Source organism: Triticum aestivum, chromosome 1A, assembly GCF_018294505.1.
Source record: "Triticum aestivum cultivar Chinese Spring chromosome 1A, IWGSC CS RefSeq v2.1, whole genome shotgun sequence".
In the NCBI taxonomy this organism is placed as follows: domain Eukaryota; kingdom Viridiplantae; phylum Streptophyta; class Magnoliopsida; order Poales; family Poaceae; genus Triticum; species Triticum aestivum.
The window spans coordinates 382,782,792-382,854,056 of NC_057794.1; the positions used below are offsets into that span (position 1 = coordinate 382,782,792).

A 71,265-nucleotide genomic window follows, 5' to 3' on the forward strand; every position below is an offset into this window, starting at 1 on the left:
TTGAAGATTATCATTCACCCTGGCAGACTTGCTCTCTTCAACCATTGATCAAAGCTTCAGCAATGCATTCTCCATTGTTGGGGGCCACTGCTCATCAACCCACTGAACAAACCCACAATTCTGACCTTCCTGGAAAAATAACAAGGCAAAATTTAGTACAATACAACTACTATGAGTAGTAAGCAACAGTTAGTTCATGCCAGTAGCTAATGTTGGTACTGACCAACACTGAATTTGCACAGCCATGTGCTAAGCAAGAGGGTGGTCAGTATATAATTAGTAGAGTAACACTCCATTCAACTTTGCATAATAACCAACTTACAATTGGCCATTAATATAATGGAATCCTACAATCTGCACTACCACTCTAGCAGTGAACTACTTTGCCGTATATCACTAACAAATGGAACATAGAAATCACTGAATGAAGAGTTATCAAACCAGACTACATTAGCCTAGCTAAATACACTACATTAGCCTACAGGAACAAACTAGCTAATGACAGTACCTACTGTCAGCAGTAAGCAACAGTTACTTATTAAGAGTCACACATCATCTAATGGAGGGGCTAATGTGAGTACTAAGCAACATTGCATACAAGCATAAATAAATAGCATGTGCACACAACAGAGCATTCATGTGCACACAACAGAGCATGCTTGAGCCTATATTTAGCCTAAATGCACTCCACTGACCATAATATTCACCATTCCTACAATGAGCACTACAGTATGGCATACATGACTAACAAAATTACCATACACATAACTGAATCACAATTGGCAAACAAGACTCTGTCACTTCCAATGAACATATCCTATGCATAATCAATAAGGCAAGAAAAATACCGGCTCTGCACATGCTAAGAACCTTCTCCCAGTCATTGTTCCTTCAAATGCAACAAGCCTCTCTAATGGCTTCCCATGCTTCTCGCACATCACTATCAGATCTAGCTCAAGACCCTTGTAATCCGGGTCCTCAAGAGAGAAAGGCGCCTGCCCAAGCAAACAAGTTAGCATCATGTGCAGCGGACGAGGACAAAGCAAATCAAACGAAATCCTCACACCAAAGACCACCTACACAGAAAAATCCCCAAAATTTTCTAAACCTAGCCCTAACCCTAGCTCCAATGGAGTAACTGACCTGGTTGAGCCCATTGGTGGAGGTTTCCGAGTGCATGTATGGGAGGCTTGAGTTCTCGTCGCTACTCTCGTCTTCAAAAACCATGGCTGCGGCAGCTTCATGTGGCGGCCGGCGGGGGCGGGCGCAGGCAGCGGCGAGGTAGAGAGAAGGAAGAAGAACACAGAGCAGAGCGGGGGGGGGGAGTGAGCGGGGTGTGTCTCGACCGCACCAGCGGCGCCCTAAACGGCTCGACCCGGGCTCGTCCGAGTCAGCGCGCGGGCACGCGCGCATTGGCCAGCGTGGCACCTGACGGGCGGGCCCAACCGGTCAGCTTTTCTGTCAATACGTATAAAACACAGTTTTAGTCTTTTTTGCAACGGCTCGCCCCAATCTTGGTACTGACACGTGAAAATTACCAATCTTGATACCAATCTGCTTCCAATGCCTCAATTGTGGTACTTCTATGTAATTTACTCGCACTCGAGTGGTAGCCACGTCGGCGTGTTTCCCCTTCTTGGCACCTTTGTTGCCGTCCGGCCGCCCTTCCAATGCGCCAGGAGTCGGCGCGTCCAGCTTTTAGGTCTCCTTGGCCTTGTCGAGGGTGCGCCGGACTTCCGCCCACTTCTCGCACTTGTCAATGCGCTTGTAAACGTGGAGGTACTTGAATTCGGCGTCGCTGTTGCTCTACCGGTACAGGGCGAACATGCGCAGCAACTGCGCGGAGGAACAAACAGTTGGCGGGCGTACACGGCGAAGAGAGGCGGCAGACCGGCGTGGCATACCTGATCCTCAACGCTGGCGCCGCTCTCCGAGCGAGCCGCGACCTCCTCGACGACCCCATGCCATTTGTTGCACGCCCCCTGGATACGCCCCCAATGGTTCGCCATCGCCTTCGAGCCGCGCTGCATGTAGACGCCTTTGAAGTAGGGGTCGACGAGTTTGCGCTCGTTGAACTTGGTCTTGATGCGCTCCCAGTACGTCTCAATGCTCTGGTTCGTGCCGGTGGTCGGGTCGAGGCAGACGACTTTCCATGCTTCGGCGAGGCATTCCTCCTCCTTGGACGCCCACTTGATGCGCGGCTCACCTGACCTGGCCGCCCGCGTCTTCTTCTTGCGCCTCTTCGCCGGAACAGTCGTCGGCTCCTCCTCCACCTCCTCATCCTCCTCGCCCTCCTCCTCGTGCTCCTGCTCCTCCTGCTCCTCCTCGCCGTCCGTTCTGCTGCTGAGATCCACCGTCTCGTCGGGGGTGTCGAACCCGGGAGACGCCGCGGCCAAACCTGCGGCGATAATGTCGTCCATGTCGCCCTTGGTCTCGTCGGTGTCGCCGAGGTGCAAGAAGGGCAGCACGCAACGACGGAGACGGGGCATCGGGGAAGACGCGTAGGCGAGCGGCGAGTAGTTGTATGGAGGGTACTGCACGCTGGTGAAGGTCACCGGCGAGGGCGTGCGCTGGGCCGGGTGTCCATGGGGGAAGGTGACGTTTGGGTTGAACCCGCCGTGCACGTCCCCGTCGGCGTAGCTCGGCGAGGGCGATCCCCATGGCTGCGGCGACGGAGAGGCGAAGCTTTGCTGGCCCCAGGGAGCGTACTGGGCGTGGCTGCCGGGTGGATTCATCATCCCCGCGCGAGTCGCCTCGGCCTCGGCTTGGTCCGCCGAAGCGGCAGCCGCAGCCGCACGCGCCGCGTTGTCATGGGCCTTCTTAGCGATGGCCCTATTCCGTCGGTCGGCGGTGACAGCCTCCCATCGCTGAACTTTCGCCCTCCACTCGGCGTTCGGCATGCCCGGTGGCTTCGACGGCGGCGCCCTCGGATTCGTCTGCTTCGGTTGGGCGACGGAGGCGGTTGCGGTTGCCGCCGCGCGGGGGACGACGTACTTCTTCGGTGGCATGGCGGCCGGCTGGGAGGCAAGCGGGAGGGAGATTGGCGGGAGGAGAGGAGAGAATGGGAGGGAAGTGGGGGAAAAGCGGGAAGAAATGGTGGGAATAGGCGCGGGACTCGCCGACAGGGCGGACCCACACGCCCTTTTTGCTTGTGTCGGCGCCCCAGCGCCCCCAGGGCGCCGAGTTCTACCTGGGTCCGCCGGCACCAGTTTCGGCCCGAGCCGGCGAAAAACGGGCTTCTGGGGGGCGACTGGACCGTTGTTTCGGCGCCGGCGCGGCAAAAACGCCTGGGGAGGGCTTGTTGGGGGCGCGGCTGGAGATGCTCTTAGGGCGTGGACAATGCATAGCCTCGGGATGATGCCTCGCATGTTATGTAAGAGCGGATGCCAGGAAAAGTAGATTCAGATGTGGAAGCGAGATTCTCTACAGGAGATAGGTGCTTGAGAAGAAATGGAGTGGTCCGGTGCATAAAGTTGAAAGTTGATGTGAAAAGTAGGGACGCATGTGTAGTCGGAGTCTACTTTCTATTCTTTGATAAGGCTCACTAGTAGCAGTTTGCATTGTGAAGGAAAATCAATATAGATGCTTCAACATACTTTTTGTCATGGGCATCTGTATCCATATATTATCATTGTACATGTCCTTATCTCTCTTCAGCATAGTAGGATGACCCATGATGCCACAAGTATGGTAGAACTCAGACAAAAAATCATACACGAATAGACACCAATTCCGTCCCATCTTCCTTCTCTTTTTGTTGTTAGGCAGACCCAATCCCTTTCCCTTCATTTTTGTTAAGACTCTCCTCACCATTATGCCCCACCAGAGTGGCTCCTTAAGGGCATCTTCGTTTTTCCAGCGATTGGTGCCCCCAGGACAATCAACGGGCAAAGAGTGGTTGGATGGGTCTGTTCGCATACGAACATGTCATTGTGTACCTCCAACATCGAGGATGATGCACCGCAGTGCACGTCGAAGAAGACCCGTCTGGAAGCGCGGTACGCAAGCAATCCGGCGGGCGCTTTTGAGCACCCGAAACCCCACGCGCCCGGTAGGGACCCCGTCTGGACGCTTAGCGGCTATGGGCTGCCCTAGGTTGGTTCGTCCGCCCCTAGGGCCTCGAGGATCGCTGCCCTGCAACGAAGAACGAACGAAGAACGAGAGAGAAAGAATAAGGGAGAGATGTAAAACTAGGGTAAAAAATAGATTGATTGTTCGATTGTGTGTTGTTCAATCGGCCATCACCGCTTAGGTATATAAGAGGCAGCTGGACTTCCCGTGCAAGGAAAAGGCTTGGATTCACGTCCAATACCCTAGTCAAATTCGGATTGATTTTGTCCGAACTTTCTAAAACTGTTCGGTTTAAACTGGCTGGACCTTGCGGGCAATTTTTGAGGTGGTAAACAACCTTCGACGGAAACGAGCCCAAAAGCAATCTTGATCGTTTCGACGAGACGGACAACTTTCATATTGAATGTTTTTTTATCAGAGGTCATCTTGAGGGCCAAATGGCTCGCGCAAAACAAACTATTATTCGCGCTACCCATCAGACAGTGTGTCTGGTGGGGCGCGCCACTTTTGGCTCGTGATATGGTTGTATTCGGATGGCTGTAACTTTTGCATACGAACTCGGATTGAGACGATTTTTATATAAAAATCAACCGTTTCGACGAGACGAAGACAATTCGTGTAAAACGTTTTCTCATACGTGGCCATCTTGGAGGCATAATCAGCCAAATAGTGTTCTGGATACAAAATCTCAGTACTTCGAACACAACTTCGGCCTTGGAGATGAGACCGGATGGCTATAGCTCAAATATCAAAGTTTATCTTTTTTATGAAACGAAACTTTCTCACTTTGAGCATTTTTTCATTTGAGACATTCTTAATTATATTTTCGACCATGCCAAAATCTGATGTCAACAGGGCCAAGAAAAAGGATGCGTGGGTGAGTAGGATTGGTTGTTGCTTCCATCGGCGCCTCCAACACCGCCCCAGCACGCTATTTTTGACATGGGTTCGCCGCCGCCATTTTGAGGTCTTGGGGGGGGGGGGCTTGGGGGCACGACTGTGCCGTTTTTTTGCCCTTTTTACATCATCGACGCAAAAAAGGCTCCTAGGGAAGCACTCAGGGGCGGCTGGAGATGCTCTAATATTCAAACATATTTTCGCCCTCAAAATCCTATGTCTTGTAACTATATCCACCACCGTTTGCGCTTCCATAATCATTTTTTTGCGGGAAAGTAACTTTGAAACAGTTTCATCCAGAGGTTGTAGTTTTTTATTGAGAATTATTCAGAAGTTGTACTACTACCAAAGAGAATGTTTGGCTTCCATCTAACTCCAGCTTCAAGAATAGAAAATTTGATGAAAAGGATCTATTTGATTGGTTGGGGGGGGGGGGAGAAACGAAGGGGTATCCACTTACTGGTGACAATGGTGGGTAATTTTCATCCAACTTCAGCTTCTAGAGTTTTTTTAAGCACCCCCTGAAGAGCTTCATAAAAAACTGGAAGTTGTACCTCAGATTCTAGTTTTCTCACGGAGTGGCATATCGTGAAGCTACTCCTGTTTGGCTTGTATTTTCTGAAGCGGAGTTGAATTTTAAGGAGAAGAGCAGTCCCAAACAGACTCTATGCTATGCTAGCTAACTTCACAGGAGAGTTCCAAAGCAAACAAGCAGCTAGCTGTTGCAAACGACCCATGCATGCAAGGATATGACTAGGTGCATTCACATGCCTACTAATTTTAGCTAAGCTAATGTTCCTTCCTTGGGACAACACACTTCTGATTTCGTTCACCCGGTTCGAGTGTTGCGACATATCCTGTTTAGCGCAGGATGTACTGCAAGGTCAATCACTTGTTTCCCTTTTGAGACATCTGCAGATGGGTGTTGTTGCAGCATAAACTACCCCATCTGATCACCATTATTTTTCATCCATTTTTCATTCAGCATTCCCAGCGGCATGTAAGATACCCGACGGCAGTGAACTAATCCTAGTTTAGATGGTTTGATTCTTTGTGATGGCACCAGCCTATCAAGGTTAAAATCCTATATTCTTTATTATTCAAGCTTTCTAGCGATATTCGTTCAACGGAAGGAGGTGTTTTTGTCGACTATGGAGTTGTGATGACCTCGTCAATCTCAAGATGATGTGTCGGCTCAGTCTTTTGAAGATACTTATATGGGTAGCTTGTGCATACATGTGTTCATAGGGATAAGTATATATGCATATGTATGAGCGTCTGCATTTGTATTCTGTTAAAAAAAAGATACCCGGCGTTCAATTGGTAGGAAGGAAATTCATATTCATCAACAATCTTCATTGGGTCATAATTCTCCGGCACGAGTGCATCACCCCTAACATCCAAGGGGGTTCCTCCATGGCCTTTCTCTTCCCCGACTGCTACATGAAAGTATTTTTTAAAACTACAACGTGAAAGTTACAAGGAAGATATCTTTCCCCATGGTTTTGCACTCCGTGCCCCGCAGCGGACACCAAAACCTACCTACCGAGTTCTCTAACAGCAACTCTAGTAGACCTCGTAAAACGCCGCGACCCACAAAATAACCGCAAATTGCGGGTCGGGGTCAGAAAATCTGCACGAGCAGACCCTGCATCCCGCCCCGGTCTGCAAATTTTTTTGCGGGGCGCGGTAAATCTTCTCCCCCAACCTCTATCTTCACGGGCTGGGAGGCCGACCCGAGCTCAACCCCTATCCCGCGCGAGATTTGGTGGGAGGAACATTTCCGCGCGGCCCTTCCCGCTCCCCGCATCCTCCGCCACCATTGCCCTCACTCCGCAGGCTCCGGCTGTTCCTCCCCGGTCGTCCCTCGCCACCATGGACAACCCCATGTTGTCCCCCGTCACCGTCGAGGTCGCGCACGCCCCTTTCCCTCGGGCAGATCTCGTCGCCGGCCATGTTGGCCCCGCCGTCGTCGCCCAAGCCCACGACGCGCCTGCCCTCAAGCGGCGGGGCAACGTGGTCGCGCAGGGCGGGAATCCGACCGCCCCCGCCGCGATGATCCGTGCTCCGGGCGCCAACGCGGCAGCGCGATCCCGGCCGGCGGCGGAGAAGGTTGGCAAGGTCGCGGGCGTAAAGCGGAGGAAGGTTCCGGCTTCAAAGAAGCCACCTTCTTCAACCTCCCGCTCCATCCCGCCGCAAGGAGGTGCTCCGGCGATGCCGTTCAATGGTGCCGCTCCCCCCGCGAGCGAGGCGTCGACGAAATGGCCGGAAGGTATGCGTCTTCGGTCTTGGCGATTCCCTTTCATTTTTCGCCATTATTCTCGATAGCGCGTGACTTGTTATCGTTTGCTATAGAGGTGGTTCGAACAATGCAACAACCGAGTTCGTGAACTTGTTGGACACGAACGTGGTTGACATTGATCAAGCCCCTTTCGAACCATTCGACTATAATGAAACGAAGGGCGGCGTGCATGATCATGGTTGTGCGAACGAATTGGAGGAGATCGAAGCAGAAGCGTTTGAGCAATCGCAAGCAAAATCTGGAAAAAGCATAAGATCGAAGAACTACACGATCTTGGAAGATCAAGCTTTGATTCAAGCATGGAGTGCGGTGTCTCTTGATGCATGCACGGGTACTTCTTAAACTTCCAAGAGATATTGGCAAAGGATCAAAGATCAATACTTCCGCATTATGACAAAGCATCCCAATAGGACTCCACGCACATTTCGGTCGCTTCAAGGGCATTGGGAGAATATCAAGCCTATGTGCAGCTTGCTTGGAGCAAGTGTGCAATGCACCTCCAAGTGGCACCGTGGGGTCCGACTATGTGAGTTTGTTTTGCCTTTGTTCAAATTGTGCATCATCATATTGCATCATGGGAAATGATTGGATCACTTTGTTCACATTGTGTAGGACAAGATTGCTCAACATAGATACAAGGACATGAAAGCTTCGGAAGGCAAAATTTTCAAACTAGAGCATTGTTGGGAGTTGCTCCAAAAGTGCGAGAAGTGGAAGTTGATCGACAAATAATCCCCACCAAAGAGAGGCTCACTTACAAACATGGATGAAGATGAGGATGATGATGGCCCAAGAATTTTGCACAAGCCCGATGGCGACAAGAAGACCAAGGAGAAGATGAAGAGAGAGTAAGAAGCATCAAGCTTGAGGGAGAAGATTGATGCCATGGTGCAATCCAACGCGTCAATCTTGTTGAAATCGTTGGAGATCAAGAAAGAGTTGGCCGAGAAGAAGGCGAAGGAGAAGCAAGAAAAGTGGCAGTTGCTCAAGGAAGAGGGGCTGCGCAAAGCTGCCATCGAGGAGAGAAGAGCACGCGCCGCCGAATCTATGTCCATGTTGCTCGCCGAAGAGAACACGACCATGTCAATGAACCGCAATGACATGGACGACCTCACCAAAACATGGCATGATATGGCAAGGAGAGAAATTTTGAAGAGAAGAATGGTGGCGTCGGCCGGTCTATGCTACAGTTCCGGTGATATTTTCTCCGCTCCATATGGTGGCAATGTGGATGATTTCGGTGCCGGAGTTGGAAAAAGCGCCGGAGATGGATTCGGTGGCGCCGATGAACTCCAAGGTGGACTCGATGGCGCGGAGTGAAGATCGACTAAGATGATGCCGGACATGGGCGCAAACCTTTTGCAGGGCCCTCTTTTGCGTCAGCCGTAATGAACTTGGCTTCTATTTACGCGTAAAACTGTTTATGTCGTTTGAATTTGAACTTGTTTGTGAAATCCTATGTCAAATGCGAGATTGGCAGTTTATCTGTCAAATCCAAGATGGTGTCCAAGCAGAACCTGTATAGCCAACCTGTAAAAATGCATATTTCATGAATACACTTTTTTATGGATCCGTTCGGGGGGTCTGCATCTGTGCCAGCCTGCGCCGGCCCGCAAAAGCGGTTTTGCGAGAACTGCAAACGCGTTTTGCGGGCCGGCGGGATGCGGGGTCTGCTAGAGTTGCTCTAAGACCTCAGTCATTGCCGGTTTCTTCGATAGCACCTTCACCAATGTCGTGGTTCCATCATTCCCACCTTACCACCCCAAACCACCTGATCTTGACACTCTTCTTCTCCGCTGACAACCGCAGCCTCTCCATAAGCTCTGACACCTTTTCTATAGCACCCCTAAATAACTAAGCACTGCCTCGCGCTAGGGTGAAAGTGGTGTACGATCACATCCTCTAGAAACATGAAAGGTTTTTGGCTCGGAATATAAGACTCCAATGAGGGCAGCACAACCACAGGCATAGGGATCGCTGCCAGCACAGAAGTGCAGGGTGATGGGATGTGGACGAGAGAGGGCATGGCTTCATGAAGGACTTGGCGAGCAGAGATCGAGGACGACAACCATCGCCGAGACCGCCCTGGGGTCACCAAGAAACCCTAACCGTCACCAAGAGGGACGAACCAAAACTCAATTCATACTGTTTTAGAATGACTTTTGTTAATACACATCGTAACAGGGTGTAACTGCTAGCTCTCCCCTCCCCCTTGAATTTGCTCTGCAAACTCTCTATGGACTGGCTGATTCATGTTCAACTGGAATATACTCCTAGTATGAAACGGTGGCGATCAGTACTCCTGAACTAAAATCATGACGGCACTTATTTTGGGACGAAGAAAGTACTTATGACACTACATTTTACAGTGACACATCAACAACCAAAACAACAAGGAGGCGCTGATGAATCATGGTCGTGCATGATATCTTTATGCGTTTCTGCTACAGAGATACAGACAACAGCGGGGCGGCATCTGGCAACTCCAACCTCAACAGCCGGCACCGCGAAAAACGTAGGGTTCTATACTTCTATACATGCTTAAAGCAGGGGAGAAATTTGTCTCTGACAACCGAGGGTGTACATCATCATCGCATCTCTAACGTAGGATGGATATTACACTGAAGAAAAGCAGAGGGAAAGCTACCTGACCACAATCCATTGCCTTCGACAACGGAAAGCTCTCGGCGCAGAAGTTCTGCTGCATCGCAAAAGACACCGCAAAGATGTATTGGAGGGATGGCAGAAAACTCTGCTTCCGAAGCTCTGATGCAATGGGCGTCGCTCAGGTGTCGTCATGGACCGGTGGCAGAGCAACAACACCCCTATCGAGGAAATCAAAGCTTCTACCAGACGATTTGTATTGTGATGGCATCGCGGAGCAGCTTCGTGCCAACCTTATGTTGGCTAAATCCTCACACTATTGACAACGGTAAATCATCGTTATTATTTGGAATGCGTTTTTGTGCAGCCTTCACAGCAGCCACTCTAGCTGCATTGGCTGCTTTATTAGCTGCGGCAACCGCCCTGTTAACCTTATCATCTACTCTTGGAACATCGTAGGCCTTCTCTGTAGCTCTTCTTGCCTCCTGGGGGTGTGGCATAATCAGAAATCAGTGACAACAATTGTACAGTATTAAACATCATGGGAGTAAAGACTCTTTCTGGTAACTACCGATGGTTTGCTGGCACATTACCTGCACTGCATTGAGGACCTTGGAATGGTTCACGGCAATTGCTGACCCTGGGACAATATTTTGGGTGCTTAAGGTGTCAAGAACTCCATTTTGCCAGTGGCCTGCTTGTGTCTCTCCATTCCTGAATGTATACATGCCTAAGCCCTGCCTTCTGCCCTCATGCCATGCACCCTCGTATCTATGTCCATTGGCAAAGCTGTAGACTCCGAAACCGTGCATTCTATCAGCGAAGTACTCCCCAGCATACGTGTCACCATTCCTAACAGCAGTAACAAAAGAGTTAGTTCAAAGCTCAATTAATACCAATTTTATACTGCATCATTTATTATTGCCAAACACGGCTATACTAGCACAAAGGAATCATGATACCATATTGCAATCTTAACAGGCTCAAGTTAAAAGTTAACTCAAAAGAACAAACATGGAAGAAAAAAGGAAAATGGAAGCTTAAGATCAATTGCGATTCAAACAGAAGATGGTTGTACTGGAAATATGCAGCACGGTATAATTGGCAAACATCACATAAAACTTTATATGCTATCTCATGAAGTTTGAAGAAGTTGGACATATTATCAAGCTAGTTGTCTGGTAAACAGAACTGGAAAGAGAATAGTTATTGATATGGTCTTTTCAGATGTATCAAGACAGATGACAACAAAATAGGACCACAAAATACATGGAGACCATGCGCAATCATTGATGACTCGTATAGCCCACTACCAGTCCCTTCAGGGACAACCAATATAACCCATAACTGATGAGACAAATATATAATACTACAGTGAATTAATGTATTTACGAAATCTCCATGCATATAAGAAATGAACTACCGGTGTGAACAAAACTTGTAGCAGATTAACTTGGTGGTGTGGTCAAATCTGACTATGAAATCTTAAAACTAAGAAATTGGATTATAGTAACCATCCAATTGTGTACCATGAACTTTTAACTAACTGCAGCCACATAAATAAGTTGATATAAACGATAACAGCTTAAGTAGCAAGAATTTACACAAGAAAAGTTTCAAACAAGATTTAAAGAATTCAGATAAATAGATTTCACGCTGCACACAACTGAACGGCAGGTCATTGCTAGAACTAGGTTCAAAACCTTGGGATATTACTAAATTAGTTGTCTACCCAAACTCATTCCTCATAAAGACCACAACCATAACCAGTAATATTACCCATATAGAAGAAAATATACACATAATATATGCATCTAATATACTCATACAGGTCCGCCTCCAGATTTGGCAGATATTAAATTCATCCAAAAAACTACTCCCTCTGTCCCATAATGTAAGACGTTTTTTGACACTAGACATTATGGGACAGAGGGAGTAGCTTATGAGGTGATAGCAGTGTCACTCTATTCTACCAAACAACTACATCTCAATTCTCATTATCTGCAGTTCTTTTAGAGCTCTCCGGTTGATTGTAAGCTATGTCTGACCAATAGCTCTCCTACCTAATGGCTAATGGTATGGGGCAAGGTAGCGTAAAGAGTAGCTTGTATTCTTGTTCGGCGAGACAGAGGTAACAAGGGGAGTTGTTGGTTGGGGCACTACCCTGGTGATAATTACACTTTTTCCAGATTCCACTACAAACAGAAAAAGAGAATTCTACATCAGATCTATGGTGAAGGGAATCAGCCAAGCGAGCCATATCATCTCTCCCTAGAAAACAGCAACCTGACAAAAGTCCTTTACTTTGATTGAAAGAAGCATCTTACTCAACAGAAAGCAACAAAAGAACAATGCTACCGGCAACTAATGTATCATCTACTTGGGTGAAAAGAACTTCTACAATTTACTTGATATATAAAATACTTGTGCAGTTATCAACTTCACTACAATCCCTAGGTTATACCATGATATGGCCAATTACACATGAGTCTTGTTTAGGTCGGATACACAAACCCCACAGTAACTGTGATAATGTTTAGCAACCAATGAGGCAAAACATGGAAGACGGAAAATATCCACGCAAGCTCTACAATTTCCTTATTCATCATATGTCATGGCTAACACAATCTCACGTTTGGCCAGATCTTCAACATTAACACACTATATTATGCACCGTCTATGTCTACATAAAAAAGGATCATGGCTAGCATGTAAGTAGCTGCACAGTTTAACTCGATTTCACAACTATGCACAAATACAATGCAATTCAAACCTGAAATGGTAGTGGCCTAGCCCGTGTTTGACACCTCTCTTGAACTCCCCGATGTACCGGCTGCCATCCTCGCAGGTGTGCACACCGTATCCATGGCTCTGCCCGTTGGACCATTCCCCGGAGTAGACATCACCGGTGTAGAACCTGTACACGCCGTGGCCGTGCCTGAGCCCCTGCCGGTACTGGCCTCTGTAGCGGCTCCCCCTGGCCCAGGTCTCGACCCCGTAGCCGTCGTACTTGCCGTCGATCCAGTCCCCCTCGTACCTGCCGCTCATGTAGTAGTAGTAGACGCCGCTGCCGGTGCAGCGGCCACGGTTGAACTGGCCCTCGTAGACATCGCCGTTGCTGTACACCTGGACGAAATGGCCGGTGGTGGGGGCGGACGCGGAGGCGGAGGGAGAGGAGCCGATGGACCAGAGGATCGGGGATCGGCGAGGCCGGCGGAGCGGGAGGTGGAAGGGGAGCGGGAACGGGAGGCGGGGGAGGGAGAGGCAGAGGAGCAGGAGCAGCGCGCAGGAGAAGGCCGCGGCGGAGAGGAAGTCGGCGAGGAGGGAGCGCGGGAGGATGGCGGGCGACGGGGAGAGGAAGTAGAGGGTCGGGAGGGAGAGGAGCAGCAGGATCCGGAGGCGGAGGTGGAGGCAGCGCAGCAGGTGCCTCGCGGCGGCGGCGGCCGCGGCCGCCGCGGCCGGGGCGGGCGGGACCGAGGAGGCGGCGAGCTTGCGGCGGCGCGGCGGGGTGAAGGGCGAGGGCCTGGTGGGTGTGGCCGAGGAGGAGGAGTTCATGGAGACGGGGCGCTTGTGCGGGGTGGAGGGGAGCGCATGGTGCGGGCTGGCCGGGATGTGGATGCGGAGGGAGGAGGGGTGGGGGGGAGGCGGGTGGTTGGGATCGGATGGCGGCGGCTCCGGCCCCGCGGCCGCGTCCGGCGCGGCGGCGGCGGCGACGGGGAGGTGGTGGTGGTGCATCTAGTTGGGGCTGGGGCCGGGATTGGGATCGGATTTGGGATTGGGGTTGGAATTGGGGGAGGAGGGCGGGGAGGTGGTGGTGGCCGGAGGAGGAGGTGTCGACATGGGCGGGGCGGGGACGAGGGGAGGGAGGGGGGCTGCCGCCTTCTCTACGCTTTTCTCCTCGCTTTTCAGCACCAGTTTTTTCGGGTCTTTTCTCTCTTGCTCCCTGTCTTCTCGCTCGTTTTCTTCTCCTCCTTCCTTCCTTCCTTCTTCCCCGTGCAACGGGTGATTAGTGTAATTAATGCATACAACCTCAGTGTGATAATTAAGGCATCTACGTATGGTTCATGAAGACTTTTAACTGTGAGGGCCTCTTTGATTCAAAGGAATCCTAAACGGATCTTGGAGAATTCTAATTCTTATAATTTTCATAGGATTACAGCTCATAGAAAATTTATCTTAGGATTCATATATACTACATATCATATGGAAATTTTCATCCGCTCTAACCTCATATGAATACTTCTACGTTTCCTTGGGCACAATCAAACAGCTATACTAATAGTGTGATAGTATCCAAGTTGACATGCAACTTCATTCTCATGTTTTTCCCTATTCATGTATTGTACAAATCATGCGAATCATAGATGCCCTAACATTCCATTGAACCAAATAGATCCTAGCCGGAAAAAAAAACAGTTTCATTATTTTATTTTTGCGAAGGATGGTCCCTCGATTCAGTTCAACGGAATCTCAAATTGTGCGGCTGTTTTCCTTATTTTGTTTTTCTATCTTTGTGTGCTTTTATTTATGGGCTTTGCGGTTTGGGGAGATATTTTTCGTACAATATTTCAAAGAAAAAGTCTATCTACACTAACAAAGATTCCTATATTTGTCTTTGAGTAATTAAATATAAATTTAGGCATGTTTTTTGAACATGGGACGGAATTGTACTATTGTATTTAAAGTTTTGCGGGTCAAAGCGGGCCCTTGGACCTCGTCTGCACTGTGTGGATTTTGTTTTCCTTCTAAAATTTATGTGCTTTAAACAATTTGTGAAGTTATTTTTTTGCAGGAAGAAAAACAATTCTTAAAGTGGGATTTTTTTTTGCGTGGCCTTAAAGTGGTTAAACAACATTCGATATGAATACTCCAAGAATATTTTTCGCTAGGGGTTATGCAATTTTGACCAATAAGATGAGTGGTGAAATGGCCCAGTTTTGAATTTGTTCTACTCTTGCCGGTTTGTTTCATCTCTCAGAAGTATGTAACATTCAGTTGTCCGCTCGTTCTTCGTCCAACATGACATATGCCCACTCTATCTCTGTTCTGATTTTTTTTTCCGCCTCAACTGCCCCACCACTAATTTATGTACCAAATAATTTTTTTCTTTGATAAGCCAATAAATGATTATCAAACAAGTGTTTACCGCCAAATAAATTTTTATTGATCTAACAACTATATTTTATACACTATTAAATTAATATGCGCACTTAATTCACAGGCTAACCTAACAAAAATATGTATTCCCTTGTTGCTACACATAAGTAATCATCTGGTGTAAAATCTCCCTCACTAAACAATAAGAGTGTCTAGATCAGTAAAGAGATCTAAACACTTTTATATTTCTTTATAGAGGGAGCACTTGTTAGGCAGTGATAGTCTTGTCAGAACTCCTTTCCGCTCTTTTTGCTGATGTATGCAGCGTTTGTCCCTTGTTTACAACCCTAATCAAATTGCAATTATTGAGAATACTAAATGAAGCCCAACAGTATTAGTGCATTGGAAGTAACGTACTTTAAAAACATGAGGACAATGCACGCGTCGTATGTGTGAAGTTTCTTATGCACGAATGTCATAGAAGACAAAGATGCTAATACAAGAAATGTGAAGTTGTGTTAGAATTATGCCAATTAATTTGGATCGGAGGGAGTAGTACACTTTTCTCACCGACCGAAAAGAAACTAAGAAACACTTCAGACACAGGGGCTACCAGATCACAGCGACTTAGCGTGGGATGCATGCATTTAGCTAGCAAACTCACACTTTTACTCATGGTGTGCCTGTTAGGTTTTGCGGGTCTGTTTGCCTGCACATGGAAGGATGAAAAGTGGCAGGCCGATAGGGCCAGCACCTTGGAGGTCTCCCATATCCGTGCGCCTTCGCCTTGCCTCGATCTGGCTCTGTCATGTGTGTGTGCAAGGAATACAGAGGGAAATGGATGGGGTCGTCTTCACCGGCCTGAAATTAGAATATTTCCCTGCAAAAGCGAGCCCTCGGCCATTTTGGTCGATCAGTTTATCACTTCCTCCGTTCTAGTATGACATAGTGTGTATTAAAAAAAACGAAATTAAAGTCAAAATAAGCAAACTTTGACTAAGTTCATAGAAGAAATTATCCATATCTAGAATATAAAAAATATATACAACATGAAAATAAATCTCATGATATATCTACCTAATCAATATGCAGCTGGTATTCTGTTTGTAGATCCTTTTCTTCATAAAACTTGATCAGAGTTTGCATTGTTTAACTTTAGGCACTACGTTTTGAAATAGAGGAAGTAGTACTTCCTAGTATCACCCTACATCCGCGTGTGTGGTCCTCGTGGTGCGCTCTAGTGCATACATGGTTGAGCCAAAGTGGCTGAAGTTAGGAGCTCACGACAAGATAGTTTCTAAGTTTGCGCAGCACACGTGGCCACGGCGCTTCAAGTTACAAGTGAACGGCATGCGACGAGTGAAGTAACGAGCACCGCTTCTAAGTTTAGGGGCGGGGTACACATGGTTTTGGTGGCTCAAGTTACGAGCTCACGACGAAACCGCTCCTAAGTTTAGCGGCGACAGTACCACACACTTGCGGTGCCCCGGGTGAGCTATTGAGTGCCAAGATGAATGAATGCTGTTTCTAAGTTTAGCAGCGCACAGTACTACCACGCGGCTGTGGTGGTCCAAGTGCTGCGACGAGCTCACGACGAGGTCGTCGTTCCTAAGTTTAGTGCCACAGTGTGTGGCTGCACTAGTGGTTGGAGCTTCAAGAGAAGATCGTTTCTAAGTTTGGTTGTGTGGTGTATGCACTGGCGGAGCTACAGCTAAGTTGGGTGAATCAGTAAAGATTTTTCTTTTGTGTGTGTGAGCTTACATTGGCCCGAGTAATCTTATTTTGCGAATCGGTATATTAGAGCAACTCCAATGGGGCGACCCCATTTCGTCCGTGACCGTCTGTTTGGATCGGCGTGGACAGAAAAGTCGGCCCAACGCGTCGACCCAAACGGGCGCGCGTCCGCTTTCATCCACCTGCCGACCCATTCCCGACCCATTTTTTAGCCGGATTTGCGTCGGTGCAGACACAAGACAGACGCGCGCGCTCGTCCTCTTTCCTCATCGGGCCCGCTGGTCGGTGGCACATTGACCTCTTCACATCAAACAACACACCCTCGCCCGCCTGCTTCGTCGCCGACGCCGCCGGCCATTTTTTCCGATAAAAATGGATACATAGATAGTTCTAGCGTACACAGATAAAAGAAAAGACCAACTACTCGTCGCTTTCCGACTCCGACTCGGTAATGTCCTTCTCCGACGTTTGAATGTAGGTGTCAGCATGCTGCTCGTCTTCGAAGTCCCAACCCGACGTTTCTCGTAGCTTCAGTTTCAATTGAGTGGCCAGCTTCCGCGAACGCTTGTCCTCCCGATAGGCAGCTCGTTCTGTCCTACTTGCGTCCCTCTTCGTCCTCCTTTGCTTATAGAACTGGCGCTCGTCGATGATGTCCTGCGGGAAGCATTCGCGCCACACCACCATGGCTTCCACGTCCATCTCGGTGATGGCGAGGCGACGCTGCCGCCTCTGGTGGACACGATGATCCTCGTCGGTGAAAAGCCGCAGGAGAGGCGTGAGATCCTACGCCCGTTGGCTCGACACGTCGGGAAAATTCATATCCCGACAAGGCCTCGGGAGGCGCCACGCCGCTACGTCGTGCGCGCGGGCCGCCTCCTCTGCGGTGTCGAAGGTGCCAAGGATGAGGCGTTTCTCGCCAAACCAGATCTCGAAGGAGAAGGCGCTGGAGCGACGCTCGCAGACTCCGCGAAAATCCGAAGCGCCCAGGCGGCGCATCGACATGCTGGCGCAGAGGCGACGAGGCTAGTGAGAGGGGGCGAGACGAGTGGGCGACAGACAGAGTGTGGAGGGAGCTCCTTCTTATAACGAGCGCCGGCCGCGGCGCGCGCGCGAACCTTTCCTGCACGCTAGAGCGCCAAAACCAGCATGCGCTAGGCCGCTTTTCGTCCGCGCGCGCGAACCTTTCCCGTCCGCTGGAGCGCCAAAAACAGAGCGACGGCATGGCCGCTAGCATGATCTAAAGCGTGTGCGGTCATGAAATGGGTTGGCCCGTTGCGCGCACTGCCGACCTAAATTTATAAGAGGGCGGACGGCGGGCGGGCGTCCGACCCAAACGAATAAAAAGCGGACAAAAACGCCGTCCATTTGGGTCGACCCGTTGGAGTTGCTCTTATTACATTACTCATGAGTTGAGTTCAGGACAGAGTCGTGACCTAGGAATATTCCATTTGATGATTCAGGATGAACATGTGAGTTCATCATAATATATAATGGGGATGATAATTTGTTGAGAATTGGGGCGTCACCGGGTCAAAAGAGGACGTGTTCGTCGTGCTGCTGTGATGTTGATGAGCAGGCAACATCGCCATGCTTATCCACATCCATGGCATGATGGATAGCATCCTACGTGTGCCACAGGATTATTTAATGTAAGGTGTCCAAGTACATGAATCAGAATAGGCAATTGGTCCTGGGTTTTAGTATGACAGTGATACCGTGTGTTTGCTTCAACTAATCATGGAGAAAATGGGCCAACATGTTGGCTCATCACCGTCTTATCCAACATCAGCCACGGCTCTGCCATATTATATATATATATTAATAACACGTAAATTCTCCTACAGGACCAATTTTCTTTCTTTCTATTTGCAGGGGAAAGAACTAAATCTCCTACAATACCATTTTTCTTTCTTTCTATTTGCAGGGGAAAGAATACTCCCTCTGATTCATATTACTTGTTGCTGACCAAAAGGAGTACATTGTTCTCTGCACATTAAAAAAAACTAGGAGGAAATTACTTTACAATTTGTGTATATTTTTTCAACGTTAAGCTCCAGCAACATACTAACAGTAAAACTCTGAACTTGCGCATACCATATACCAAAACCTGGGAGGCAACGTCAAACACAAATACGCGATGAAAATTTAAGTGCCTTACTAGCCGAGAAGGTAGGAGAACGAAAAACTCTAGAAAATAATAGCATAAAAACATAGGAAACTAACTTGCTGGGGTGTGATCTAGATGTATCCGATTCGGACACAGAAAAACACCCTGCTAACATGCAAATGTGCATAGATTGATCAAGTGAGGAAACCTAGATTACACAATAGTCATACAACAAAACAGATACAGTTGCTCAGCAGTTTACAGCAAGATTCGAGCTCGCGAGTACTCGAATCAAGAGGCCACAACATTTTCAGGCCAAGGTGTTCCATCTCTAACACTAGGTAAAAACAAATAGCGCCCACTGGTAAAAGTTCGTCATGACTGCTTGTGAAGTTTGAAGCCAAAAACCCTTGGGACGTATTGCTGTGATGGCTTCTGTGGCTTCAGGTGTGGGTATGTCATCAAGAAGAGATGAGGAAATGTCGTACCAAAGTATGCTCCATCAATGTCTTGGCTGAGTCAAGGATGCAACAGCGGTACAATATTTGGTTCTAGTATAACCGTAACCACCAAACACATGTATGAATATGTAACACAAACTACTAAAAGGTCCAAAATGCAGGATGAAATAAAGTTGAATCATGTTTAGTGTGGACCACAAATTACTACCTAAACCTTTTTCTATACGGTTATATCACTGTACTGTTGCGATGGAGAAACCATAATGGCATTTCACTATTATAGGGCTGTATATTTCAGTGGTTTCAGATTTTACATAATGTGGAAATGACAATTTGATAAGAAACCGCATGGGATGGGACACGCAAGAATCTTATCACAGGTGGATGGAAACATCTTAGCTAAAATTCCCATGAAACAGCATCAGAGTTACATAAGAAATCATAATTTGTGAAGACCTTGTTTAATGGGCCACGCAAGTTAATACTCTTACGATGGATGGATATATTAGTATATTACTCCCTCCGATCAGAATTAATTGACGCAGCCTCTATACATCGTCCATTTTACATTGTACAGACGCTGCATCAATTAATTCAGATCGGAGGGAGTACTAATAATTTGAGCAGAGTGAAAAATCCAAAGGATACTGCCTTGGTACTTGGACCTTGGATAGTGTAAATCTTCACATTTTGGACAAAACACCTTCACTGTGCTTGACCTAGGAATGTCTGATTGCCCTGCTGGAAGACAGGGTTGACCACAGCAGTATACTCGAGGGCATCTGCCAAAATCATAGTTCTTGAACTTTTCTAACTGCAACAAATGAAAATGTAGTAATTCAGTACATAAGGTAAGAAAGAATTGTATCTTGACGCATAGATTAAAACAAGCATTACCATTGCAGCTAGACCCTTGCTGGTTAAGATGTACCGTGCATGAATTAAACCATACAGCATCTCTGCAGATGACTCAATTAATTCATTTTGCTCCTCAGTGAATACATCACCTGCACAAAAATGGCCCCACTTAGATGAATTCAATAGTAAACCTGAACAGTACCTTCTGTGGATACTAGAGTGCAGGATGAATATACACAGGTTGCTGGAAATTTGCTTCTAAATGAAATGAAATTGATGAGCATAAAAAAATATGTTATTAAAAAAATAATTATGTGATCTGAAAATACAAATAATAGATGATAAATTCAGAAAGGAAAAAATCCACTTTATAACCCTAAACTTGGAGAAAGTTCAGTTTTCAACCTGAACTCTAAAACCGTTTGAATTGCTACTGCAAATTACTGAAATAGCACACTTTTCACCCTTGGACGGTTTCACTTTTTTTTTTGGGTAACATGGATGCCACATGTCGTCCACACCATTGGCATGTCACCACCATGAACACACACTAAAGACACAAGCAATTCTAAAACAAACTATACCATCCGGATTAAAAACTTTCACAAAAAGATATACCAGAATTGTACAAACAGATAAAATAATGGAATTTGATGACATGCAGCAACGTGACATTGAGGTTGCATCTGCGTGGCTTCCACATCAGTCAAAACCACCGCTGTGAAACCGCTTGAGCTTTAAGTGGACAGTTTCAATAGTTCAAGGTTGCATTTAAAGCGCTTTTAGAGTTCAAGGTTGAAAAGTGGAAAATTTTCCAAACAGAAATAACATGTCAATTGTATTACACCATTACTGGTGTATTTAGTATTTACAGTAAAAAAAGGTAGCTTCTTAAGAAGAAACAATCTCACCATTAGAAGACTCAATGTCTAGGATGAGATCAAGTGCATAATCATAATATGGCACCTGACTGCTTAGGCCACAGAGATTGAAATCATCCTGTATATAATCATCATCAATCTCACAGAAGAATTCATTGCCTCGCAAGCTACAGAACCATGAAATCCAAGATGTATCCTCTCCTTCAGAACCACTAACATCAGAATCTTCACTGTCAGTTTCGAATTCCTCTGCAGTGCCAAAATAAGAAGGTTAGAGGAGTCTACATAGTAAAAAATGATATTTATCTTTTCCTACTTATAAAGATTGGAGTTGAAGGTGAGTTTACACGTGGAATCAACAACCTTCATCAATAAACAAATGCACCCCTATCCACATGTATGGACTAACAACCTTCAAGAGACAAAAACAAACAAATGTACTTTTACTAACATGTGAAACCTAACAAATACAAACAAGTACACTACGAATTTCAGGTGAGACCAACACATATACTCCCTCCGTAACTAAATATAAGACATCTTTTGACACTGTCACAGTGTCAAAAAACTGTCTTATATTAAGTTACAGAGGTAGTAGAAGACACAAATAACAAATGTAGAAATGCGACTCCAACTCAAACTTATGCTCTTATTTTCCGTTTCTCTTCCCAACCAAGTTCTTCCAGTTCTGTATCACAGAACAAGAGTGAATAAACTGTGATTCCAAAGCGACGATAGACCTTGTCTTCCTACCCGATCCATGATCTTGTGCAGACAACTTACTAATGCCTATTCTCATATGTTTCAACATTCGGATGTTATTATGTCTTGCAAAGGACCTACTGTGACCACTTAAGATTCTTCAATTCACGTTTCATGATCTTTCATTGTATTTTCTCTCTTTTAAACCGTGAACCGCACGCAAAGGCCGCAGGACACCAATGTATTTTAACGACTTTCTAAGCCAGTGACCTAACTCCTCATATTTTATAGTTTCATAGCAACGCATGAGCATTGTGCTAGTAATCACAACTATTCCAGTAAAGCGACATCCTGACAAACACTACAAAAATCCATGTGGCTCACAAAAGTAAAAACGCATGATATTCTACAGATTAAAAAAACACAAAGAACATCACTATAGCGATAAAGCGAAGAGAAAAAAATCTCTTATTGAGTTACTCCACATAATTTTGAATTTATAGTGTTCGATACGCCTAAGGGTGTCTAGGGCAAGGCTAAGGTGTTCAATCGTCAAACAACACAAGACTAAACAGAACTGACCAGTTCGAACAGAAAAGATAAGAGCAACTCTAGCAGAGTCACCATAAGTAGAGTCATCATATTGCATATGGAGCACACTCCATAATGTTTTGGAGGTCGGCGAGCCTTTGCACAAACAGATAATCGCCATAAACATAGCCTTCAAAAAATTCTCTATGTGGAATCGGTTTGTCATTGGCTAACAAGACCTCTTTCTTCCCTATCTCATCAAACAACAATGGAAGAAGTTTCGAACTTGATTTCAACAAGGATTATTACTCGGATTTCAACAAAGATATCCAAATGATTTCAACAAGGATTTCTACTACAATTTGAACTAGGATTCTACTACGACTTCAACTAGTCCGGCCTCTTCCTTCGTTTGGAAGTGACATCGATGCTTCGGCTGCTTTCACTTCCGCGGTCAGGCGGTTGACGAACACTTGTGTGTCCTTGTGTAGCCCTCCATGAGCGCGGCATCCCTTCCAGCCGTGGCCGCCATCGTCATGCGGGCAAGGTAGCGGTGGGCAGCAGGGAGGCGCATGATTTTGGGTTCGATCTACTGCTACCATAACTTTTCTAGAGCAAATAAATATCATTTTTGGATAGTATTTTGATGCGCATCTTTTGTCTTGATACTACCCTCTTTCGATATGTGTATGATTCCATACATGGCTACATAAAGAAGTGAGCAAACCTACGTTTTTAAGGCGGTAAAGCGTCATAAGGCGGAGGAGGGCCGCTCTGACGCCTAAGCGCCAAGGCGAGGCGGTAAGGCGAGGCAAGGCAACGCCTTAAACATTGCAGGAAAAGAGTTATCAATAGGTCTGCACATATTAATACTAGAAAAAGAGCAATGGCTGAGAGATGGGCCACTACTTATGCACCTCCCAGTGGCCCAAAAGCCCATCTAGTGGCCATATACACCCCCGTGACCTAATTCCACTATCTTCTTCCCTTCTTTCCCACCACAGCCGCCACGGTGCCACACCCTTCTGGTCCTCCCTCCTCCAGTCCCCCCTCCTCTTCATGGCCCCACCCTTCTCCCACACAGCAGCAAGCCCCAGGAGCAGCCACAACTAGGGCAGCCAGGAGCCTCCAGTCCTCCCTCCTCTTCATGGTGCTGGGAGACAGCGGGGCCGTCATCTCCAAGCCCCAAGAGCAGCCACAGCCGTACACTTCATGTCTGTCTAAGGCGGGGTAGACGCCTTGCCATCCTGGGGCGCCTCGACGCTTAGGCGACGACTAGGCGACGCCTTAAAACATAGGAGCAAACTAAAACCCGAGAAGCTGACTCAAACCAACCAATCTCCTTGTAGATACCGATTCTAACCTCTTTCCATGTATGCATGTTTCAACTCATGTGGCTACATATAAGATTGTTAGCCAAAATAAACGCAAAGAGCTCCAATGTCTCCTACTGGCCAAGAGCCACAGATGCCCTTCCTAAAGCAAGTGATCCCGGGTTCGATCCACTGCATACTCCAATTGTCCTTTTTTCCCCATGAAGTTAGAATTAGTCAACCTTTGCTAATGTTTCACCACTTATTAATTAGGTTCAGCGACAACACTTGGTAATTTTGGTTAAACATGTGTCAGGATGGAGAAACAAGTAAATAATGTAATTGGCCAAAAATCATTATTGAAACTAACTGATTTGCAATCTTGCAAAACAAGCGGTTAAATTAGCCAAAGTATGCTCAGTTAATACTCCCTCCATCCCAAAATAAGTGCCATTGTTTTAGTTCAAATAAGTCCAAATTTGAACTAAAACCACGACGCTTATTTTGGAACGGAGACTATTGAAATAGGTTTGGCAATAAATGTTGGTATGTTTGGTTAAACGCGTGTCTTGGTTGGAGAAAGAAGCAAACAAAGTGGCAACACAACACAACAACACAAAGCCTTTAGTCCCAAACAAGTTGGGGTAGGCTAGAGGTGAAACCCATAAGATCTCGCGACCAACTCATGGCTCTGGCACATGGATAGCAAGCTTCCACGCACCCCTGTCCATTGCTAGTTCTGTGGTGATACTCCAATCCTTCAGGTCTCTCTTAACGGATTCCTCCCATGTCAAATTCGGTCTACCCCGACCTCTCTTGACATTCTCCGCACGCTTTAGCCGTCCGCTATGCACTGGAGCTCCTGGAGGCCTGCGCTGAATATGCCCAAACCATCTCAGACGATGTTGGACAAGCTTCTCTTCAATTGGTGCTACCCCAATTCTATCTCATATATCATCATTCCGGACTCGATCCTTCCTCGTGTGGCCACACATCCATCTCAACATACGCATCTCCGCCACACCTAACTGTTGAACATGTCGCCTTTTAGTCGGCCAACACCCAGCGCCATACAACATTGCGGGTCGAACCGCCGTCCTGTAGAACTTGCCTTTAAGCTTTTGTGGCACTCTGTAGTCACAAAGAATGCCAGAAGCTTGGAGCCACTTCATCCATCCGGCTTTGATTCGATGGTTCACATCTTCATCAATACACCCATCCTCCTGCAGCATTGACCCCAAATATCGAAAGGTGTCCTTCTGAGGCACCACCTGCCCGTCAAGGCTAACCTCCTCCTCCTCACACCTAGTAGTACTGAAACTGCACATCATGTACTCGGTTTTAGTTCTACTAAGCCTAAACCCTTTCGATTCCAAAGTTTGTCTCCATAACTCTAACTTCCTATTTACCCCCGTTCGACTATTGTCAACTAGCACCACATCATCCGCAAAGAGCATACACCATGGGATATCTCCTTGTTATATCCCTTGTGACCTCATCCATCACCAAGGCAAAAATATAAGGGCTCAAATCTGACCCCTGATGCAGTACTATCTTAATCGGGAAGTCATCAGTGTCTCGACATCACTTGTTCAAACACTTGTCACAACATTATCGTACATGTCCTTGATGAGGGTAATGTACTTTGCTGGGACTTTGTGTTTCACCAAGGCCCACCACAAGACATTCCGCAGTATCTTATCATAGGTCTTCTCCAGGTCAGTGAGCACCATATGCAAGCCCTTCTTTTGCTCCCTGTATCTCTCCATAAGTTGCCATACCAAGAAAATGGCTTCCATGGTCGACCTCCCAGGCATGAAACCAAACTGATTTTTGGTCACGCTTGTCATTGATCCAAAAAATCATTAGTGTAACTCCCTGGTTAATCTACGGTATTACACGAGGAAAATACTTTACTCCCCATGGAGCATCTTTCCTGCTGAAGGAAAGCATCGTAAAGGAGTGAATCAAATCGTGCTTCTATACCCAAAATTATCCTGCAGCAAATGTTGCATTTGCCTTAAATACTATTCCATAGTCTAAAAGATAAAAGACTGAAGCTTGAGAGCCCTACTGACCTAACAGACAATCAGCCACGAAAAGAAGACTGAGATGACTTGTAGCAAACCAATACCAGAAAAGAATCAGAAATTCTCTACCAGACAATCATGTAATCCAGTAGCTAAAAATGCTAGACAGGCGAAAGAAAAACAAGGCTTTATTCCTCGACAGTCTTCAAGCCATCTCTGCCATTCCATCTTCAGCAACCCTACTTCGTTTCGCCTACTATCCTCTGTTTCTTTCCCCCATGCAGCATGATACTTACTGATGATAGGCACATGAAGCATGGACGTCAGACGTAAAGTAAACAGAGCAATACGGAATCGATTCCTCAGCTCCACGCAATGCAGTGAACTTCCTGTTTCCCCGCGTCTCACTGCAACCACGGGGGAACGTCGCAAGTCGCTTCCCACGGGCATGCAATGACAGTGCACCATATGATTTCCTCTACCACTAGAATAACAGGAGCCGCGTCGTTCTGGCAAAAGCAGGCAATGCGGAGCACAACAAAAAACAAGAAACAGAGGCCGGGCGAACGGCTGGATCCTCACCGACGTCGGAGACCTTGGGGACCTTGCCGATCTGAGTGGTTATCTTGCCGGCGGCGAGCAGCTCCTTCTCCCTGGACGCCCCCCTGGAGGTGGACGGGGACGGCCTCTCCGTGTGCTTCTCGAGCGCCTCCTTGATGCGCTTCCGGTCCATCTCCGCGGCGCCGCCGAATCCCCGGTCCCTGTAGGCCGCTCCGCTCATCCCCCGCGGTCTGCCGGAGCACCTGCTTGCGGGAAGCCGCACGGCGCGGCGTGTTGGCGCTCGCAGGCTGGACTAGGGTTTGAACTTCTTGGCTGCGCAGGTGGGGGAGGAACGAGATGGAGAGGAGAGAGAGATCGGAACGGTGACGAGGCGCGGGGGAGGGGGAGGGAGAGCGTGGGCGGCTGGCTGTTGTAATTACGACAGGCGCCCGGGGGGTTTCCCGCAAAGATGACACGCCAGCCATGCAAGATATTTTTACTCCACTGTTGGGCCCTGAAAATTAAATAAAGAGAAGCTCCCTCAAAAGCCAAAAGCCCAACTGCTTCCCAGCATCCACTAAAAAAAAAGGCTGCTTCCCCTCTTAAAAAAAAACTGCTTCCCCGCAATACCGTCGGTTCAAAAAAAAAGACATGATATGAAGTACTCCCTCTGTCCCACAATATAAGAATATTTTGCAAGCTAAGAACATTTTGCAAGCTATGTTATTGCGGGACGGAGGAAGTATTTAGACAAATCAGTTCGTCAATACACGATGCTTAAAAAAAACTCGTCATGTTTGTCCGCTACGTATCGCTCTTTCTCCCTATCGAAGAAAGAGGCGATCTCGCCTGCACCGCCACGAAGTTCCTCCGCCCCGTCCTCCGGCAGCTCTCCTCCGCTGACAACCTCGGTCGTCGGTGGTGAGGAGGGTCATCGAATCTACGCGCGTGAATAGTTTTAGCGTGAAGTAGCTTATTTTTTAGGTTGTTCATCGTCTTGGATTCGACGGCGGCGATGGTGGCGCTGAATAAAATTTCGTCAGATACTACTCCGATGAGGTGATGGTTCTATGGTTGGGGATGAATTTGGAATCCAGTCTGTTCAAGCAATGATGGTGTGGCGGCGGCAGCATCCTCGTGATGGACCTGTGTCCTCGGGCTCCGCCATTGCAACGACGTTTGCTCCAGCGACGGTGCGAAGCTTGGGAGGTAGTACAGGAGCGGATGCATATTCTCGGCGGCATCTAGAAGATGGTGGACCGTGTACTGGTTTTGTGGCCCATGGATGTCAAGTATGGTTTCCTCCTCCGGCGTCTTAGTCATGTGGGGTATTAGATCTGGAGTTTGATGACGTATCCGGAGTGTTGCTATGGTCTGATTCATTCAACGGTAATGGTTTCGCCTTTAGCGAGCCACCTCGGAGGTCCGCAAAGCTGCATATCAGCGATGGAGCCGCGTCAAGCTCGATTGTGGAGGTGATCCGTCAATTTCTTTCTTTGGTGGCTGTTATGGTGGTGCCAGAGGCAAGTGACAGTCGTTGGTGTCAAGCTCAGAGGTTTCTTCGGTCTTATTTGTAATTTTACTTCTTGGTTCCTTCGTGCAAAGACTATCGTAATGCTATTTGTTCAGTTCTATCAGGTCGGTATGTACGTGGCTTTTACTATGACCCTTGTGATATAAATGAGACACGTATTACCATGCAAAAAAAAACTCATCAATACACAACTTTTTTTTGTCAATTTCAGATTGCTTTTACCACACTTGTCGCGTGGTGTCAATACACAACTTTGACCACGAATATATAATCTCTTTTTAATTATGAAGTATAGAGACAAATCAGCACATGTGATTCTCAAGCGTTCAATAGAAATATCTTGGGAAATACTTTTTCCCAGGTGAAAGGAGGAGAAGCCCCCAATTTCATCTATAATATCTAGGATGATGTCAAAAAAATCTATAATATCTGGGAAAATATAGATAGTCAAAGTTTTGAATGATTGATGAGTTTTCTTCCGAGCACAATGTAGACGTTACGACACTCGGTACACACAAGTGTGCATTGTCTTGTGTTTGTCATTGCGACAGATTGTGATAATTCCATTTGATTGAACTTTTTCTGCAAAAGAAAACAAGTTTGATTAGCCGAGTGCAATCCGCAGAAAAATAGTTCCATAAGAATACATTTCTTGTGGTGGTCGTTGAGACTGATGCAATTTGTCAACAAGAAGCTAGTAAATTATTTTTGCAACCACTTTTACGCGGCAACTCATAAAACAACTTCATCGATCACAAACTTGCAACCATACATGCTTTAGAAATTTATCAGGTTGCTGTGAACACAATACTCCAGTAGTCTGCAGTAGACATAACATTTCGATATCTACAGTAATATATAGGCTTTGAAAGGCATTTGTTAGTTGTCTGATTTGCTAAGGCCGCGTTCTCAAACGTCTTTCTGGTGCTGTTTTGCTTCTTCATCTTTTTCAGATAGTGGTAGTAGATTCATGAAGCACGCTCGAATTATGTTAGTCAGGTTGAACAACAGTTTATTTAGCAGCCATATTCTCGACAAATAATAAGTTGTGCCAAGTACTTGCAAATTCAAGCTCACAAACATACATTAATATTTAACAAGACTAACTCTCGGTGTAACGAACACCACCCAGGAAAAAAAACTATCTCTCGACTCTCCAGCAACATTAGCTAGCATCAAGCATGTTGCAGCGTTGCAGATATTCTGATGATACGTTCTTTCTTTCTGTTAACTGTACATCTTTGTGAGGATCATCGTCATGTAACGATATCATCAACCTCCGAGTGAAACACAAAGCTGGGAAACGTGGTCGTTATGTCCCTGAAACATCAACACAAATGGTTAGCAAGAATTTTCGTTCCTTCGTATCAAATGTTCATGGAAAAAACCCGTGCACCACACTGTCATCAAACATCCTATGGAAAAGGTACAAGAAGCCACGGCCTTTATGGTAAACTACTTTTTATGCTAGTTCAATATAACAGTAATAGTAGTGAAGGTCACATAAACAATTACTACCACATGTAACTAGAATGTGCTTGTCTGGGTGCAGATATTTCGCTCATGACCTCCAGTCATCCCTTTAATTTGAAATTCTTGAGAAGTGCATTTACAGGTTTCAGAAAATCAAAACAAATCCCACATGTGCATGTATGAATACACTATGAATTGCCACGTGAACACGTGAACATGTGGGATTGTTTTAAAGATTTGCCTGAAAGTCGTAAATGCACCTTTTGAAATTTTCAAAACATAATGATCACTGGAGCTCAGCGGCCAAAAGTAATTACTCTCAGTTTAAGCTCTAGAAATTGATTTCTCTGGAAATAGCCGCATGGGGACACGTAAACGTAGTTGCGGCCAATGCTTCTGAATTTATATGTTACATCATACTCACTTGAGGTACGAAAGAGTCATTATCTTCAACAAGGAAGGATTCCTGGACACAAAATTCTCCCATTCTGTTCTGTCTATTTTACCATCCTGATTCGTATCAGCATCTGAAAAGGTCTGTCACCATTAACCAGTCATTATCGGTCTACACTTCAATACTGGACACAAGAATTGTCAACAGCCTAAGCAACTAACAACTTAAAAAAGTATCCAATACCTTGTCCAGGATTGTCTCAACAATCTCGTCAGATAATCTCATCTCTGATTCGCCTAGAAGAGCAATCAACATCTGCTTTACCTGTACAAGAGGATGATAGAAATTTTAATTGATAAACGAAGGCTAATAAGTATTCCTATACTTTATACACACAAAATGGTGATGGCACCAATGTCAACTTTTGAGATGATAATTGGTTCGATTGTTTACCGTTATCATTTGGTTCTTGGTGAGCACCAGAATTCTCACTTTGAGCCAATAAAAACTCTTAAATATTTGTTGTTGTTATATGCTATGGCTTGGTTTCTACAGAGTTCAGCAGCCTGATCTTTTTGGTCTGGCTTGGCTTCCAGATGGTATAGAGCATCTGCGGGGCTGCCTGGTTTTAGGGTCTAGCAAATATTGTTAGGTGTGCTGCTGCATGCTGGTCCATGTAGATGCTCTTAATTAGTAGCTACACTTTCAGTGTTAGGTCAGTCCTGCTTCCGTAGTCAGAAAAAAGCCAATCGCAGTCATTGTCGTACTAGCAATGTTTTATTTGTGAAGCATGTGCCGCAATCGTTGGAAGATATGAATTATGTATCTAGAATGGAAGCTGAGACGAGTACATCTCCTTGTCTCTTTAATTATTATTTTGCTTCAGTAGTACATAAGTGCACACGCTGCTGGATTTTTCAGTCACACAGCAACGCATTTCTTTTGTATATACGACTAATTCAGAAAAATTCAGAAGCAAAAAACATGCGCAGAGGCACAAACCAAGAAGGCCAGACATTACCTCCTTCCGTTCAATAAAGCCTGTACCATCCATATCATATAGCTTGAAGGAAACTGTAAGTATCAAGCAGCTCAAAACCTTCAGAAAGAGAGAGAATGGTATCTACAAACTGAAGACAAGACAGAAACGTAACAACTTACAATCAATTTTCTCTTCCACTGGAAAATTTGGATGGAATACATTTAAAGCTCGAACAAAGTCGCCAAAATCAATGACACCCCTTTTCTTGACATCGAACAGGTCGAATATCTACAAGGTCAATTTCATATAAGTCAATTGTATTGATAACATTGAGCCCCAGCATATAATATGTAATATTGCAAATGAGAATAGTTGACAAGGAGATGTATACCCGATTAGCAAAAAGATTTTCCTTCCTTGTGTTTTTGAACAATGCAAGCTGGAACTCTTCCTGCGTATATATGAATATAAATTACGCATAGTTTCAGTTGCCAGTGAATATAGTACCCAATGACAACGAGATGATAGTTCACTGTGGTACATATAATTGCACAGACATGTACCGGTTAACATGACAACAAGTAATAAATTCTATGACATATATGACCATAAGATACATTTATAATTACACTGGAGAAGGAACGCATTCTCCCAAGGTGTCTAGAACTCTACCATGAATGATCAAAGCAAATTTTGCATTATGAACATGCGAAGCAAGCAGTTGGCTTATGTAAGAAGTAAACCATGAAACGAGCCTTGGAAGTTTAGCTAGACTACGATAACGTGAGATGCAAGGTAACGGCTAAAACCTTGAGCTACATGATGTTCATATAACTTGCAATAATATCTGATGCAGGAAACATTGTGGGTTCGTGACACGGTTATCTTAGGAACAAGTTCTTTCAAGTTCTTCGTGAGAAGATGTGTTGACTTATGTATGGAAAAGACCATAATAAGGAGCCAAAAGGCATTTTTGTGCTATAATTTTTATTCTATATTTTGCACAGACCACAAGAATGGAAATTTTGCATAAAACTCAAAATCTACCTAATACTCACCTAAATGTGTGAAACTTCTAATATTTTTTTGGAAGAGATAAAATACTTATTTAGAGCCAGGAGCATGTGCTCCCGAGCTCTACTAGGCTTCACCGTGTCATAGTCATTATGCTATAATAATGGCTCTAAGTTGTAGCTATTTATCAAACAGGCTCATTGAGTTGTACAGCAAGAATAAACGATTGGTGACATATACAACAAGAATCCATGTTCAGTTACTATGTTAGAGAAATTAGAACTACTGATGGCTAAATGTAATCACCGAAAAAGGGTATTGCTGCATAAGTTGCTCAGTTGTAAAAGGGTCGGTACATGCGCAATGTAATTTCAGCATAGCAATGTCAGATCGAAACTGCTTTGCGCACGACGCCTGTGTGGCCGATTCATGCACGATTCAAAATCAGACGATGTCCTGCAGTTTATTCCCACAAACCAACGGCTTGATTAACTACATCGTCCACAAATCGTGCACATGTGTCGTGTGTATAGCATCGTTGATGTCAGATTTCGTTTCAATGGTACCGACAAAAAGTACGCAAAAACAGGTCTCGGGTGCTTATTTGATGTCCGTGTATGTCAACCTGATAAGGAATCACACGTTCGTAAGAAAGTGGTACCTTGTTGATCAGCCCGTCATCGATCACTGAGCCACTAATGCTCTTGAACAGCTCGAACAAAGCCTCAACTTCGCTGACGCTGACTACATGAACAGAACAGCAAGTGCACGGAGTCAGAAAACACCCAATGAGAATTCACAAGGCAGGAGGTGGATCAATAGCAGATGTCCGATGAATATCACAGCAACTAAAACATAAGTTCCCCCGCAAAAAGAAACTAAAACATAAGTTAATCATAACTACTGGTCAGATTATTCGATTTGCCTCCACTGTCTACAGGATCACGGCTGGCAGCGCGAAACAAGTTCCATTCCAAATCCTAATCCCGAGTGCGCGAGAGCTAGCACGCGTAGGCGGAAGCAGAAGCTGGATCCATTTACCCTTTTTCGAGAAATGAAGCGGGAGCTGGATTCACGGAATGGGTTGCGTAGAAAAGGGTAAAAGGGATGCGAGCGAGCGAGCTCACAGGCGGTCTGGGAGGCGAGGTGGACGGGGTCCTCGTAGCCGGCAGGGTGCTGCCTCCGCTTCGGCGTGGACTGGATGCACCCCATGGCCTAGCTCGCCGCGGCCGGAGAAGAGAACCTAGCGCCGCCGCGACCAATCACGCATCACCGCCGCCGCCACCCACTGCATAGAAGTGTGGAGCCGCAGCGCCAGCAGGGGAGGCAGCGGGCAGCGGGCAGCAAGCGGGCGGGCGGGCGGATCCGGGCCGTCAGCGCGGGATTCCGGCGGTCAGGGGAGGCGTGCGGGCGGGCGGGCGGTCGGCGGTCTGGTTTTGGCTGGTGGGATATGGAGTCGCGGAATCTCTCTGTAGCGGAACAACCAACAGCGAGAGCTGGTGGTAGTAGTAGTCGCCTTCCGGCTCAAGCCCCCACCCTTTACGCACGTGACGGTCGGTCCAAATCCACCGGGGACCGGGAGCGAGTCTGCTTCGAATCAGAGACCGGCCCAAAAGTCTGAACCTGGCCCGAGTCGTGCAGTGTGGGCGCATAAAAGACGACGCGCGTCCATGCCGCACTAGCTTGGAACGCATATGCATTCCACTTGTCGCCCTCCCGTTGTAGATCAACCCTGCATATTACTGCGAGGCACGCGTGGTGAGCAATTTTTAAATCATTCAAAACAACACAATATTTCTTTCTACCTATATTGCTACCGAAAAGCTTACCTTCAGCCAGCCGACCGATCACGCGCCGCGTCCGCCAGCTCAACGTCCGTCGGATAGTCTGTTGATTAGACAGACAAGAGCGTCCCACTTCCGCGTCACGCGCGTCCGTTTTCTGAAACAGAGCCCTTGTTTCAGGACCAACATTCATGCAACTGGCAGCTCCGTCGACTCGTATCTCTTGGAGGGCGACACTTCTGGATCTGGGAGGGCGGTGGGGCCAGCGGCGCAAGGCATTGGGCGACCGGGCATATCCAGCGCAGTGGCAACGCCGACGTCGACTCCAGCAGGTATGGATCTGAGACCCCTCCCCTCCCCTTTTTCCCGCATTTCTGGTGATTCTGTAGGCGTTCATGGCGGTTCTCCCCCGGGGCAGCTGGATCCATAGGGGTGGCATATCCACCGAGATGACGACGACGACGCGACTAGCAGGGAGACGACTAGTTTGTTGGAGAGTGGTTGTCGGTGTAGATAGTTCGGTGGTGTTGTAGGTCGCCGGTGTAGTTAGGTTGCATGATTTGGATGTGTTGCAGAATTTGTTTACATATTTTTTGCAGATTAACATGTTTTTTGCCAGGGCACATGTGAGCAGAGTTTGTGCTTTTGTTGTATTGTTCCAATGAGTTTTAGGTGTTTGTAGATATCCTGCTGAATTTTACTGAGTTTCAGGTTTGATTTTTTAGTTGTGCTTGCTGAATTTTCTGCATTGGTAATGTCATGCAAAGGGACTTAAAGCTGCAGGATCCGTCGTATTATTTCTGAATTTCTGGAGTTCATAGTTTCTGTAGGATTCCTTATGATTTTCTCTAAAGCTCATAGCTTGTGATAAACTTAAAGTTGCAGCATCCCACCGTGTTAATTTCTGAATAGCTCATAGTTTCTATAGCTCATTCTACCTTTTTTAGCTCATGCTTGTTAGGTCATTTTTTTGCAGCTCATGGGTTGTGAATTTTAGCTTTAGTTTTCAGTAGAGGAAATTTGCTAGACTTGCTCATAGCTCATTTCTTGCTGCATTTCCTGTAGCTTTTAGCAGAGGGGATTTAGGTTATATGCTTCTGAATAAGGAATGTTATAAACAGCTTTCATTTTCTGAAATTAGATGCCTGCTTGAGTTAGCTAAAAAAATCCTGATTTTTGCATCATGTATACAATTTTCCACTAATCTCAGTATTGTTTTTCATTTTCTTTAGATCACTAGAGATGCATGCTCATAGCATCCTGCTTTTTTTCATTTTTGTTTTGTGTTCGCAGCATGCCCATCTACCAAACTCGATGGTCGGCAAAGTGGCTGCGCGACATAGCCAATGCCATCAAAGGGAAGAAGAGGTATGTAATAAGCAAGTCCAGATTCGGGGATTTGCTATACATCTCTCCTTTGGTTCCTCCTCCTGAAGGGCTTCTCGATTTCATAGTTATGAGTATTAACACTAAGAGTCGTGTGCTTAAGTATGCAATATCTCCTTATGTTCTTCTCTCTGTTGCACAACACCTTTTCTCTTTTTCTTGCAACATCTACTCGTTTGTTTAATTTTTGTGAATTGTGGGATTAATGACAACAAGGAGATCCACTTTTCAAGAGACATGGTTAAGAAGATATTCAGTGTCCCATCTGGTAGCAGACTGATATGTCTCTAACGTATCTATAATTTTTGTTTGTTCCATGTTGTTATATTATTAATCTTAGATGTTTTATATTCATTTATTAGCAACTTTATATCATTTTTTGGGACTATCTATTAACATAGTGCCTGCCAGTTGTTCTTTTCTGCTTGTTTTTTACTTTCCAGAATATCAATACCAAACGAAGTACAAATGCAATGAAACTTTTTGGAGATTTTTTTCCGGACAGAAGACACCCGCGGAGCCAAAGGAGCACAGTGGAGGAGGCTCGTGGTGTTGGGGAACATTGCATGGAAAACAAAAAAATTCTACGCACACACAAGATCTATCCATGGAGATGCACAACAACGAGAGGGGAGAGTGTGTCAACATACCCTCGTAGATCGTAAGCGGAAGCATTTACTAACGTGGTTGATGTAGTCGAACTTCTCCGCGATCCAACCGATCAAGTATCGAACGTACGGCACCTCCGTGTTCAGCACACGTTCAGCTCGATGACATCCTCGCCTTCTTGAACCAGCAAGACGGACGAAGTAGTAGATGAGTTCCTGCAGCACGACGACGTGATGATGGTGGTGATGAAGCTATCTCCGCAGGGCTTCGCCTAAGCACTCCGAAAATATGACCAAGGAACGAAACCGTGGAGAGGGGCGCCACACACAGCTAAGAGATTGTCGTGCCTTTGTGTGGTGCCCCCTCCCTCGTATATATAGGTGGGGGAGAGGGGAGGCAGCTAGGAGGCGCCCCCAAGGGTGGCTGAATCCTCCTTGGGCTCCTACCCTGGCCGCCCCCTTCCTTTATGGCACACAGGAGGAAGGCAGGGGAAGGTGGCGCCCCCCTTTCCTTTCTCTCATGAGGAGGGAAAAGGTAGGAGGGGTCAACCCTCCCCCGTTCCTTCTCCTAGGGCCGGCGGCCTAGGAGAGGGCACGCCAGCCCCCTTGTGGGCTGGTGTGTGCCTCCCCTTGGCCCATTAGGCCCATAGACCTCCCGGGGGCCTCCCGAAACCCCTTCCGGCGATCTGATGGTTACCCGATATAACCTGAAACCTTTCCGGTGTCCAAATAGTATCATCCTATATATCAATCTTTACCTCCGGACCATTCTGGAGCTCCTCCTCATGTCGGTGATCTCATCCCAGACCCCGAACAACATTCGGTCACCAAATCATATAACTCATATAACACTATATCGTCAACGAACGTTAAGCGTGCAGACCCTATGGGTTCGAGAACTATGTAGACATGACCGAGACACCTCTCCGGTCAATAACCAATAGAGGAACCTGGATGTCCCTATTGGTTCCTACATATTCTACGTAGATATTTTTCGGTCGAACCTTATGACAACATATGTAATTCCCTTTGTCTATCGGTATGTTACTTGCCCAAGATTCGATCATCGGTATCTTCATACCTAGTTCAATCTCTTTATTGGCAAGTCTCTTTACTCGTTCTATAATACATCATCTCTTAACTAACTCCTTAGTCAATTTGCTTGCAAGCTTCTTGTGACGTGTATTACCGAGAGGGCCCAGAGATACCTCTTCGATACATAGAGTGACAAATCCTAATCTCGATCTATGCCAACTCAACAAACACCTTCGGAGATACCTGTAGAGCATCTTTATGATCACCCAGTTACGTTGTGACGTTTGATAGAACACAAGGTATTCCTCCAGTATCCGGGAGTTGCATGATCTCATAGTCAAAGGAATATGTATTTGACATGAAGAAAGCAATAGCAATAAACCGAACGATCATATGCTAAGCTAACGGATGGGTCTTGTCCATCACATCATTCTCCTAATGTTGTGATCCCTTATCAAGTGACAACACATGTCTATGGTTAGGAAACCTTAACCATCTTTGATCAACGAGCTAGTCTAGTAGAGGCTTACTAGGGACATGCTATTTGTTTATGTATCTACACATGTATTTAAGTTTCCGATCAATACAATTCTAGTTTGAATAATAAACCTTTATCATGAATAAGGAAATATAATAATAATAACTTTATTATTGCCTCTAGGGTATATTTCCATCAGTCTCCTACTTGCACTAGAGTCAATAATCTAGATTACATTGTAATGAATCTAACACCCATGGAGTCATGGTGTTGATCATGTTTTGCTCGCGGAAGAGGCTTAGTCAACAGGTCCGCTACATTCAAATCCGTATGTATTTTGCAAATCTCTATGTCTCCATCCTTGACCTTTTCACGAATGGAGTTAAAGCTTCCCTTGATGTGTTTGGTTCTCTTGTGAAACCTGGATTCCTTCACTAAGGCAATTGCTTCAGTGTTGTCATAAAAGATTTTCATTGGACCCAATGCACTGGGTATTCACCCAGATCGGATATTAACTCCTTCATCCAGACTCCTTCATGCACTGCTTCTGAAGCAACTATGTACTCTGCTTCACACGTAGATCCCACCATGATGCTCTGCTTGGAATTGCACCAACTGACAGCTCCACCATTCAATATAAATACATATCCGGTTTGTGACTTAGAGTCATCCGGATTAGTGTCAAAACTAGCATCGACGTAACCATTTACGATGAGCTCTTCATCATATCCATAAATGAAAAACATATCCTTGGTCCTTTTCAGGTACTTTAGGATGTTCTTGACCGCTGTCCAGTGAGCCACTCCTGGATTACTTTGGTACCTCCTTGCCAAACTTATGGTAAGGCACACATCAGGTATGGTACACAACATATCATACATGATAGAACCTATGGCTGAGACATATATAGGGAATGCCTTTCATTTTATCTCTATCTTCTGTAGTGGTCAGGCTTTGAGTCTGACTCAATTTCACACCTTGTAATACAAGCAAGAACCCTTTCTTTAACTGATCCATTTTGAACTTCTTCAAAACTTTGTCAAGGTATGTGCTTTGTGGAAGTCCTATTAAGCGTCTCGATCTATCCCTATAGATCTTGATGCCCAATATATAAGCAGCTTCACCGAGGTCTTTCATTGAAAAATTCGTATTCAAGTATCCTTTTATGATATCCAGAAATTCTATATCATTTCCAATCAACAACTTGTCATCCGCATATAATATCATAAATGCTACAGAGCTCCCACTCACTTTCTTGTAAATACAGGCTTCACCATAAGTTTGTATAAAACCATATGCTTTTATCACCTCATCAAAGCGTATATTCCAACTCTGAGATGCTTGCATCAGTCCATAGATGGATCGCTGGATCTTGCACACTTTGTTAGCACCTCTAGGATCGACAAAACCCTCTGGTTGCATCATATACAACTCTTCTTTAAGAAATCCATTAAGGAATGCAGTTTTTACGTCCATTTGACAGATTTCATAATTATAAAATGTGACAATTGCTAACATGATTCGGACAGACTTAAGCATCGCTACGGGTGGGAAAGTCTCATCGTAGTCAACTCCTTGAACTTGTCGAAAAACTTTCACGAAAAGTCGAGCTTTGTAGATAGTGACATTCCCATCAGTGTATGTCTTCTTCTTGAAGATCCATTGATTCTCAATGGCTTGCTGATCATCGGGGAAGTCCACCAAAGTCCATACTTTGTTCTCATACATGGATCCTATCTCAGAGTTCAGCCTTCAAGCCATTTATCGGAATCTGGGCATAACTTCTTCATAGTTCATAGGTTCTCCATGGTCTAATAACATAACTTTCAGGACAGGATTACCATACCACTCTTCTGTGGAACATGCTCTGGTCGACCTACGAGGTCCAGCAGTAACTTGATCCGAAGTTTCATGACCATCATCGTTAGCTTCCTCTCCAGTTGGTGTAGGCATCATGGGAATAGTTTTCTCCGATGTGCTACTTTCCAATTCGAGAGAAGGTACAATTACCTCATCAAGTTCTACTTTCCTCCCACTCACTTCTTTCGAGAGAAACTCCTTCTCCAGAAAGGACTCATTCTTGGCAACAAAGATCTTGCCTCCGGATCTGTGGTAGAAGGTGTACCCAATAGTTTCCTTAGGGTATCCTATGAAGATGCACTTCTCCGATTTGGGTTCGAGCTTATCAGGCTGAAGCCTTTTGACATAAGTGTTGCATCCCCAAACTTTAAGAAACGACGTCTTAGGTTTCTTGCCAAACCATAGTTCATATGGTGTCGTCTCAATGGATTTAGATGTTGCCCTATTTAACGAGAACGCGGCTGTCTCTAATGCATAACCCCAAAACGATAGTGGTAAATCGGTAAGAGACATCATAGAATGCACCATATCTAATAAAGTACGGTTATGATGTTTGCACACACCATTACGCTGTGGTGTTCCAGGTGGCGTGAGTTATGAAACAATTCCAAATTGTTGTAAATGAAGGCCAAACTCATAACTCAAATATTCACCTCCGCGATCAGATCGTAGAAACTTAATTTTCTTGTTATGATGATTCTCCACTTCACTCTGAATTCTTTGAAATTTTCAAATGTTTCAGCTTTGTGTTTCATTAAGTAGATATACCCATATCTTCTCAAATCATATGTAAAGGTTAGAAAATAACAATACCCGCCGCGTGCCTCAACACTCATTGGACCGCATACATCGGTATGTATTATTTCCAATAAGACACTAGCTCGCTCCATTGTTCCGGAGAACGGAATTTTAGTCATCATGCCCATAAGGCATGGTTCGCAATATCAAATGATTCATAATCAAGTGATTCCAAAAGTCCATCCGCATGGACTTTCTTCATGTGCTTTACACCAATATGACCTAAACGGCAGTGCCACAAGTATGTTGCACTATCATTATCAACTTTGCATCTTTTGACATCAATATTATGAATATGTGTATCACTACGATCAAGATTCAACAAGAATAGACCATTCATCAAGGGTGCATGGCCATAAAAGATATTACTCATATAAATAGAACAACCATTATTCTCCAATTTAAATGAATAACCGTCTCGCAATGAACAAGATCCAGATATAATGTTTATGCTCAACGCTGGCACCAAATAACAATTGTTGAGGTCTAAAACTAATCCCAACGGCAGATGTAGAGGTAGTGTTGGGGATATAACTATTAGGTATGACCCGCCCAGGAGGGGTCGGGTCATCCCTATGAAGATTCATCACGATGAAGCCCAAGGTCACATGGCAATTCATAGATAGGCTTAGTAGAGGGCCCAGACCCGAAGGCGACTTAAGGCCCATGGGTATAAACCACCATGTATGTAAACTTGTATTGTAAGGCATATGTGAAAGGTCACCGAGCCGGATACGTTGTATAAGCCGGCCGGGACTCTGAGGGCCGTAGGGCGTCAACCCATGTATATAAGGCGACGACCTAGCGGCGGCTTAGGACAAGAAACAACAGATCAAGAGCCGGGTCAAGCGTATTCGCTCCCTGCTCATCAAAACCCTAGCAATACCAACTACAAACTGGACTAGGCTTTTACCTTCATCTTAAGGGACCGAACCAGTATAAACTCCTCGTGTCCTTTGTCCTGATTAACCCCTTTAAACTAACCTCAACCCGATGGCTCCATGACTAAGTCCTCACACTAGGACATCTGTCATGACAATTCCACGACAGTTGGCGCCCACTGTGGGGCTATCACACGATGGTTTCGAGTTCTTAAAGGGTAGCTTCGAAGGGATAAAGGGATACGCCATGGGACGGATGACCAAGAGTCACTGCGGCAAGCTCTACATCGACGACGCAGGCTGGGGCCCCGAGGCCGGCTCAATTGAGTACGGGTACTAGGTCCCTTTTGGTGGAATCCACGTCTTCATCGACAAGATTGGCGAACCGGGCCCTGAGCCGGACATCTGCACCGACATCGTCGAGACGGCTCAGCGTGAGAGACCCGCCCGGGTTCGGCCTGCCATGAATCGTGCCTTCGTGGGATTTATCCATGGAGTGGAATTTGAGGACATGCTAGCATCTGGTGATGAGACCGTCGTTTATTCTGATGGCGGGTCATCCACCGGTGAGACAGAGTCTTTGTATCAACTGTCAGACGGCCGGCTTGGGGGCTGTTCCGATGGCGATAGTATTTCGGACCCCTGTGAGCCGCCAAATCGGGTTGCAATTTTCATGGCCGGTACACAGCCCGTGCACCACTCATCAACTGCGGCGGAGCTGGTTTCTGGGTCAGGGGCGACAGCGGCTGCCGGGGTAGGAGGCCCTGAGCGCCCGCTGGCTCAGGCTTTAACTGATTTGCTGGATAAATTGACGATGCTGTTAACAATGGTGGTTAACCCGACGGATCAAGATCAGCATGATGCGGCGATCACAAAACTGCATGATGAGATAGCATAGGCCAAGGAGGGGTTAAATGCTGAAAGCGCCAGGATGGCTAAAGAGTGAACCGCTTTGGATGCTCAAGCTTAGCGGATTCAGTCACAATCTTTCCGGCTCATGTTAGATCAGAACGCTTCCAGTGAAGTTATGAGGAGGAGGCATCAGACTCGTCTGCCTTCGGTTTATGAGGCAAGGAATCTTTTTAACACGCCAGGAGCAGGAACCAGTAATCCGGTAGTTGCAAACCAGGTCGAAGCACCTGGGACTGGTACGCCAGTTCAGCCGCGTACAATGGACCCGCCTCGTCAGAACACCAACCCGCCGCAGCATGTGCCGACACCACCAGGTCATTATTCTAACCCCTTCGATAACATGATCACTGCGGCGTCACGACTGGCGGCGATCCCGGATGATGGTGAGTCGCCGGCGGCGGTTGAAACGCGGAGGGCAAGAGAGCTTCTCCAGATGGCGCTAACTCATCAACATGCTTATTCCTACAGTCGTGATAGGATTCATTCCACCCCTAGCCCGAGCTGAAGTTACATCAGACATCTTGATGAACCGGCTGTATCAAGTAGTGTGCGGAACCGTAACCCGCCCCGTGGGCATGACCCGACAGGCGGTGGTGCAAACGCTCATGACATGGTGGATCAAGGTAGAGCTCGCCGAGAGGCCAAGCTGGCAACTCGGTATACGGCTCGTCAACCAACTCTGGTTCGTCCGACCACCTCTGTGGATCTAGGGGTAACCTTTAGAAACTTGGACGTACCATGCTTGGTCTCGGATCTACGTAATGAGCGTCTGCCCAAAGATTTCAAAGGGCCTCACAAGGTGCCAAACTATACAGCTGATTTAAGTCATGAGGCATGGATTGAGAGTTATGAGATGGCCATGGAGTTGCTGGACGTCAGCGAGGCTGTGTGTGCTAAGTATTTTCCCCTGATGCTAGAAGGAACGGCCCGCACCTGGTTGAAGGGGCTCCCTGCCAATTCCATCGGGTCATGGGCCAAGTTGAAAGCCCGGTTCATCCAGAATATATCTAGTCATGGGCCGGGCCGGGCCGGGCTTGGGCCGGGCCTAAAAAAGCCCATGGCAGAAAACTAAGGCCCAGGCCCTCCCAAGCCCTACCATCGAGCCTACTTTTCAAGCCCAAGCCCAGCCCATCTGGTAAAAAGCCCTGAAAAGCCCTTAGGGCTTAGGGCCGTGGGCTGGGCCTCTTCCTTAAAATGTCAATATGCCAAGCCCAAGCCCGCCTAGTCCCTGCTGGTGGGCTCAAAACTCAGGCCCAAACCCGGCCCACGGGCAAGCCCATTGGGCCTAGGCCCTGGATTTTAGGGTCGGGCCTGGGTGGGCCGACAGGGCCGGGCCTGAGATGGCCAGGACTAATCCAGAACTTCAAAGATACATGTAAACAACCCACGTTGATTATGGATCTAGCCGCCTGTGTTCAGGAAGACGGTGAATCAACAACCCATTGGGTGCACCGGGTCTCAACAATCTTACACTCGTCGGATCGCATCAATGCCGACTCAGCGGTGTTGATGTTGGACAACAACTGCCGTTTCACGCCCTCAAAGCAGAAATTAGGGCGGCTCAAACGCCACTGCAATGACATGGGCACACTCATGGCGGCTCTGGTTAAATATGTTGACTCTGATAGTACCAAAGACCCTGAGTCTGATGACGATAAAGCGGGAAAGGGGAAGACGAGCAGCAACGCTAAGGGGTAGCAGTATAACCCGGGAGGCAACGGTAAGCGCAAAGCTGATAATAGTTTTGACTTTGTGGCTAACACCAATGCACGAAATAATGGTCATCGTCGAAAGGGTAAACCGCCCCCACAAGCCGGCGGTTCCGGCATCAATCTTGAGCGTATGTTAAATCAGCCCTGCCCACGACATTGTACGAAAAAAGACCATCCGGGCATCTATGGAAGGATTGTCACATCATGAAGGAGTACAAAAATTCAAATCTTTTCCATGACAGCCATGGGCCAAGTGGCGGTTCTGGGCCCGACTCTCACGGTCCGGGTTATGGCGGTGGCGGTTTTAACTTTGGGTTCCAAGGAAATCAAGGTAATCACAACAACCTGGGTGGTTACAACCAGCAGAGTAATCAAGGGGGTCAGCAACAACAACAGTCTGGTTACCAGAGCAACCCGAAGCAGTTGAATAGTGGGCAATATCATGTGTTTACCACTAGCTTGTGTAAGCATGACTAGAAGTTGCATAAGAGATTAGTCAATGTTGTTGAGCCGGAAGTTCCTCGCTATCTACGTTGATCTGAGCAGCCCATCGTGTGGAGTCGGGAAGATCATCCACCCCGGGTTGATAATCCGGGTCATTTTGCTTTGGTGGTTGCACCGTAGGTCGGAGGGCATAAGTTTACCAAAGTACTCATGGACGGAGGGAGCAGCATCAATATCCTTTATTATGAAACTTTCTGGCGCATGGGGTTGACTGATAAAAATCTTAAGCCATCAAACACTATTTTCCATGGCGTGGTGCCTGGTAAGTCGGCGTATCCAGTCGGTAAGATAGCTCTGGAAGTTGTTTTTAGGGATGATCATGATTCTAGGTCAGAAACATTGACCTTTGAAGTGGTCAAGATCCATAGCCCATATCACGCTCTGTTTGGACGACCGGCTTACGCCAAGTTCATGGCGCGACCGTGTTACGTGTATCTGCAGCTCAAGATGCCGGGTCACAAAGGAACCATTACAGTACACGGGAGCCGTAAGATAGCACTAGAGTGTGAAGAAGGGGATGCGGCTTATGCTGAGTCAGTTTGTGCAACGGAGGAGTTGAAGTTTTACAAGGACAATGTTGACCCGGCAGAATGACGTCTTTGGAAAAGCCAACCACAGAGCATGATCCGGTGTTAAAGTTTAAGTCGGTAGATGATACCAAGATGGTTGATTTTGTTCCTGGCGACTCATCCAAGAAATTCAGCATCAGTGCTAATCTGGATCCGAAATAGGAAAGCGCACTCATCGAGTTCATCCGTGAGAACCGGGACATCTTTGCATGGAAGCCTTCAGACATGCTGGGTGTACCGAGAGAACTCGCTAAGCACACTCTTAATATTGATCCAAAGTTTAAGCCGGTCAAACAATTTCTTCGCCATTTTGATGAGGAGAGACGGTAGGCCATTGGAGAGGAAGTAGCCTGGCTCTTGGCAGCTGGGTTCATCATTGAAGTTTTCCATCCTGAGTGGTTAGCTAATCCGGTGCTGGTACTTAAGGAAAACGGCACTTGGCGTATGTGTGTGGACTACACGGATTTAAATAAGGCTTGTCCGGCTGATCCTTTTGCTCTCCGTCTTATTGATTAGATTATTGATGCTACGGCGGGTTGTGAGCGTTTGAGTGTTTTGGATGCTTATTCTGGTTATCATCAGATCAAGATGGCAGTTAAGGACCAGGAGAAGACGACTTTCATATCTCCCTTTGGAGCCTTCTGCTATCTGTCCATGCCTTTTGGGCTCAAGAGTGCCCAGGTGACTTAACAGAGGTGTGTGCAAAATTGCCTTCATAACCAAATCGGGCGTAATGTTCATGCCTATGTGGATGATATTGTGGTGAAATCCGGAGAGAAAGAGACACTGATAGATGATTTGAAGGAAACCTTTGATAATCTCCTGGTTTACAAGATGATGCTTAACCCGACCAAGTGTGTTTTTGGTGTGCCGGTAGGCAAGCTCCTGGGTTTTTTGGTGTCTAACACAGGAATTGAAGCTAATCCGGAGAAGATCAAAGCTATCACCTCTCTGGCAAAGCTGGCGTGTATCAATGATGTGCAGCGTCTGGCGGGTCATATTGCGACATTAAGCCGGTTCATAAGCCGGTTCATAAGCCAGTTAGGGGAGAAGGCTATCCCTCTGTATTTAGATGATGAAAAAGATAGATAACTTTGTCTGGAGTGATGCTGCTGATGTAGCGTTTGAGGATTTGAAGAAGCAGCTGGTTAAGCCTGAAGGAAATATGCCCTAGAGGCAATAATAAAGTTATTATTTATTTCCTTATATCATGATAAATGTTTATTATTCATGCTAGAATTGTATTAACCGGAAACATAATACATGTGTGAATACATAGACAAACAGAGTGTCACTAGTATGCCTCTACTAGACTAGCTCGTTAATCAAAGATGGTTATGTTTCCTAACCATGGACAAAGAGTTGTTATTTGATTAACGGGATCACATCATTAGGTGAATGATCTGATTGACATGACCCATTCCATTAGCTTAACACCCGATCATTTAGTATGTTGCTATTGCTTTCTTCATGACTTATACATGTTCCTATGACTATCAGATTATGCAACTCCCGTTTACCGGAGGAACACTTTGTGTGCTACCAAACGTCACAACGTAACTGGGTGATTATAAAGGTGCTCTACAGGTGTCTCCAAAGGTACATGTTGGGTTGGCGTATTTCGAGATTAGGATTTGTCACTCCGATTGTCGGAGAGGTATCTCTGGGCCCTCTCGGTAATACACATCACATAAGCCTTGCAAGCATTGCAACTAATGAGTTAGTTGTGAGATGATGTATTACGGAACGAGTAAAGAGACTTGCCGGTAATGAGATTGAACTAGGTATTAAGATACCGACGATCGAATCTCGGGCAAGTAACATACCGATGACAAAGGGAACAACGTATGTTGTTATGCGTCTGACCGATAAAGATCTTCGTAGAATATGTAGGAGCCAATATGAGCATCCAGGTTTCACTATTGGTTATTGACCGGAGACGTGTCTCGGTCATGTCTACATTGTTCTCGAACCCGTAGGGTCCGCACGCTTAAGGTTTCGATGATAGTTATATTATGAGTTTATGAGTTTTGATGTACCGAAGGAGTTCGGAGTCCCGGATGGGATCGGGGACATGACGAGGAGTCTCGAAATGGTCGAGACATAAAGATTGATATACTGGAAGCCTATATTTGGATATCGGAAGTGTTCCGGGTGAAATTGGGATTTTACTAGAGTACTGGGAGGTTACCAGAACCCCCCGGGAGGTATATGGGCCTTAGTGGGCCTTAGTGGAAGAGAGGAGAGGTGGCCAGGGCTGGGCCGCGCGCCCCTCCCCCTAGTCCGAATAGGACAAGGAGAGGGGGGCGGCGCCCCCCCTTCCTTCTCTCTCTCCTCTTTCCCCCCTCCCGAATCCTATTCCAACTAGGAAAGGGGGGGAATCCTACTCCCGGAGGGAGTAGGACTCCTCCTGGCGCGCCCTCTCCTGGCCGGCCACATCCCCCCTTTGATCCTTTATATACGGAGGCAGGGGGCACCCCTAGAGACACAAGTTGATCCACGTGATCATATTCTTAGCCGTGTGCGGTGCCCCCTTCCACCATAGTCCTCGATAATATTGTAGCGGTGCTTAGGCGAAGCCCTGCGATGGTAGTACATCAAGATCGTCACCACACCGTCGTGCTGACGGAACTCTTCCCTGACACTTTGCTGGATCGGAGTCCGGGGATCGTCATCGAGCTGAACGTGTGCTAGAACTCGGAGGTGCCGTAGTTTCGGTGCTTGATCGGTCGGGCCGTGAAGACGTACGACTACATCAACCACGTTGTGCTAACGCTTCCGTTGTCGATCTACAAGGGTACGTAGATGTCACGCCCTCGATGCAGCTATATCTCCCACGTGTCAAAGCACGACTTAGAGGCATAACCGCATTGAAAGCAATGTCGCAAGTGAGGTAATCTTCACACAACCCATGTAATACATAAGGGAAAGAGTAACATAGTTGGCTTACAATCGCCACTTCACACAATACATGAATAAAACATTACCTCATCCAAATACAATCAAGGTCCGACCACGGAACCAAAATAAAAGAAGAACCCCAAATGCGACAAAGGTCCCTGATCGACCCCAACTGGGCTCCACTACTGATCAACTAGAACGAAAACAACACAAAGGACAGATCTTCATCGAGCTCCTCCTTGAGCTTGGTTGCGTCACCTGCTCTATTCAACGACACCTGCAAGCTGGTTTTGGAAGAATCTATGAGCCACGGGGACTCAGCAATCTCGCACCCTCGCGATCAAGACTATTTAAGCTTATGGGTAAGGTAAAGGTATGAGGTGGAGCTCCAGCAAGCGACTAGCATATATGGTGGCTAACATACGCAAATGAGAGCGAGAAGAGAAGGCAAAGCACGGTCGATAAAAGTATGATCAAGAAGTGATCCTATAGCAACCTACGTCAAGCATAACTCCAACACCGTGTTCACTTCCCGGACTCCGCCGAGAAGAGACCATCACGGTTACACACGCGGTTGATGCATTTTAATTAAGGTCAAGTTCAGGTTTTCTACAACCGGACATTAACAAATTCCCATCTGCCCATAACCACGGGCACGGCTTTCGAAAGTTCAAATCCCTGCAGGGGTGTTCCAACTTAGCCCATGACAAGCTCTCACGGTCAACGAAGGAATAGACCTCCTCCCGAGACATTCCGATCAAACTCGGTATCCCAGTTCTTCAAGACATCCTCGACAATGGTAAAACAAGTCCAGCAAGACCGCCCGATGCGCCGACATCCTGATAGGAGCTGCACATATCTCGTTCTCAGGGCAACACCGGATGAGCACTCCGTACAACTAAAACCAGCCCTCAAGTTTCCCCGAGGTGGCACTGCAAAGGACTCTAGTTCGGACCAACACTTAGACAAGCACTGGCCCGGGGAGTTAAAATAAAGATGACCCTCGGGATGTGCGACTCCCAAGGGAAAAAAGGCTAGGTGGCGAATGGTAAAACCAAGGTTGGGCCTTGCTGGAGGAGTTTTATTCAAAGCGAACTGTCAAGGGGTTCCCATTATAACCCAACCGCGTAAGGAACATAAAATCCGGGAACATAACACCGATATGACGGAAAACTAGGGCGGCAAGAGTGGAACAAAACACCAGGCATAAGGCCGAGCCTTCCACCCTTTACCAAGTATATAGATGCATTAATTAAATAAGATATATAGTGATATCCCAACAAGTAACCATGTTCCAACAAGGAACAACATCTCCATGTTCCAACAAGGAACAAACTTCAATCTTCACCTGCAACTAACAACGCTATAAGAGGGGCTGAGCAAAGCGGTAACATAGCCAAACAACGGTTTGCTAGGACAAGGTGGGTTAGAGGCTTGGTTCAACAATATAGGAGGCATGATAAGCAAGTGGTAGGTATCGTAGCATAGGCATAGCAAAAGAGCGAGCAACTAGCAAGCAAAGATAGAAGTGATTTCGAGGGTATGGTCATCTTGCCTGAGATCCCGCAAGGAAGAAGAACGAGTCCATGGCAAAGACAAACGGACGTAGACGAACGAATCCTCACAACACGACGTTATCGGAACCAACCCGAAGAAGCAACACTGGAAAAGAGCAAACAACCTAGTAAACAACCACCACATAGACATGGCATGATGCGCAAACAAGAATTATGCATGTCCGGTTTAAAGAGGGCATGGCATGGCAAAGTGCATCAAACAACACTACAAAATAAGTGGAGCTTAATATGCAACGAGTTGCATATTGACGAAACACCACGTCAATTATTTAGTTCTCTCCCGGTTAGGTACTCAACAATATTAAATGTTGTTAAGCATGGCAAGAGGTGAAGCAAAACAAAACTATACCATCTAGTCAAGTTTAAATGAGGCCGGGAACAACAAACAACAAATCCGTAAACTCCTCATGTGCATATATTAGGTTAGGTACTGTTCTGCCCTAAACATAATTTTAGAGTTGTTAAGCATGCAAAATGAAGCCACCATGTTAAACTAGACATTTTTCTACCCCAATTACATATAAAGTTTATTAAAATCCGAGCTACGATTATTTAGCTATGAAATAAATCATTTTAACATGCCATCTATCAAATTTAATCAAACAACATTTTAAACATTTTAAACATAGATGAAAGTTGCATATTATGAAACTAGATGAAATTCTAAGCAAGTTTCATATATAATTTATTTAGATCCGATGCACGGTTGTGGAGTTATTAAATGCATGAAGTTTAGGGGGCTTTCTGTAAAACAGTAACTCTGAGGATAAATGCTAAAAACGCAGCACACAAAAAAAACATATTATGGGCCAAAACTGGGCGTACAGAGCATGGCCCAACAGCAGGGAAGAAAAAAAAGGCGCTCAGGGGGGGGGGGTGGCCTCACCCAGTGGGCTTCAGCCCAGGTTGGAGGAGCGGTGGGCCGGCTCGGCGCTGGATGCGGCCCACGCGGTCGGCGTGCCTGTCGTCGTCCTCCTCCTCGATCCAGAGGGGATCGAGGGAAAGCAGGGCGGCACGGCCTTCAGGAAACGGCGAGGCGAGGGGCACGGGAACGGCGCCGGAGGTCGGATCCGGGGCCGACGGGCGAGCTCCAGCCGGCTCTAGGACGAGGATGGCGACTCCTACCAGATTGGTGGTGGCGAAGCTCCTGCAGCTGCACTCATGGCGGTGAGGCATGACGAGAGAGAGAGGAAAGAAAGGCAGGGAGAAGGAGGTGGAGAACGGCAGCGCGACCTGACTGGTCACCGGCGACGGCGGACTCCGGTGACCCGCCGGAGCAGCGAACAACGGTGGGAGGCGTCACGCGAGGGTTGGTGGCGAAGGAGCTCGAGGGCAGCGTGGCTCTTGCGGTTGTGGGCAGCGATGCGGCTCGTCCGGGCCCAGATGGGCTCGAGCGGGCCTCGATCTGGGTCGGGCAGGCCAACATGAGGTGGGAGGAGGGAGGCGCTGGCAGGGGACGTGGCGTGCGGCCATTGGCCCTAGGCGGCGGCGACGGCGGGTTCAGGTGGCGGCTCGCCCGTTGGGGCAGCGCCAAGTGGCGGCGGCGGGTTAGGCCGGCACGGAATGCGAGGTGTAGGTGGGAGGAGGCTGGCGGCGTGCTGATTTTGAGGAGGGAGTTGTCTGCTGCCAAAAATGGAAGGGGAGGCTTCCTTTTATAGACAGGATTAGGGTTAGAGGGGTTAGGAAGGGTTTTTGGACCATGCGATCATCATCGGACGGCTCCGGACGCAAGAAGGGGTAGGTTGAGTCTAGTGGGCTGTATAGAGGGCCATGGACTGAGAGGAGAGGAGAGAATTGCAGCCCGACAACAGTTTCCGAAGACCGAAAACGTCCGACGAAAAGACCAGCTAGGGTTTCAACCGCGAAAATGACGGGGAAGGCACCTATATATAGGTAGAGGGAGCTAGGAGAGTCCAAATGAGGTGCGGTTTTCGGCCACGCGTTCGTGATCGAACGCTCTAGAAGATAGAATAGGTTTAGGTGGGTTTTGGGCCAAAATGGAGGGGTGTTGGGCTGCAACACACACGAGGCCTTTTCGGTCCCTCGGTTAACCATTGGAGTATCAAACGAAGTCCAAATGGTACGAAACTTGACAGGAGGTCTACCGGTAGTAAACCAAGGCCGCTTGGCAAGTCTCGGTCCAATTCGGAAATGTTTAACCCCCACACACGAAAGAAAGGTAGAAAGGACCACCGGAGGAGAACGGAGCGCCGGAATGCAAAACGGACAACAGTGAAAATGCTCGGATGCAAGAGAAGAACACGTATGCAAAAGAAATGCGCATGATGACATGATATGCAATGCATGACACGCAAGAAATGACAGGGCAACAACAGCGAACAACTGGAAGACACCTGGCACATCGGTCTCGGGGCGTCACAGTAGATCACACTCTCCCCTCTCGTTGCTATGCATCACCATGATCTTGCGTGTGCGTAGGAATTTTTTTGAAATTACTACGTTACCCAACAGTGGCATCCGAGCCTAGGTTTTATGTGTTGATGTTATTTGCACGAGCAGAACATAAGTGAGTTGTGGGCGATATAAGTCATACTGCTTACCAGCATGTCATACTTTGGTTCGGCGGTATTGTTGGACGAAGCGGCCCGGACGACATTACGCGTACGCTTACGCGAGACCGGTTCTCCCGACGTGCTTTGCACAAAGGTGGCTAGCGGGTGACAGTTTCTCCAACTTTAGTTGAACCGAGTGTGGCTACGCCCGGTCCTTGCGAAGGTTAAAACAGCACCAACTTGACAAACTATCGTTGTGGTTTTGATGCGTAGGTAAGATTGGTTCTTGCTTAAGCCCGTAGCAGCCACGTAAAACTTGCAACAACAAAGTAGAGGAAGTCTAACTTGTTTTTGCAGGGCATGTTGTGATGTGATATGGTCAAGACATGATGCTAAATTTTATTGTATGAGATGATCATGTTTTGTAACCGAGTTATCGGCAACTGGCAGGAGCCATATGGTTGTCGCTTTATTGTATGCAATGCAATCGCGCTGTAATGCTTTACTTTATCACTAAGCGGTAGCGATAGTCATGAAAGCATAAGATTGGCGAGACAACAACGATGCTACGATGGAGATCAAGGCGTCGCACCAGTGATGATGGTGATCATGATGGTGCTTCGAAGATGGAGATCACAAGCACAAGATGATGATGGCCATATCATATCACTTATATTGATTGCATGTGATGTTTATCTTTTATGCATCTTATCTTGCTTTGATTGACGGTAGCATTATAAGATGATCTCTCAGTAATTATCAAGAAGTGTTCTCCCTGAGTATGCACCGTTGCGAAAGTTCTTCATGCTGAGACACCACATGATGATCGGGTGTGATAGGCTCTACGTTCAAATACAACGGGTGCAAAACAGTTGCGCACGCGGAATACTCAGGTTATACTTGACGAGCCAAGCATATACAGATATGGCCTCGGAACACGTAGTCCGAAAGGTCGAGCGTGAATCATATAGTAGATATGATCAACATAGTGATGTTCACCAATGAAGCTACTCCATCTCACGTGATGATCGGACATGGTTTAGTTGATTTGGATCACGTAATCACTTAGAGGATTAGAGGGATGTCTATCTAAGTGAGAGTTCTTTAAGTAATATGATTAATTGAACCTAAATTTATCATGAACTTAGTACCTGATAGTATCTTGCTTATTCATGTTTGATTGTAGATAGATGGCCCGTGCTGTTGTTCCGTTGAATTTTAATGCGTTCCTTGAGAAAGCAAAGTTGAAAGATGATGGTAGCAATTACACGGACTGGGTCCATAACTTGAGGATTATCCTCATTGCTGCACAGAAGAATTACGTCCTGGAAGCACCGCTGGGTGCCAGGCTTGCTGCTGGAGCAACACCAGATGTTATGAACGTCTGGCAGAGCAAAGCTGATGACTACTCGATAGTTCAGTGTGCCATGCTTTACGGCTTAGAATCGGGACTTCGACGATGTTTTGAATGTCATGGAGCATATGAGATGTTCCAGGAGTTGAAGTTAATATTTCAAGCAAATGCCCGGATTGAGAGATATGAAGTCTCCAATAAGTTCTATAGCTGCAAGATGGAGGAGAACAGTTCTGTCAGTGAACATATACTCAAAATGTCTGGGTACAATAATCACTTGATTCAATTGGGAGTTAATCTTCCAGATGATTGCGTCATTGACAGAATTCTCCAATCACTGCCACCAAGCTACAAGAGCTTCGTGATGAACTATAATATGCAAGGGATGAATAAGACTATTCCCGAGCTCTTCGCAATGCTGAAAGTTGTGGAGGTAGAAATCAAGAAGGAGCATCAAGTGTTGATGGTCAACAAGACCACTAGTTTCAAGAAAAAGGGCAAAGGGAAGAAGAAGGGGAACTTCAAAAAGAACAACAAGCAAGTTGCTGCTCAAGAGAAGAAACCCAAACCTGGACCTAAGCCTGAAACCGAGTGCTTCTACTGCAAGCAGACTGGTCATTGGAAGCGGAACTGCCTCAAGTATTTGGCGGATAAGAAGGATGGCAAGGTGAACAAAGGTATATGTGATATACATGTTATTGATGCGTACCTTACTAATGCTCGCAGTAGCACCTATGTATTTGATACTGGTTCTGTTGCTAATATTTGCAACTCGAAATAGGGACTACGGATTAAGCGAAGATTGGCTAAGGACGAGGTGACAATGCGCGTGGGAAATGGTTCCAAAGTCGATGTGATCGCAGTCGGCATGCTACCTCTACATCTACCTTCGGGATTAATATTAGACCTAAATAATTGTTATTTTGTGCCAGCGTTAAGCATGAACATTATATCTGGATCTTGTTTGATGCGAGACAGTTATTCATTTAAATCAGAGAATAATGGTTGTTCTATTTACATGAGTAATATCTTTTATGGCCATGCACCCTTAAAGAGTGGTCTATTCTTATTAAATCTCGATAGTAGTGACACACATATTCATAGTGTTGAAACCAAAAGATGTAGAGTTGATAATGATAGTGCAACTTATTTGTGGCACTGCCGTTTAGGTCATATCGGTATAAAGCGCATGAAGAAACTCCATACTGATGGGCTTTTGGAACCACTTGATTATGAATCACTTGGTACTTGTGAACCGTGCCTTATGGGTAAGATGACAAAAACACCGTTCTCCGGTACTATGGAGAGAGCAACAGATTTGTTAGAAATCGTACATACAGATGTATGTGGTCCGATGAATGTTGAGGCTCGTGGCGGATATCGTTATTTTCTCACCTTCACAGATGACTTAAGCAGATATGGGTATATCTACTTAATGAAACACAAGTCTGAAATATTTGAAAAGTTCAAAGAATTTCAGAGTGAAGTTAAAAATCATCGTAACAAGAAAATAAAATTCCTACGATCTGATCGTGGAGGAGAATATTTGAGTTACGAGTTTGGTGTACATTTGAAACAATGTGGAATAGTTTCACAACACACGCCACCCGGAACACCACAACATAATGGTGTGTCCGAACGTCGTAATCGTACTTTACTAGATATGGTACGATCTATGATGTCTCTTACTGATTTACCGCTATCGTTTTGGGGATACGCTCTAGAGACGGCCGCATTCACGTTAAATAGGGCACCATCAAAATCCGTTGAGACGATGCCTTATGAACTATGGTTTGGCAAGAAACCAAAGTTGTCGTTTCTGAAAGTTTGGGGCTGCGATGCTTATGTGAAAAAGCTTCAATCTGATAAGCTCGAACCCAAATCGGAAAAATGTGTCTTCATAGGATATCCAAAGGAAACTATTGGATACACCTTCTATCACAGATCCGAAGGCAAGACTTTTGTTGCTAAATTCGGAAACTTTCTGGAGAAGGAGTTTCTCTCAAAAGAAGTGAGTGGGAGGAAAGTATAACTTGACGAGGTAACTGTACCTACTCCCTTATTGGAAAGTAGTGCATCACAGAAATCTGTTTCTGTGACACCTACACCAATTAGTGAGGAAGCTAATGATAATGATCATGAAACTTCAGAACAAGATACTACTGAACCTTGTAGATCAACCAGAGTGAGATCCACGCCATAGTGGTACGGTAATCCTGTTCTGGAAGTCATGCTATGTAACACCCCGGATATGACTTTCCCAATTTGTGCTCCAACTCTTGCCGTTTCTGGCGTTAAGTTTATTTTATTTTCTCGGGTTCGGGTCTTTGTCTTCGTGTGTTGTTGTCGTTGTCATGCATCTCATATCATGTCATCATGTGCATTGCATTTGCATACGTGTTCATCTCATGCATTCAAGCTTTTTTCCCCGTTGTCCGTTTTGCATTCCGGCGCTTCGTTCTCCTTCGGTGGTCATTTCTAGCTTTCTTTCGTGTGTGGGGATTAAACATTTCCGTATTGGACGGAGACTTGCCAAGCGACCTTATTCTACTACCGGTAGACCGCCTGTCAAGTTTCGTGTCATTTGGACTTCGTTTGATACTCCAACGGTTAACCGAGGGACCGAAAAGGCCTCGTGTGTGTTGCAGCCCAACATCCCTCCAATTTGGCCCAAAACCCACCAAAACCTTCTCCATCATGTAGAGCGTTCGATCACGATCGCGTGGCCGAAAACCGCACCTCATTTGGACTCTCCTAGCTCCTCCTATGCCTATATATAGTTCCTTCCCGAAATTCCCAGATCCCCTCACCCAAAACCCTAGTCCCCTTCGTCTCCACGCGCCGGCGGACAAATTTCGTCCGGCCGGACACGTCCGGAATCGCCGCCGCCGCCCGCAGCCAGTGGCGTGGTGCCACGTGGCGCACCGCCACCCGCGCCCGCACCGTCCCGCTCGGCCCGGGGAGAGCCCCCGCGAGCCCGACGCCGAGCGCCGCCTCCTTCGCGACCCCGCCGCCATCCTCCTCCAGCCCGGCCGCCCGAGCCGTCGAGCCGCCGCCGCCCGGCGTCCACCGGCCGCCGCGCCACCGCGGGTCCCCGCCGCCGCCGCCGCCGCGCAGCTGCCGTAGCGCGCCGCCCCCGCCGCCGCCTCCCTCCTCCGGCCAGATCCGGTCGAGGAGCGACCGGATCCAGCGAGCCCGACCTTGCCGGCCGCCATCTTCGTCATCTCCGGCGAGCAGCGCCGCCGCCTCGTTTTGCATGCCCGGGTCAAAGGTTAGATCCGGAGGTTTTTTTTCCTTCTAAGTCCCTAAAATCCCAGATCCATATGCTCATGTTCATAGCCTCGTAACTTTGCATCCGTAGCTCGGATTTGGGCATATAGCATATCAAAATGTTCATCTTAGAGAGTACATCATTTCATTCAATTGCATCATTTTATTTTTAGTTCATCTTGATGCCCGAAATGCTGTTAGAAGAGGGCTACTTGAGATATGTGTTAGATCTGCTGCTCCATTTAGCTTTTTGTCATTTTTGCCATGATTAATGTGTGCATGATATGCCCATGAGCTCTACATATGTTTTGTTAAGGGTTTTGTCATCTTTACAGAGGTGCAACCCATGTATTTTTGTGATGTGTGTGGTGACTAGTACAAGCTTGCAAAGTGGTGCACTTGGTAATGCTGATTTCAGGGACTTAGCATTTCCACTAAGTCCTTGATCTGTTTATCTCATGTTGCCATATGTTCATGTTGTTTCCTAGTGATACGCGCCTCTTTTGAGTATGATCAGTAAGTATGTTTTGTTAATCTTGTAGTGCTCTATCCATCCATGTCTTTTTTTGCAATTATGGAGCACCCTAGCTTGAGTCAATCAAGCTCTACTTTTGCTACTTTGTGAATCTGGGCAGATTGTCAACTTGTTTGCAATTTTGCCGATGTTGTTGTAGTTGATCCGTGCAGGCTATGCTATTGTTCTTACCATGTCTAGCTTGCATTTTGTGTGTTCTTGATAGATGTATGCTTAGTTGGTCATGACTTGCTCTGTCGTGAGTGCATCGAGCTCTTAAACATGCCTACTTGATATCTGTTTTCAGCATGCTCCAGTTTTCACTGTGTCTGTGATCTGATTATGTTTTTGCTATGTTCACATGCTTGCAATTGTATTTTATGAACCCTTTTGGCTCAAGGTCACTAAGGGACTTTTGTTAAGCTCTTTGAGTAGCTCCATGCCATGTTTTACTTTGCCATGTTCAGGCCCTGTAGCATGTAGTTTTGTTGCTCCGAAGAGTGCTACCTGATCTGAAATTCCAGACAAGTGTTAATTTCACTAAGTCTGAAATCTGTTTGCCATATGCATTTTTGCCATGCTTGTTTTTGAACCTGTTAATGGATGAATTGGCCGTAGCTCAGTGCTAGACTTTTGTTAAATATCATGAATGCATCCCTGCCATGTATTTTGTTGTCATGTTTGGGTGCTGTAGTATGTTCATCTCGTTGCATTTAGATGGCTACTTGCTGTAAATCGCAGACCGGTGTCATATTTGAATCTCTTGCCATTTCCAAATCGTAACTCCGATTCCGGCGTTCTTTATATCGTTTTCAAGCGATTTCATCTCATCTTTCCAGTGGCACACTTGGATTCCCAAGTTGAGGCCAGGTTCATGCATCCTTTGTCAAATCTTGCATATGCATCCCGCATCGCATCCCGCATAGCATACCATCTTTGCATCATATTGCTTGATCCGTGCACGTGGTTGATTGTGTCCTTGTTGCTTGTTTGTCTTGTTTGGGTAGAGCCGGGAGACGAGTTTGCTAACGAGGAGCCCGTTGAGTTTGCTTTCGAGGATCCAGTCAACTCTGACAACTTTGCAGGCAAGATGATCATACCCTCGAAATCTCTACTATCTTTGCTATGTTAGTTTGCTCGCTCTTTTGCTATGCCAATGCTATGATGCCTACCACTTTCTTTCAAGCCTCCCAAATTGCCATGTCAAACCTCTAACCCACCATGTCCTAGCAAACCGTTGATTGGCTATGTTACCGCTTTGCTCAGCCCTCTTATAGCGTTGCTAGTTGCAGGTGAAGATTGAAGGCCGTTCCTTGTTGGAACATTTATTTACTTGTTGGGATATCATTATCTTGCCATGTTATCTTAATGCATCTATATACTTGGTAAAGGGTGGAAGGCTCGGCCTCTCGCCTAGTGTTTTGTTCCACTCTTGTCGCCCTAGTTTCCGTCATATCGGTGTTATGTTCCCGGATTTTGCGTTCCTTACGCGGTTGGGTTATAATGGGAACCCCTTGATAGTTCGCCTTGATTAAAGCTTTTCCAGCAATGTCCAACCTTGGTTTTACCATTTTCCACCTAGCCTATTTTTCCCTTGGGTTTCCGGAGCCCGAGGGTCATCTTATTTTAGCCCCCCCGGGCCAGTGCTCCCCTGAGTGTTGGTCCCACAGAGAGACGTCCGAGCCTACCAGGGGCAACTCTGGGCTGGCCTACCCGACGTCTGGCTCATCTGAGTGTGCCTTGAGAACGAGATATGTGCAGCTCCTATCAGGATTTGTCGGCACATTCGGGCGGTGTTGCTGGTCTTGTTTTAACCTGTCGAAGTGTCTTGAAGAACCGAGGTACCAAGTCTGATCGGAACGTCTCGGGAGGAGGTCTATTCCTTCGTTGACCGTGAGAGCTTGTCATGGGCTAAGTTGGGACTCCCCTACAGGGTTTTGAACTTTCGAAAGCCATGCCCGCGGTTATGGGAGATGGGAATTTGTTAATGTCCGGTTGTAGATAACTTGAACCTTAATTTAATTAAAATGAATCTACTGAGAGTGTTACCGTGATGGCCTCTTCTCGGCGGAGTCCGGGAAGTGGACACGATGTTGGAGTAATGTTTGCGCAGGTTGCTCTCTACTTTCTCGCTCGCGCTTTGCCTCCTCTTCTCGCTCTCTTTTGCGAATAAGTTAGCCACCATATTTGCTAGTCGCTTGCTGCAGCTCCACATATATTTACCTTACCTTACCTATAAGCTTAAATAGTCTTGATCGCGAGGGTGCGAGATTGCTGAGTCCCTGTGGCTCACAGATTACTATTACACCAGATGCAGGGCCTGATGATTCCGCTCCAGGTGACGCGCTCGAGCTCAAGTGGGAGTTCGACGAAGACTCTCAACGTTACTATGTTTCCTTTCCTGATGATCAGTAGTGGTGCCCAGTTGGGGTGATCGGGACCGTGTTGCATGTTGGTTCTCTTTTATCTTGGCGCCGTAGTCGGGCCATGAGTGTTTGGATGATGTAATGTTATTTATGTACCTTGATTGACGTGGCGAGTGTAAGCCAACTATGTTATCTCCCCTTTTATTATCTATATTACATGGGATGTTGTGAAGATTGCCTAACTTGCGACATATGCCTTCAATGCGATTATGCCTCTAAGTTGTGCCTCGACACGTGGGAGATATAGTCGCATCGAGGGTGTTATAAGTTGGTAATTAGAGCCTTCCCCGACCTTAGGAGCCCCATTGCTTGATCGTTTTTAGCGGCCGAGTTGTGTCTAGAAAAATGTTTTGAGTCATTTAGGAATTATATATCGGAGAGTTTAGGAATTCTTTTTTACTTCCCAGTCTCCTCATCGCTCTGGTAAGGCATCCTGACGTAGAGTTTTGTCTCTTCTCTTCTCAAATTTCACTAAATTTTTTTAGGATCACGCGGGTATCTTGGAATCGTTCTGATGGTTTTATGATGAGAACATTGTCTTGGTGCCTCCTGTCAGGGGTTTTGTGGAAGTGTCCCGGGGAGTTGAGCTCTGAGGTGTTGTCGTCATAATTTTATCGTTACAGTTCTGGAATACCTGAGTTTAGTACGCCGACATCGAAAATCTCTTTTATGCAGTTCGTTGGTGAGATAACCTCGACGCCACCCAGTACTAGGGCGGGAGTTCGGGAGTATCGCCATAACTTGTAGATGGTTTCCAAAGTTTTTCTCGGTTATGTGTTGAAGGATGGATACAGCTGGATGTAGGATTTGCTAGATTTGGGTGAGATATTATGCTTCCCCTGTATCCCCAACACCTGATTGCATAACCGGAAAGGTTCGGGAGTTTCATAGGTGGGAATTCTTGTAGCTGTAGTTCTTCTTCCACGGATATTTGGTTTGAGATTGGGATTTCTTACCAAGTATTCGTTCTTGATCCGTACCTTGTTGATTTATTTCTCTACCTTAATTCTACATGGCTTCTCAATTTATGGATATGTGACCATTTCAAGAGGAATGCATTCGTTCATTTTGTTCGGATGTGAAGACTATATGTTGCAATTTTCATTCCGTTGGATTCAGCTTCAATATTTTTCTATCAATGTGCTAATGGATGTCAACCTCTTCAGGATGGATCCTCCAACGCGCACGACTCCGAATCCTGATCCGCCACCACCTCCACCTCCTCCGGAGGCATGGCAAGCTGTGATGGCCGCAACCAATGCAAATACACAGCTGATCATGCAAATTCTTCAAGAGCGCAATCAAGGCAACCAAGGGAACCAAGGCAACAATCAGAATCACTTTGCTACACTCAACCAGTTCCTTGCTAACGGGCCAAAGACTTTCAGTAGTTGTGTTGAGGCAACCGATGCTGACGATTGGCTAGTGGATCTGTGCAAGCATTTCGAGTGCAGTAACGTCAGGCCTGCGGACTTTGTCAAGTTCGCTTCCTTCCAACTCAAAGATCAAGCTGCAGAATGGTTCCAGCAGTACAAGGATTCCAGAGGTGGACGTGTTATCAATTGGGAGGAATTCCGTCAAGATTTCCGAGCTCATCATATTCCTCAGAGCGTGGTTGAAAGCAAGCGTGAGGAATTCCGCAACCTGAAGGAAGGCTCTTTGTCTGTCTATGACTACAACAAGTTGTTTCAGAAGCTCGCCCGCTTTTCCAAGCAGGACGTGCCTAATGAGAAGAGCATGATATACCAGTTCAGGGGTGGTCTCAGAGAAGAAATTCAGCTAGCTCTTGTTCTCTTTGAGCCTTTGAGATACGATGAGTTCTACAACATGGCACTGAAGCAAGAGACTGCTCAATTGAGGTGTGATGCTTCCAAGAAGCGAGTCAGAGATGTTACTCCTTCTTCCTCTACTCAAGTGGCCAAGCAGCAGAAGTATTGGCTTCCTCCTCCTCCGTTCTGTCATCCGTATCAGCAGAAGAGCAAAAGTGGCAGTGGTTCTTCCCACCCACCCAACCCTGGCTTTCAGAACAAGACTTCGTCTCAAGCTCCAAGATCGAGTGCTTCGTATCACCGTCCGCTTTCAGAGGTCACGTGCAACAAGTGCCAACATAAGGGTCACTATGCCAAAAAGTGTTTCAACCAGAGGCGTCTTCCTCCTCCTCCTCCTGTGAGATCGGCAAGTACAGCTGTGGTCAAGCATAACCCCAAGTCTGCCAAGGTCAACCTGATGAATGCAGCTCAGGCAGAGGACTCATCAGATGTCATTATGGGTAACCTTCCTGTTAATGATATTCCTGCAAAAGTTCTTTTTGACACGGGTGCATCGCATTGTTTTATCTCGAGGCCATTTGTTTCTAAGCATGAGTTGCCTTTACAAGATTTGCCTAGACAGTTATCTGTTGTTTCTCCGGGTAAATTCATGAATGCAAGCGCTATTGCCCCAGATGTTACTATCACGTTGGGTGACTACAAGTTTCTCTCTTCTCCGGTGGTTCTTGGTAACTCGGATATTGATCTTATTCTCGGAATGGATTGGCTTTCTAAGCACAAGGCGCATCTTGATTGTGCAGCCATGCATATTCAATTGACTCATTCGTCTGAGGATGTAATTATCTTTGCCGCTCGTGATGATACCATCCGTCTGTTTTCTCTCAATGAGAAGGGTGAACTCGATGCTATCTCGCAAATTCCAGTCGTTTGTGAATATCAAGACGTCTTTCCAGAAGAGCTTCCAGGAATGCCTCCGCACCGGCCAGTTGAATTCGTTATTGATCTTGAGCCTGGCACGGAACCTGTGTGCAAACGTCCTTACAAGCTCGGACCTGAAGAGTTGAAGGAGCTGAAGAAGCAACTCGATATTCAAGAGAAAATGGGTCTCATCCGGCCTAGTTCTTCTCCATGGGGTTGTGGTGTTCTTTTTGTGAAGAAGAAGGATGGAACGGACCGACTTTGTGTTGATTACCGTCCATTGAATAAGAAGACCATCAAGAACAAATACCCACTTCCCAATATCAACGAGCTGTTCGAACAACTCAAAGGTGCCCAAGTATTCTCCAAGCTTGATCTCCGCATGGGTTATCATCAGATTCGAATCCGTGAGCAAGATATTCCAAAGACGCCTTTCAGGACAAGCTATGGTTCATATGAATACACTGTCATGTCTTTTGGCCTCGTCAACGCTCCTCCGACGTTCTCTCGCATGATGAACTTCATCTTCAACGCCTACACCAATGACTTCGTTTTGGTCTATCTCGACGACAGTCTGGTTTTCTCCAAGAACAAGGAAGATCATGCCAAGCATTTGCGTTTGGTGCTCGATAAGTTGAGGGAACACCAGTTCTATGCCAAGTTCTCCAAGTGCAAATTTTGGCTTGATGAGGTTCTTTATCTTGGTCATATCATCTCTGCCAAGGGCATTGCCGTGAATCCTGAGAAGGTGTCTGCAATTGTGAATTGGGAACCTCCTCAGAACGTGAAGCAACTCCGTAGCTTCCTCGGTCTCGCAAGCTATTGTCGAAGATTCGTTGAAAACTTTTCTAAGATCGCGAAGCCTCTCTCTAATCTTCTCCAGAAGCATGTCAAGTACGTTTGGTCTCCGGAGTGTGATATTGCTTTCAACACTTTGAAAGAGAAATTGATCACTGCTCCAGTTCTGACTCCGCCTGATGAATCCAAGCCGTACGAGGTCTTTTGTGATGCCTCTCTCCAAGGTCTTGGCGCAGTATTGATGCAAGAGAAGAAAGTTGTTGCTTATACCTCTCGCCAGTTGAAGCCTAATGAGAAGAACTACCCCACTCATGATCTCGAGTTGGCGGCAGTTGTGCATGCTCTTTTGACTTGGAGACATCTCTTATTGGGAAGAAAAGTGGACATTTTCACTGATCACAAGAGTCTCAAGTACATCTTCACTCAGCCTAATCTCAACCTCAGGAAAACTCGATGGGTCGAAATGATTCAAGAGTATAATCCGAGTATCGAGTATACTCCAGGCAAGGCCAATGTGATTGCTGAAGCATTGAGCAGAAAGGCTTACTACAACAGTCTGATTCTCAAGCCTTATCAACCCGAGCTTTGTGAAGCTTTCCGCAAACTTAATCTGCAAGTTGTTCCTCAAGGTTTCCTCACCAACCTTCAAGTCTCTCCTACCTTGGAAGACTAGATTCGCCAAGCCCAGCTTCTTGATGCTATGGTGAAAAAGGTGAAGATTGGGATTGCCAAGAGTCAACCCAAGTACAAGTGCTACCACCTTGATGACAAGGATACTCTCTTCTTCGAGGATCGTATTGTTGTACCCAAAGGTGACCTCCATAAAGTGATCATGAACGAGGCTCACAATTCTCTCCTCTCCATCCACCCTGGGAGCACGAAGATGTATCAGGACCTCAAGCAGGCTTATTGGTGGACTCGAATGAAGCGCGGGATTGCTCAATTCGTGAATGAATGTGATGTCTGCAGAAGAGTGATGGCAGAACACCAAAGGCAAGCTGGTCTCCTCCAACCTCTTGCCATTCCAGAATGGAAGTTTGACCACATTGAAATGGACTTTGTGACTGGGTTTCCAAAGTCCAAGCATGGCAATGATGCTATATTCGTTTTCATCGACTAACTCACTAAAGTAGCTCACTTTCTACCTATCAAAGAGTCGATCACTGCAGCTCAATTGCCGGAACTCTATACCTCTTGAATTGTCTCTCTGCACGGTATTCCACAAGTGATCTCTTCAGACCGTGGCAGCATCTTTACCTCCAAGTTTTGGGATTCTTTTCAGAAGGCCATGGGCACCAACATCCGCTTCAGCACAGCTTTCCATCCTCAATCTAGCGGTCAAGTCGAGCGTGTCAACCAGATTCTTGAAGATATGCTCTGGGCTTGTGTGATCTCCTTCGGCATGAAGTGGGAGGATTGTCTTCCTTATGCTGAATTCTCCTACAACAAGAGTTTTCAAGCAAGTTCGGGCAAGGCCCCATTTGAAATTCTGTATGGCAGGAAGTGCCGTACCCCTCTCAACTGGTCTGAAACCGGTGAACGTCAGCTTCTTGGAAATGACTTAATCACAGAGGCAGAAGAAATGTGCAAATTCATTCGAGATAACCTCAAAGCAGCCCAATCCCGCCAGAAGAGCTACTATGATAGTAAGCACCGTGATTTGGCTTTCGAGATCGGAGATCATGTTTACCTCCGCGTCTCTCCTATGAAAGGTACTCGTCGCTTCGGTATCAAAGGGAAGCTTGCCCCTAGATACGTGGGACCTTTCAAGATTGTCAGCAAGAGAGGCGACCTCGCCTATCAACTCAAGCTTCCTTCAAACTTTGCAAATGTTCATGACGTGTTCCATGTCTCTTAGCTCCGAAAGTGCTTCAAGACTCCTGACCGCACTGTAAACTTCGAGGACATTGAGCTCCAAGAAGATCTCTCCTATCGTGAGCACCCAGTTGCTATTCTTGAAGAGACTGAACGCAAGACTCGCAACAAGTCAATCAAATTTCTCAAAGTCAAGTGGTCACACCATTCCAACCGTGAAGCTACCTGGGAACGCGAGGATCACCTCCGTTCTGAGTACCCGGCATTCTTTCAGTCCTAGATCTCGGGACGAGATCTTTTCGTAGTGGTGGAGTGTTGTAACACCCCGGATATGACTTTCCCAATTTGTACTCCAACTCTTGCCGTTTCCGGCGTTAAGTTTATTTTATTTTCTCGGCTTCGGTCTTTGTCTTCGTGTGTTGTTGTCGTTGTCATGCATCTCATATCATGTCATAATGTGCATTGCATTTGCATACGTGTTCATCTCATGCATTCGAGCTTTTTTCCCCGTTGTCCGTTTTGCATTCCGGCGCTTCGTTCTCCTCCCGTGGTCATTTCTAGCTTTATTTCGTGTGTGGGGATTAAACATTTCCGGATTGGACCAAGACTTGCCAAGCGACCTTGTTCTACTACCGGTAGACCGCCTGTCAAGTTTCGTATCATTTGGACTTCCTTTGATACTCCAACGGTTAACCGAGGGACCGAAAAGGCCTCGTGTGTGTTGCAGCCCAACATCCCTCCAATTTGGCCCCAAACCCACCAAAACCTTCTCCATCATCTAGAGCGTTCGATCACGATCGCGTGGCCGAAAACCGCACCTCATTTGGACTCTCCTAGCTCCTCCTATGCCTATATATAGTTCCTTCCCGAAATTCCCGCATCCCCTCACCCAAAACCCTAGTCCCCTTCGTCTCCACGCGCCGGCGCACAAATTTCGTCCGGCCGGACACGTCCGGAATCGTCGCCGCCGCCCGCAGCCAGTGGCGTGATGCCACGTGGCGCGCCGCCACCCATGCCCGCACCGGCCCGCTTGGCCTGGGAAGAGCCCTCGCGGGCCCGACGCCGAGCGCCGCCTCCTTCGTGACCCCGCCGCCATCCTCCTCCAGCCCGGCCGCCCGAGCTGTCGAGCCGCCGCCGCCCGGCGTCCACCGGCCGCCGCGCCACCGCGGGTCCCCGCTGCCGCGCAGCTGCCGCAGCGCGCCGCCCCCGCCGCCGCCTCCCTCCTCCGGCCAGATCCGGTCGAGGAGCGACCGGATCCGGCGAGCCCGACCTCGCCGGCCGCCGTCTTCGTAATCTCCGGCGAGCAGCGGCGCCGCCTCGTTTTGCGTGCCCAGTTCAAACCCTAGATCCGGAGGTTTTTTTTTCTTCTAAGTCCCTAAAATCCCAGATCCATATGCGCATGTTCATAGCCTCGTAACTTTGCATCTGTAGCCCCGATTTGGGCATATAGCATATCAAAATGTTCACCTCAGAGAGTACATCATTTCATTCCATTGCATCATTTTCTTTTGAGTTCATCTTGATGCCCGAAATGCTGTTAGAAGAGAGCTACTTGAGATATGTGTCAGATCTGCTGCTCCATTTAGCTTTTTGTCATTTTTGCCATGATTAATGTGTGCATGATATGCCCATGAGCTCTACATATGTTTTGTTAAGGGTTTTGTCATCTTTCCAGAGGTGAAACCCATGTATTTTGGTGATGTGTGTGGTGACCAGTACAAGCTTGCAAAGTGGTGCACTTGGTAATGCTGATTTCAGGGACTTAGCATTTCCACTAAGTCCTTGATCTGTTTATCTCATGTTGCCATATGTTCATGTTGTTTCCTAGTGATCCGTGCCTCTTTTGAGTATGATCAGTAAGGATGTTTTGTTAATCTTGTAGTGCTCTATCCATCCATGTCTTTGTTTGCAATTATGGAGCATCCTAGCTTGAGTCAATCGAGCTCTACTTTTGCTACTTTGTGAATTTGGGCAGATTGTCAACTTGTTTGCAATTTTGCCGATGTTGTTGTAGTTGATCCGTGCAGGCTATGCTATTGTTCTTACCATGTCTAGCTTGCATTTTGTGTGTTCTTGATAGATGTATGCTTAGTTGGTCATGACTTGCTCCGTCGTGAGTGCATCGAGCTCGTAAACATGCCTACTTGATATCTGTTTTCAGCATGCTCCAGTTTTCACTAAGTCTGTGATCTGATTATGTTTTTGCTATGTTCACATGCTTGCAACTGTATTTTATGAACCCTTTTGGCTCAAGGTCACTAAGGGACTTTTGTTAAGCTCTTTGAGTAGCTCCATGCCATGTTTTACTTTGCCATGTTCAGGCCGTGTAGCATGTAGTTTTGTTGCTCTGAAGAGTGCTACCTGATCTGAAATTCTAGACAAGTGTTAATTTCACTTAGTCTAAAATCTGTTTGCCATATGCATTTTTGCCATGCTTGTTTGAACCTGTTAATGGATGAATTGGCCGTAGCTCAGTGCTAGACTTTTGTTAATCATCATGAATGCATCCCTGCCATGTATTTTGTTGTCATGTTTGGGTGCTGTAGTATGTTCATCTCGTTGCATTTAGATGGCTACTTGCTGTAAATCGCAGACCGGTGTCATATTTGAATCGCTTGCCATTTTCAAATCGTAACTCCGATTCCGGCATTCTTTATATCGTTTTCAAGCGATTTCATCTCAGCTTTCCAGTGGCACACTTGGATTCCCAAGTTGAGGCCAGGTTCATGCATCCTTTGTCAAATCTTGCATATGCATCACGCATCGCATCCCGCATAGCATACCATCTTTGCATCATATTGCTTGATCCGTGCACGTGGTTGATTGTGTCCTTGTTGCTTGTTTGTCTTGTTTGGGTAGAGCCGGGATACGAGTTCACTAACGAGGAGCCCGTTGAATTTGCTTTCGAGGATCCAGTCAACTCCGACAACTTTGCAGGCAAGATGATCATACCCTCGAAATCACTACTATCTTTGCTATGTTAGTTTGCTCGCTCTTTTGGTATGCCAATGCTATGATGCCTACCACTTGCTTTCAAGCCTCCCAAATTGCCATGTCAAACCTCTAACCCACCAAGTCCTAGCAAACCGTTGATTGGCTATGTTACCGCTTTGCTCAGCCCCTCTTATAGCGTTGCTAGTTGCAGGTGAAGATTAATGGCCGTTCCTTGTTGGAACATTTATTTACTTGTTGGGATATCATTATCTTGCCATGTTATCTTAATGCATCTATATACTTGGTAAAGGGTGGAAGGCTCGGCCTCTCGCCTAGTGTTTTGTTCCACTCTTGTCGCCCTAGTTTCCGTCATATCGGTGTTATGTTCCCAGATTTTGCGTTCCTTACGCGGTTGGGTTATAATGGGAACCCCTTGATAGTTCGCCTTGATTAAAGCTTTTCCAGCAATGTCCAACCTTGGTTTTACCATTTGCCACCTAGCCTCTTTTTCCCTTGGGTTTCCGGAGCCCGAGGGTCATCTTATTTTAGCCCCCCGGGCCAGTGCTCCCTTGAGTGTTGGTCCCACCGAGCGATGTTCGGGGCTACCAGGGGCAACTCTGGGCTGGCCTACCTGATGTCTGGCTCATCTGAGTGTGCCTTGAGAACGAGATATGTGCAGCTCCTATCGGGATTTGTCGGCACATTCGAGCGGTGTTGCTGGTCTTGTTTTAACCTGTCGAAGTGTCTTGAAGAATCGAGGTACCGAGTCTGATCGGAACTTCTCGGGAGGAGGTCTATTCCTTTGTTGACCGTGAGAGCTTGTCATGGGCTAAGTTGGGACTCCCCTGCAGGGTTTTGAACTTTCAAAAGCCGTGCCCGCGGTTATGGGCAGATGGGAATTTGTTAATGTCCGGTTGTAGATAACTTGAACCTTAATTTAATTAAAATGAATCTACTGAGTGTGTTACCGTGATGGCCTCTTCTCGGTGGAGTCCGGGAAGTGGACACGGTGTTGGAGTAATGTTTGCGCAGGTTGCTCTCTAGTTTCTCGCTCTCGCTTTGCCTCCTCTTCTCGCTCTCTTTTGCGAATAAGTTAGCCACCATATTTGCTAGTCGCTTGCTGCAGCTCCACATATATTTACCTTACCTTACCTATAAGCTTAAATAGTCTTGATCGCGAGGGTGCGAGATTGCTGAGTCCCTGTGGCTCACAGATTACTATTACACCAGATGCAGGGCCTGATGATTCCGCTCCAGGTGACGCGCTCGAGCTCAAGTGGGAGTTCGACGAAGACTCTCAACGTTACTATGTTTCCTTTCCTGATGATCAGTAGTGGTGCCCAGTTGGGGTGATCGGGACCGTGTCGCATGTTGGGTTCTCTTTTATCTTGGCGCCGTAGTTGGGCCATGAGTGGTTGGATGATGTAATGTTATTTATGTACCTTGATTGACATGGCAAGTGTAAGCCAACTATGTTATCTCCCCTTTTATTATCTATATTACATGGGATGTTGTGAAGATTGCCTAACTTGCGACATATGCCTTCAATGCGATTATGCCTCTAAGTCGTGCCTCGACACGTGGGAGATATAGTCGCATCGAGGGTGTTATATGCTACTAGATCATGATGAACCTACGAACTATGAAGAAGCGATGGTGAGCCCAGATTCCGCAAAATGGCTTGAAGCCATGAAATCTGAGATGGGATCCATGTATGAGAACAAAGTATGGACTTTGGTTGACTTGCCCAATGATCGGCAAGCAATTGAGAATAAATGGATCTTCAAGAAGAAGACGGACACTGACGGTAATATTACTGTCTACAAATCTCGACTTGTCGCAAAAGGTTTTCGGCAAGTTCAAGGGATTGACTACGATGAGACCTTCTCACCCGTAGCGATGCTTAAGTCTGTTCGAATCATGTTAGCAATTGCCGCATTTTATGATTATGAAATTTGGCAGATGGATGTCAAAACTGCGTTCCTGAATGGATTTCTGGAAGAAGAGTTGTATATGATGCAACCAGAAGGTTTTGTCGATCCCAAGGGAGCTAACAAAGTGTGCAAGCTCCAGCGATCCATTTATGGACTGGTGCAAGCCTCTCGGAGTTGGAATAAACGCTTTGATAGTGTGATCAAAGCATTTGGTTTTATACAAACTTTTGGAGAAGCCTGTATTTACAAGAAAGTGAGTGGGAGCTGTGTAGCATTTCTGATATTATATGTGGATGACATATTACTAATTGGAAATGATATAGAATTTCTGGATAGCATAAAGGGATACTTGAATAAGAGTTTTTCAATGAAAGACCTCGGTGAAGCTGCTTACATATTAGGCATTAAGATCTATAGAGATAGATCAAGATGCTTAATTGGACTTTCACAAAGCACATACCTTGACAAAGTTTTGAAGAAGTTCAAAATGGATCAAGCAAAGAAAGGGTTCTTGCCTGTGTTACAAGGTGTGAAGTTGAGTCAGACTCAATGCCCGACCACTGCAAAAGATAGAGAGAAAATGAAAGATGTTCCCTATGCTTCAGCCATAGGCTCTATGATGTATGCAATGCTGTGTACCAGACCTGATGTGTGCCTTGCTATAAGTCTAGCAGGGAGGTACCAAAGTAATCCAGGAGTGGATCATTGGACAGTGGTCAAGAACATCCTGAAATACCTGAAAACGACTAAGGATATGTTTCTCGTTTATGGAGGTGACAAAGAGCTAATCGTAAATGGTTACGTCGACGCGAGCTTTGACACTGATCCGGACGATTCTAAATCGCAAACTGGATACGTATTTACATTAAACGGTGGAGCTGTTAGTTGGTGCAGTTCTAAACAAAGCGTCGTGGCGGGATCTACGTGTGAAGCAGAATACATAGCTGCTTCGGAAGCAGCAAATGAAGGAGTCTGGATGAAGGAGTTCATATCCAATCTAGGTGTCATACCTGGTGCATCGGGTCCAATGAAAATCTTTTGTGACAATACTGGTGCAATTGCCTTGGCAAAGGAATCCAGATTTCACAAGAGAACCAAGCACATCAAGAGACGCTTCAATTCCATCCGGGATCTAGTCCAGGTGGGAGACTTAGAGATTTGCAAGATACATACGGATCTGAATGTAGCAGACCCGTTGACTAAGCCTCTTCCACGAGCAAAACATGATCATCACCAAGGCTCCATGGGTGTTAGAATCATTACTGTATAATCTAGATTATTGACTCTAGTGCAAGTGGGAGACTGAAGGAAATATGCCCTAGAGGCAATAATAAAGTTATTATTTATTTCCTTATATCATGATAAATGTTTATTATTCATGCTAGAATTGTATTAACCGGAAACATAATACATGTGTGAATACATAGACAAACAGAGTGTCACTAGTATGCCTCTACTAGACTAGCTCGTTAATCAAAGATGGTTATGTTTCCTAACCATGGACAAAGAGTTGTTATTTGATTAACGGGATCACATCATTAGGTGAATGATCTGATTGACATGACCCATTCCATTAGCTTAGCACCCGATCGTTTAGTATGTTGCTATTGCTTTCTTCATGACTTATACATGTTCCTATGACTATGAGATTATGCAACTCCCGTTTACCGGAGGAACACTTTGTGTGCTACCAAACATCACAACATAACTGGGTGATTATAAAGGTGCTCTACAGGTGTCTCCAAAGGTACATGTTGGGTTGGCGTATTTCGAGATTAGGATTTGTCACTCCGATTGTCGGAGAGGTATCTCTGGGCCCTCTCGGTAATACACATCACATAAGCCTTGCAAGCATTGCAACTAATGAGTTAGTTGTGAGATGATGTATTATGGATCGAGTAAAGAGACTTGCCGGTAACGAGATTGAACTAGGTATTAAGATACCGACGATCGAATCTCGGGCAAGTAACATACCGATGACAAAGGGAACAACGTGTGTTGTTATGCGGTCTGACCGATAAAGATCTTCGTAGAATATGTAGGAGCCAATATGAGCATCCAGGTTCCGCTATTGGTTATTGACCGGAGACGTGTCTCGGTCATGTCTACATTGTTCTCGAACCCGTAGGGTCCGCACGCTTAAGGTTTCAATGACAGTTATATTATGAGTTTATGAGTTTTGATGTACCGAAGGAGTTCGGAGTCCCGGATGGGATCGGGGACATGACGAGGAGTCTCGAAATGGTCGAGACATAAAGATTGATATATTGGAAGCCTATATTTGGATATCGGAAGTGTTCCGGGTGAAATCGGGATTTTACCGGAGTACCGAGAGGTTACCGGAACCCCCTTAGCAACCATATCTTAGCAACCATATTAGCAACCATATTAAAATACATGTGTGAATACATAGACAAACAGAGTGTCACTAGTATGCCTCTACTAGACTAGCTTGTTAATCAAAGATGGTTATGTTTCCTAACCATGGAC

The 71,265-nt window shown here is 46.4% G+C and overlaps 4 protein-coding genes across 4 annotated transcripts; all 4 read right to left on the reverse strand.

Moving 5' to 3' along the window:
- Positions 1-9,673: 9,673 nt before the first annotated feature.
- Positions 9,674-13,668, reverse strand: LOC123052119 (phosphatidylinositol 4-phosphate 5-kinase 4). The gene is made up of 3 exons (XM_044475216.1): positions 12,648-13,668; positions 10,468-10,726; positions 9,674-10,359 (listed from the first exon to the last, which is right to left on the reverse strand). Exons 1-3 carry the CDS (start codon positions 13,607-13,609, stop codon positions 10,186-10,188), a joined length of 1,395 nt encoding a protein of 464 aa, XP_044331151.1. The 5' UTR covers positions 13,610-13,668; the 3' UTR covers positions 9,674-10,185.
- A 5,313-nt stretch (positions 13,669-18,981) lies between these two features.
- LOC123052124 (putative casein kinase II subunit beta-4) lies at positions 18,982-26,544 on the reverse strand. The gene is made up of 5 exons (XM_044475226.1): positions 26,171-26,544; positions 21,043-21,261; positions 20,171-20,280; positions 19,922-20,087; positions 18,982-19,321 (listed from the first exon to the last, which is right to left on the reverse strand). The coding sequence occupies exons 1-5, from the start codon at positions 26,367-26,369 to the stop codon at positions 19,188-19,190; spliced, it is 828 nt and encodes a 275-aa protein (XP_044331161.1). The 5' UTR covers positions 26,370-26,544; the 3' UTR covers positions 18,982-19,187.
- Positions 26,545-28,660: 2,116 nt separating this feature from the next.
- Positions 28,661-33,017, reverse strand: LOC123052131 (calcineurin B-like protein 1). Its single transcript, XM_044475237.1, has 8 exons — positions 32,653-33,017; positions 32,187-32,269; positions 30,903-30,962; positions 30,691-30,799; positions 30,551-30,603; positions 29,773-29,853; positions 29,560-29,672; positions 28,661-28,982 (listed from the first exon to the last, which is right to left on the reverse strand). The coding sequence occupies exons 1-8, from the start codon at positions 32,735-32,737 to the stop codon at positions 28,919-28,921; spliced, it is 648 nt and encodes a 215-aa protein (XP_044331172.1). The 5' UTR covers positions 32,738-33,017; the 3' UTR covers positions 28,661-28,918.
- A 15,488-nt stretch (positions 33,018-48,505) lies between these two features.
- On the reverse strand, positions 48,506-50,138 carry LOC123135341 (uncharacterized). Its single transcript, XM_044554400.1, has 2 exons — positions 49,417-50,138; positions 48,506-48,615 (listed from the first exon to the last, which is right to left on the reverse strand). The coding sequence occupies exons 1-2, from the start codon at positions 49,704-49,706 to the stop codon at positions 48,588-48,590; spliced, it is 318 nt and encodes a 105-aa protein (XP_044410335.1). The 5' UTR covers positions 49,707-50,138; the 3' UTR covers positions 48,506-48,587.
- Between the last annotated feature and the right edge of the window lie 21,127 nt (positions 50,139-71,265).

Bases quoted from the DNA above. Each gene is read 5' to 3' on its own strand.
- LOC123052119 (XM_044475216.1), bottom strand. From the start codon at position 13,609: ATGCACCACCACCACCTCCCCGTCGCCGCCGCCGCCGCGCCGGACGCG. The intron at 10,727-12,647 runs GTTTGAATTGCA...TACTGCTGTTAG, and splicing joins CTAGGCCACTACCATTTCAG to GAATGGTGACACGTATGCTG. The intron at 10,360-10,467 runs GTAATGTGCCAG...CCACACCCCCAG, and splicing joins AGGTCCTCAATGCAGTGCAG to GAGGCAAGAAGAGCTACAGA.
- LOC123052124 (XM_044475226.1), bottom strand. From the start codon at position 26,369: ATGAGCGGAGCGGCCTACAGGGACCGGGGATTCGGCGGCGCCGCGGAG. The intron at 21,262-26,170 runs GTGAGGATCCAG...TTGGCACTGCAG, and splicing joins CCCCAAGGTCTCCGACGTCG to AGGAATTCGAAACTGACAGT. The intron at 19,322-19,921 runs GTATCCTTTGGA...GACTCAGCCAAG, and splicing joins AAGGTCCAAGTACCAAGGCA to ACATTGATGGAGCATACTTT.
- LOC123052131 (XM_044475237.1), bottom strand. From the start codon at position 32,737: ATGGGGTGCATCCAGTCCACGCCGAAGCGGAGGCAGCACCCTGCCGGC. The intron at 32,270-32,652 runs GTGAGCTCGCTC...CTGTTCATGTAG, and splicing joins CCTCGCCTCCCAGACCGCCT to TCAGCGTCAGCGAAGTTGAG. The intron at 30,604-30,690 runs GTAAGTTGTTAC...TGATACTTACAG, and splicing joins AGTGGAAGAGAAAATTGATT to TTTCCTTCAAGCTATATGAT.
- LOC123135341 (XM_044554400.1), bottom strand. From the start codon at position 49,706: ATGCCTCACCGCCATGAGTGCAGCTGCAGGAGCTTCGCCACCACCAAT. The intron at 48,616-49,416 runs GTGAGGCCACCC...GCTCTTTTCCAG, and splicing joins CCTGGGCTGAAGCCCACTGG to TGTTGCTTCTTCGGGTTGGT.